This window comes from Apodemus sylvaticus, chromosome 22 (genome assembly GCF_947179515.1).
Source record: "Apodemus sylvaticus chromosome 22, mApoSyl1.1, whole genome shotgun sequence".
NCBI classification, from domain to species: domain Eukaryota; kingdom Metazoa; phylum Chordata; class Mammalia; order Rodentia; family Muridae; genus Apodemus; species Apodemus sylvaticus.
In genome coordinates this window covers 5909790-5981878 of record NC_067493.1, presented here as the reverse complement: position 1 = coordinate 5981878, position 72089 = coordinate 5909790, and the positions used below count along the sequence as shown (strand labels likewise).

At 41.6% G+C, this 72089-nt stretch overlaps 1 protein-coding gene across 1 annotated transcript; it reads right to left on the bottom strand.

The window, feature by feature from the left end:
• Nucleotides 1–22456: 22456 nt before the first annotated feature.
• LOC127673234 (zinc finger protein 120-like) lies at nt 22457–58460 on the bottom strand. The gene is made up of 7 exons (XM_052168831.1): nt 58442–58460; nt 57857–57996; nt 36206–36325; nt 31317–31443; nt 31051–31111; nt 29268–29989; nt 22457–22578 (listed from the first exon to the last, which is right to left on the bottom strand). The coding sequence occupies exons 1-7, from the start codon at nt 58458–58460 to the stop codon at nt 22457–22459; spliced, it is 1311 nt and encodes a 436-aa protein (XP_052024791.1).
• Nucleotides 58461–72089: the final 13629 nt, after the last annotated feature.

The following is a 72089-nucleotide window of genomic DNA, read 5'->3' as shown; positions in this document are numbered from 1 at the left end:
TAATCTCAGTATGAAGAAGGCAGAGGCAGGGAGATCTTTGAATTGGTGGTCCACAAAGTGACTTTCAAAACAGCCAGGGTTACAGAAAGTAAGACTCTGTGGTCGCTATTCTGTGTTGTTAACTTGATTAAGACTCAGTGAAGCAGTATTCAGCAAAACCAGAACGGGGAAGTGGGAAGGGGTGGGTGGGAGAACAGGGGGAGAGAAGGGGCTTACGGGACTTTCGGGGAGTGGGGGGGCTAGGAAAGGGGAAATCATTTGAAATGTAAATAAAAAATATATCGAATAAAAAAAATATATCGGAAAAAAATAATCTTGAATTAAGCAAAATCCAAAACATGAGGACACTCCATCAAAGGGATTTTTTGCTTACTTTGTAAAAAGCAATCTATGTCTTTGAGGTAGGAATGCTCCACTTTAATTCAGACTGTTTGAGCTTGAAAGATCCAGGCCTTTAATCTGTATATGGAGTAAGGAAGCCAACTAACTTTGTTATTGTGATTGTTGTTGTTGTTGATATTCTGAGCCAGGGTTTATCTGTAATACCTCTGACTGTCCTGGAACTCACTTTGTAGACCAGGCTACTCACAAAGTTCCACCTGATTCACTTCCATACTGCTTGGATTAAAGGTCTGAATTGCCACACTTAGTAGTAGACACTCATCTAGGGGCTTTAATCCAGGCTTTAATCCAGAGATCATATCTGGAACACACACCTTTAATTTGGGCCACACCTTAATCTTGAGGCCTATGTAAGAACACAGAGGAAGGAAGTTTTCACATTACCTGCTTGCTCTCTCCTAGAGAGCAAGTCTTATGACTTCCCTGACATTAGAGTCTACTTGTCTGTGATTCCATCTTCTATTGAAGACCAGCTGAGACATCCAGCCTTGGGGACAGAGAACCTCTGGATTCTTGGACTTTGCTTCCTATCCAGCTGTTGTGGAATAAGGCAGACTGCATCCTGTTAGTCTTTCTAATATATCCCCTTTCAGGACAGAGAGAGGGAGTGAGAGATCATTTTATTTGATCTTTTACTCTCTGAAACAAGAACCTCAAGTAGACTTGCTGGCCCATGAGCACTTTCCCCATTGCCTGTCTAATCAGTTTCCTATAATGTTTAACTCTAGACAATTGTGTGATATTTCAAGATATTTCCTATCAATTTACATTGAGGTGGTGAGAGGCTAGTGATTAGAAGGGAGTGAGGAAGAGGAGCTAGGAAGAGAGACAAAGGGAGATGCATGCGGGAACCACAAGTGGGAGAGGGGAAAGAGACATAGCATACTAAAATGGAATCAGAGGTAAATATATCTAAAGTTTAGAATATTGGGGTAGAACTTATACTAGATTGGGTTTGTTATTACCTTATTGGCATCTTGAACGTGTGTTTTAAATATATTTAAATCTAATTGGCAAATTAATTAATTGTTGAGAGTCTGTTCTTCTGGGTAATTTGGGGCACCTTGGTTGAGGAACCAAAGGGACTGGTAGCCCTGTGGTAGTGTGACATTTGTGAAATGTGGGTCTGCTGCCAATGGAGGAGAGAGAACTCAGTTGAAATGCTTAGAAGCTGGAAGAGATTTTCTCTGAAGCAACAGTGAGAGCCCAGATGATTGAGACTCTGTGGAGACCTGGTGAGTGTCAGGTGAGGCAGAAGAGATGCTAAGAGTGGCCCAGACTGCTCTAGAGAGTCTGAGGCAGTGACCGGATTCTTGAGAGCATGGTTTGACCCTACCAAAGGGTTAGATTGCTGCCTCTGCCAAGGACGTCACTGAGAGGGATGGTTATTTCTCTTGCAGTTATAGTGGGTAAGGAACGTGTTGGCTCATTTTTTAATTAAATATTATTACAGCATCCAGAGTAATAGTATCTTATGTTGAGAAGCTTCACTTCTTTTTTGTTTGCATGTTTTGTTCTTTGAGCCTAGATTGTCCTGTATAGCCTAGCTGTCCTGAAACTAGGTCTGACTACCAGGCTGGCCTTGAGGTCAAAGATCCCTTTGCCTCTGATTCTGTTCTTCCAGATCTGCTTCTTTCCCTTGGGTTCTGAGATAAAAAGTATGTTGCCACAAGACTGGGCAGAATCTTGCCTACTTAAGCAATGCAAACAGATGCTAGGATTCTGGGCTTAAAACCCAGTTACCCACAGTGTAATGGTTGGGAAGGGCCATGAAGTATAGAGTATAATCCACTAACTAGTGTCTCCTTTAAATCAAAGGTCAAGGACTTACCCACAGAGTTCTATGGATAAAGCCAAGAAGATGATGGAGTCCTCTCCCAAGTTTGTCAAAGATACATCAGATTCTCAAGAACATGCCCTGCTAAGTGCAGGTGTCTTGCCAGCCCTGAGTACAAGGTATTCCACACCTGAGCCACATTGTTTCTGTGGAGATTCAAGCCACTGCTCTGAGGATGGCTGTTTGGTGACTGGTACCTATATTCCTTTTGTGTATTTGAGAGCTTGGACTACCTGAGATACTACCAAAGATTGAATTTTGCCGTGAAAAAAAGAAGAGAGGTCTCCCAGAGTAAGAGTCAGAGGGAGCCACAAGTGTCTCCAGGAAATGTGGATGACAACAAAGACAAAGGTGTAGAAGATTCAGACCAACGCTCACCAAGCTTGTTCAGAGAAAAACGACTGGAATTTGAGACCTATGATGGTGGAGACTGCCCTGACCAGCATCCTGCTTCTGACAGTTCCAGGAACCTAGGATGCTGGGCATGGCTTCAAAAGGCTCATCCCTTGGCACCAGGCTGTTCTGTCAGTATTTAGGAGAACACCCTGGGTTCAAATCCAGTCCTATTGCACTTGCTGGCCATAATCTGATGTGGTTGTCAAAGAAAAAGGACCATGAAACAAAATAACTCACACAGTTGGAAATGGTTTCAGCTTGTGCACCCAACAGCCAAGAAGAACTTGGTTGTGTGGAAAATTCGCAGTTAATAGAGCCCTGAGCTTCCAAAGATGTGCACAATCCATTGCCATTCCTCTCTGGAGGAAGAGCAGCCCCACAGCGACCCCTGCTGTGAAGAAGTGGCAGCGCCTGGAGCTCAGAGTCAGAGCTGTGGATCTATGGATCATTGTAGCTACTGGCTTCTTGGTCCCAGTCAAGCTGTGGCCTCTACAAGTGTAGGGGGACTAATTATGGACCTGCCCTGCCAGGATTCCAAGACTCTCCTTAAAACTCGGGGTGTATGAGTGAGTCAACCCGGGTGGTCCTGTGTTTTCTGTGTCTGTCAAGTGTACACTTGGGCCATGGCCCTAAGGCAACAGGGAAACTACAGCTAGATGAAATGACCAGCTGAGACAGAATACCAGTTGAGCACTTGTCTGTGCCATCTGGAAAATCTTAAGCAAACAGAAAGGAAAGCAACTGCAAGGAGATTTGTGTTTGCACAGAGTTTATTACATTGCGTGAGAGGGGGACAGTGTGGGAAGTCTTGGCACGCTTGTAGGGCTGTAGGTGCCATTTACCTATGGTGGACAGAATAAGGTCTGATTTTTGAAATGTTAGGAGGCTGAGCGGTCAGGAAAAAAATCTCAGCACCTGCAATGAATCTCCATCCTCGAACCTTGGCACCATGTGTTTTGGTCAGCCTTTAGGAGCACAAGTTCCAGAACCAGAGCTCCTGCAGAATTCCACCTTTGCCTGCCTGTCACAATCCAATCCTGTCAGCACAGCGAATGTTCAGAGGAACAAAAACACATATGAGGTTTCAAATCACCTTTGAAAAATAACTCAGACCTGCTGACAGCCTAGCAGAACTTGGCTTGGGGGACAAGTCATAGCTACTAGAGAAGGGGATCCAAGGTGTGAGCACTGAGATAATCACCACAAGGAGCGCCAGTGCCTCAGCGCTCTCTGTGGTGAAGAAGTCGCTGGGCTGCAGCTCTGTAGGAGAACTGAGGATCTGCAAAAGGAGACTTGAAAAAAACTTGAAAGAATTGTTAATTATCTGGAATTTTAGAGGAATAATCACAAGCAAGAGATTACAGCAGTGATGCATTTGAAATTAATTATTGACTTAATAAACAAATAAAGATAGAAAGGATTAGGTAGTATTCATTCTGTTTCTATCATGGTTTCATAGGTGGTCCCCACAATAAATAATAGTAAATAGTGTCTGCCTCCTTCCAGTGTCCTTATGTAGGTCTCCAGCAGAGGGTGTGGCTCAGATTTAAGGCTGTCATTCTCCAGCAGAGGACATGGCCCAAATTAAATCCTGTCAGTCTCCAGTAGGGGGTGTGGCCCAGATTAAAGGAATGTGCTACTGTGACTTTAATTCCAAATGATCATGAACTTGGAGATCTCCTTGTCTTAATCTTCTGGAATTCACAGACTCCATGCTTCATATTCTCCTTGCCAAGATCCAGGTCAGAAACTTGTATCTCTGAGCCTTTAGATTAGGATCAGAGGAGAGCTAATTCTAGATTAATTTGAGATTGTAATTAGGATTCTTAACATTCAGGCCAAAAAATTGTCTTTTCCATGATAATATGAAATTTATATCTATATGGCCACATAGGGCTTCACAGCTATATCCTTCCCATGCAAGGAAGGACTCTAGCGACCAGGCTAGAGATCGCTGTCCATGCTCAGGCTTGGTGGTCATTATCTCTCTCCAGAAAACACAAATCTCCTGGATAATAGGAGCTGTGATCTGCATAGAGTGGTTGGGTGTTGTTAGATTTGAGACATTTAGACCACACTTGGAGGCAGTTGGGTGTGGTACACTGTGGTTAATTCAGTTGGAAGTGACTGAGGGACAGATGAGAGCTGTTTGGGAAAAGGAGGATTTGGACATTTGCTGACAAATTTGGACACAGGACTGTGCTGGAATGTCTGGTGAGATGAGTCTCTCACAGCCTGACTGACAGAGCAGGGAATACAGAGAATGCACTACACCCTTTGTTTTCATCTCTCAGTCACAGTGTCAGATCTGAGTCATCTTGTTTTCCTGATCGCTGTCCGCAGCCATCATCTCCAAGCAAGACCGTCCTGAGAACGTCCCTCCCGTCCTGAATCTCCACGTGCTGAAGGTGACCCTGGAACTGCCTTCTAACAAGTTCATGCGGCCAAAGCCTAGGAAGAAAGTGGACATCTCAAGTCTTCTGCTGCCAACGTGATGGGCTGGCTCTTCTCTCCATCCTGACCCAGGTCTCCACAGCTAACACATTTGGAAATAAAGCACAGCACTTTCCCATTGTTCTGACACTGACAAATCTCAGTGGCTGAGACCTCTGGCTTTTGAAAGGGAGGTGATCAACATTTGTGTCCCAGGAGAGTCTCCCGGGATGGGCCCCTCAGCTTCTGTTCAGTAGAGGGAGAGCATTAACTGGAAGAAAAAGCCTGTTCCCCATGACATAAACAATCCCTTGTCTAAACAGTCTAGTGAATCCGGGAGAGCTCTAGGCATCCCCTGTGATGTCACCAGTGATGTCACAACACCCACTGCTCTCAGGGCATTCAATTAGTCCCTAGAGAGTTCACCCATATTTATGTCTACAAGATGGAGGAGGAGTGTACTTGAGAGTGAGAATGTAGAACTTAGAGAAATCAGAGTCCTAAAATGGTTGACTTTCAATCTCACACTGTAAACCAGTGAGGAAGATGTGGTCCTGGGAAAGGCACAGGGAGTCATGGATCAGTGATTTGAAAATTCCTGGATTTGGCACGCTTGAGCCTGGCTTCCTAGGAGTGGGTAACAGGAAATAGTGCACCCAGGTCAGCAGTGCACTGCCCTCCCAGCCTCTATCTCGGTCCCATGAAGGAAGAGTCAGGATATGCAGCATTGACCTCGCCTGAGCATCCCAGCCTGTAGCATGCAGATGTTGTTGAAGCTATGACAGAAAATCGATTGCTAATTGATCAATAAATATCAATCGATTGATAATTGATACTTATTCGACAATTGAGTCATAGTTGCTATACAGCCAGTCATGTAATAAACCACAGCCTGTCAATAATTAATTTGTGATCAATACTGAGGTTGATTGATACTTGATCAATGAATGATAATTTATCAATAGCCAACAATCCGGAGCTCACATCCATCCCCCTGCCTCACACACATCACACACTGCACTTGTAATCATACCCATGCCTCACTTCCCTCACTTATGGACATCCCCCTGACTCGTGCCATCACTTCTGGTCATCCCAGAAGATAGGAGCTGGGTATTCCAAAGATATTATATAGTGAATTTTTATATTTCCTTGTTACTGGTCATTGGGGTGTAACCTGGGGACATAAGGAGACCATAAATATCCAGGGAGGAAATATTTCACAGTTTATATCAGCTCAACACTTAACTCCCAGTGTGTTTTTCTAGGTATAGTAGCAATCAGACTATAGCAACTCAGAGCAAAATATTATTTTGACACCTTACATTCTAAGACCTTCTCTGACAACTTTATCCCTGAGAATTACGCCCTGAGTTTCCTGAATCAGTAGATTGGGTGTCAGACATATCTCTAATGCAGCCAAACAACTGCCAGGATCAGAGACTGGGTACTTTCTCCAGCTCAGTATTGTTTTAGTCTTTCAGTTGCATAAATTTTTCAGGTTTTGATGGTGGTTTGTCACACATGACTATTTAATGCACAGTCATGAGCCTAGAACCCATGACAGGGCATCTGGTTATGAACACTGCATACGGGTGCGATGGGACTGCGCCATTTTTCCTGGTTTCTGTAGTTGCATGGTTGGGGGCTCTGAACCTGAGTTGTACCCTGTGCAGTTATTAACAAGGCCCTCTGGGAGGTCATCATTAGCATGTGTAGGGAGGCAGATAAAACACCTGGCTGCATAGACACCCAAATCTCTACAGGATGACGGGAGACTCCGCTGAGATCCACAGAGCGGGTATTCCGAGCCTGTGCAAAATCTTTGGTGTCTCACTGGATTCCAGGCATTTTCTCTTTCTGTTTGGGCCTCAGCCTTGTGTGTCCACACTCTATTCCTTCTCATTAAGCAAGTTCAATTGTGTTCCTCTAGCTACAGAGGCTGGCATACGCCACAACCACCTCCTACCAACAATTGTTATCAAGAAACAGGAAAAGTAAGCTGGGTGTGTGTGTGATACACACCTGTAAACCCAGCACTCCTGGAGGCAGAGGCAGGTGGATTTCTGAGTTTGAGGCCAGCCTGGTCTACAGAGTGAGTTCCAGGACAGCCAGTGCTACACAAAGAAGCCATCTTGAAAAAACCAAATCCAAAAAAAAAAAAAAAAAAAAAAAAAGAAGCAGGAAAAGTAAATAGAGTCATTCTCTCTGTTTGGGTCTCAGTCTTATCTGTCCACCCTCTACTCCTTCTCATTAAGCAAGGTCAATTGTGTTCCTCTACGTACAGAGGCTGGCATATGCCACAACCACCTCCTACCAACAAATGTCATCAACAAGCAGGAAAAGAAAATAGAGAATCTGACCACTTACCTGATGCCCAGTGAGAGAAATGAGCTGCAAGATCGCTTGACAGTCGTCACTGATGGATCCCTGGACTACAGCAATCCATTATTTCAAATCCCATAGTGTCATCCTTGGGTATGCAATGCCCCACTCATATTATTCAGGTCTTTTGTTCTAAGTGGCTGCACCTCCAGGATGTCACTATGCCCCATTGCATATCCATAAATGCTTCTTGAAGGAAGAGTTCACGTTGGTACACTTTTGAGACCCTTGGCAGTTTATAAAGTTGTTCTGTTCTTGGTTCTCATCCCCACCATAACTTGCAATTTCTGACTGACTTTGCTCCTGAGAACCTAATGGTATAGACTGCATTTCCAGTCCTACTGTGTGACCTCATGCAACCCCAGCCTCCCCCAGTTGGACACATAGCCTTTGTTCTCCTAGTGTCAGTATAACATGTTTGATAATTGCCATAATTTGGCAGTGCACATGATCCAGGATATTTCATCCCATGGTATGTGTTCTTTGATGACCACCCTGTGCTGATGTGATGTTTTAGGCCAGTGTTCATGTGAGTCTACATTTCTAAGGAAATATCGTACCACAGGGAATATTATTTCAAGAAGATTCTTAGATTATGCCATGAGCAGATATTATCACACCTGCAGAGATTTGCAATTGAGAACAATGGAGCCTCAGAGAACTACATGAAGCTCAAGAAGAAGAAATGCTTCTACTGCTAAGGGCCTCTCAGGGAGCCCCCAGTTGTGGAATGGATGTTTCTGCATATTTTTTTGGACTGCATAATCTGTAGGCCTTATTTTATCCCTTCTGCCTCTTATCCATCAGGTAACTTTGTGGGATTTGGCCTAAATTTTGCTAAATATGAACGAGACTGTTGCCCCACCCAGAATTGTCTTGTCAGCCTAATGAGCCTCAAGAATAATGAAAAAAAAATGTTTGGCAGCTCTTAGATCAGGCAGAGTTTAGAAAGCGGATTGTTATTGAATAGGTAGAATATCCTCTACTTGTGTCTACAGTACTATTTTGAGAGTATTTATACCGCACATAATTTTTGTTGTTTTCCCATTACCTTTGTCAGTCAAGGAAAGCTGGAGATCCCTCCTTGTTTTGGAGGGACACCTATACCTAATGTTTATGGTCTTGGCATAAGAGCTCTCAGGGCTTTTTCTGCCCTTTTCTAGTCTTCATGGGTTCCTGTGGCCTAACTGTGTTCCCACAACAAAACTGTCCCTTTATCTGATCATTACTTTTTTTTTTTCCGAGACAGGGTTTCTCCTTGTAGCCTCGGATGTCCTGGAACTTACTCTATAGACCAGGCTGGACTAGAACTCAGAAATCTGCCTGCCTCTGCCTCTCAAGTGCTGGGATAAAGGAGTGTGCCACCACCACCTGGCTATCTGATCATTTCATGCAAGGAATTTTACAAGCTCTTCATCTATTTTTATGTATATATATATATATATAAATATATTATGTATATATTCTATTATATATATATAATAGAATATATTATATATATATATATATTATGTATATATTCTATTATATATATTTTATTATATTATATTATATTATATTATATTATATAGAATATATACATAAAAATATATATTTTATATATATATTTTATATATATATATATATATATAAAATAGAAATCCTGGTAGGACCAGTGGAGGATTGAGGTTAGAGTGAACTATATTCTCTATGGAGACACATCTCTTCTTGAAGCCTACACCTTAGCTGTAAATTGGTCTCTTTATTATCCTTTGCCTGGATTCTCTTGGGATAGGATTGATTGATCATCGGGCACTGTGCATGCTATATAAATATTCTTCCAATGAGTTGTAGTACAAAATCCCATTTATCTTCCACAAAATCGCAGGGTAGGCTGAGTGAAGTCATTTATCTTGGAATCTGTCCATCCATAGATTGGACATCGTAGAGAATGACTGAAAGGATGCCCTCAAGATTGGCAGTGTTTAGGTGCCTGATAGAGAAACTCGACTCCACAGTGTGTAATAAGGAGATTTCAGTCTGGGAAAGTCTGGTATGAACCTGTTCCATTCCTGCACATGTGCCAGTAGAAGATGCCAGGTTAATCTATTCGTCTATTAGCATTATCCAAAGCAAACACACATTACGCTGAGGACCCACAGGAGAATATGGCATAGACAGGTCCAAGCTCCTTCCAGGTACTAGTATGGACATAAAGACCTACTGAGTATACTAGTTCCTTGGTAGTGTGTCTTAAACCTAGTCTCCGCCGGGCGTGGTGGTGCATGCCTGTAATTCCAGCACTTGGGAGGCAGAGGTAGGTGGATTTCTGAGTTCGAGGCCAGCTTGGTCTACAGAGTGAGTTCCAGGACAGCCAGGACTACACAGAGAAACCCTGTCTCGAAAAACCAAAATAATAATAATAATAATAATAATAATAACTAAAAAAATTTAAAAAACCCTAGTCTCATAAAGTATCTAGTGTTTACTTTCTCTGTCAGAGTCAGCTTAGAAAGACAAGGTGAGTCTCTTAAGGCAGAGATTTACAATGGATGTTGATTTTGAAAAGTCCCTGTGTGCCAGGAACTCTTTGGGTGTCCATTACATCACTTCCTCCACATTTTACTCTCTGGCTTACATTCAGTCTCAGTAAATCAACGACACTTTATGAATCATAAATCATTTGTCAAGAAACAGACTTACCCTGGAGAGAGATTCTTATGAAGAGATGTCTGATAGTAGGAAAACAAATGGTAAAATTACTAAAAAAATATGGCTCAGATTGTTTCTAGGGCATCGTTATTGTTAGAGAAATACTCTACCACTGAGGTAGACTTCATGACTCTAACCCCATTCTTTGACAGTTACAGGGCAGACTGGATGAAGACACACGGTTTCTGTTTTGGCCGTCCCAAATCTGGTCCGTGGGAATGGCTGACAGGATATCATGAAGACAGGGAATGGTTTGCCTCCTGGAGAGAGTAGATGTTCCTCAGGCCACACTGTTTACTAAGGAGGGTTTAGTCTGGGAAATACTGATATCAAACGACCGTCTAACAGAACATGGCACTCGTAGAGGTCGCGAGGTCAGTGTATACACCTGGTATTATTTATCAAAGACACTAAACACTATAGAGAGGACCACGGGTGAGTAAGGTACAGTGAGGCTCAGGATATTTACAGGGACTAGGATAGACAATGACACCCACTCTGTGTAAGAGTCACTTAAGCCGGGCAGTGGTGGTGCACGCCTGTAACCCTAGCACTATGGGAGGCAGAGGCAGGAGGATATCTGAGTTCGAGGCCAGCCTGGTCTACAGAGTGAGTTCCAGGACAGCCAGGGCTACACAGAGAAACCCTGTCTCGAAAAAACCAAAACCAAAACAAAACAAAACAACAACAACAACAACAAAAAAAAAACAAAACAAACAAAAAAAAACAAAAACAAACAAAAAAAACCAACAACAACAACAAAAAAAGAGTCACTTAGTTGTGGGTCCCAGTGCTAGTCTCACCTAGATTCCAGTGTGTCTGTAGACGGGACTTTCTGCGCCTGGGTCAGTTCAAAAAGAGAATTTCATAAAGACCACAGAGGCCACCTACACCTGAGCAGTAGGAATACACAGCAAGGGTTGCCATTTGGAGTCCAAATATGGAAAACCACACTGGGCCAACACAAATTATTTTTTTTTTTTTTGGATATTTGGATTTGGTTTTTTGGAGACGGGGTTTCTCTGTAGACCAGGCTGGCCTCGAACTCAGAAATCTGCCTGCCTATGCCTCCCAAGTGCTGGGATTACAGGCGTGCGCCACCACCGCCCGGCGCCAACACACATTATTAACACAAGATTGGTATTTTCGTAGGCATACAACATATACACAGGATCAAAGGATCCTGACACAGCACCGTTCATCAAGTCTTCAGAGAGATGCAGTGCTGGCATAGATAGTGAACGGATTTGTAACAGATTCTGAAATTCAATCTGCAATGTCGTCTAATATTTCCCCCTAAGCATATCCGTATGTAAGATATTCGTGGAGGGATGGACCAAGACCCAGAACAGCTTGAGGGCTCTCTGAGAAGCCATCTTAGCTGCACGACTCTGCTGCCCATGGCAACAAGCAGAGGTTGCTGAAGCCCTCACCGTACTCAACATCTTTGGAGGCAAACACCATCACATTTCATTTCTAGTTAACAATCATGACAGTATAGTGAACTCTCTGGTATACAATCCACCAAATAAAGCCTTCGCACCACACTCGCCTCTGCAGACGCTCATGATCTACGGTTGCCTGTGACTGCAGAGAATCCAGAAATTCTGAACTGATGCACTGACTGTGTTTCACTCACATTATTATTATTATTATTATTATTATTATTATTATTATTTATTTTCTGTGTGTGAACGGTTAACAATTTACAATTATAAGGGTAATAGGCAGCAACATTCTTTACCAAAACATCCTAAGAAACAGATAAAGGTAATCATGAGGAAATACTGGACCTAAAGAAGACCAAAGCCAACAGAAAAATCTCCAAACTCTGCATCTCCATGTCTGATGTCAAAGTGTTCTTCAGGTCTCCAACTCCTTTCTGCTTTGTTCACTGAAGCACAATTTGTTCTCTTTGACTGGTTTTATTCAATTCCTGAGCAGGTATCATAGTTCTATCATCTCAAAAACTTGGGGTCTCTAAGATAACTTCAATTTCACAGCTTCTTGTTTCAATGTCCTGGATCCACACATGATCTTCTCTGCTCCTCCACTGGGTCACTTTTCCAGCTCTGCCCTCTGTATCACTTTAAGCTCTGGTTGACTCCATTCTCCTGCTCCTGTTGTTCTTGATGTTCATCCCATGGTACTTCCATCTTCAAGATGCTGGGTTCTTCTGCTAGAACTAGTTTTGACCCATAGCCTCCCTTATGCTTGCTCAATGGTGCCAAGCCTCAGCTGTTCTGCATGACAACTTCATGGATTCGAAGTCAGTACCACCTGGGATATTCTTACACATGACCAAGCCGAGCTGCACCATGATGTCCAACCTTGGTGAGCTCTAGAACACACCTTTTTTGTCACTCAGAAAATACCAGTTAGTTTTCAACACAGAGATGCTGATTTCTTCTTCATCACCTCTAATTACTAACTAGCCAGCATCAATTGTCTCTGTATTATTACCATTTAAGACGGAGCTGCTGAGTTCTGCTGCTTACTGGGGCTGGAAAATGGCTCCTTCCATTCCATTATCAGCAGCTTTCAATATTTCAAATACATCACTGCCTAATCTTGGCTTTCCTGGAACTTGCTTAGAGATCTACCTTGATCTCAAAGATCTGTATGACTCTGTCTCGTGAATGGTGGGTTAAAAAGCATGTAACACCATGCCTTGAACTAAGATTTTCTGTTTATATTTTAAAATGAGAACCCAGAATCCAAATATATCCCTTGGCAATTTGACACATACTTGTATGTTCATATGTCTACATCAAAACAATAAACAGGTAATAATAATTCCTAGCATGATACAGTTCACTTTCAAACAACTGCAAATCCATATGTTTAGCTGAATGCAATCTTGTCCTAATGTAACCATTCCTTTAATGCCATTGAATATCCTTGATCACAAGATTAAACGTCATTCAACTTCCTAATGATGCCTTGTATTTTGAACCTCTCTTTTTTTCTTTTAATTTTTCCTTTCTTAGTTTTTATGCTTGTTAAAACCTTTCAGGCCAAATTCTATGCGGTGAGTTTCATGGCTTACTTTGCCAATACAATTATTGTAAACAGTTTTACCTTAACCTCAAGAAAACTCTTCAGACAAGGGCAGCAAACTTCTTTGCAAAAGCATCAAAAAAAAAAAAAAAAAAAAAAAAAAAAAAAAAAAAAAAAAAAAAAAAAACCTCCAGAGTGGAAATAATCCCAAACACCCATGTATATCATATCCTACTATGATTCCCTCCTAATTCCCACTCAATTTATGATCATATTCATTATGTTTCTCTCCAGCACACAGAATTTGGAGACATATCCCTGGTGAAAACACTTTACAACATTGATTACATTAATAAGTTTTCTGTCCGGTGTGTGTTCTTTTATGATACTGGAGATGACTGGGTCTTGTAAAGGCTTTACCACATTGTTTACATTCATAAGATTTCTCTCCAGTATGTGTTCTTTTATGTCTTTGGAGATGAATGCGCTGTGCAAAGGCTTTACCACATTGATTACATTCATAAGGTTTCTCTCCGGTATGTGTTCTTTTATGATATTGGAGATTAGTGCGCTGTGCAAAGGCTTTACCACATTGATTACATTCATAAGGTTTCTCTCCAGTATGTGTCATTTTATGTCTTTGGAGAGTACTGCGCTGTGCAAAGGCTTTACCACATTGATTACATTCATAAGGTTTCTCTCCAGTATGTGTCATTTTATGTCTTTGGAGATGACTGCACTGTGCAAAGGCTTTACCACAATGATTACACTCATAAGGATTCTCTCCAGTATGTGTTCTTTTATGATATTGGAGATTACTGTGCTGTGCAAAGGCTTTACCACATTGATGGCATACATAAGGTTTCTCTCCTGTATGTGATCTTTTATGTCTTTGTAGATAACTGTGAGCTGCAAAGGGTTTACCACATTGATTACATTCATAAGATTTCTCTCTAATATGTGTCATTTTATGTTTTTGTAGATAACTGGGTCTTGTAAAGGCTTTACCACATTGATTGCATTCATAAAGTTTCTCTCCAGTAAGTGTTGTTTTATGATATTTGAGATTACTGCATCTTGTAAAGGCTTTAGCACATATATTACACTCATAGCATTTCACTCCAGTATATCTTCTTACATGCCTGCAATGATAATTAGCACATGTGAAAACTTTATGACATTCATTACTCTGATCAATCATGTAATCAATATGAATTATGTTTACAATTTCTCTAATGGTAAAAAAAGCATCAGATCTTAAAGATTTAGCACTTTATATGTTCATGGTGTTCTCACTCATCATGAATTGTTCAAGACACCTGTGATGGATATTACATAGCTCATGTATATAGCACCCTCATTTTATATGATGTATTTTAGCTATCTGAAAAAACTTATAAAAACTCTGACCTTTATAACACTGACTGCATTCATATTTTTCCTCTACTGTGAATTACAACACTTTTTACTGGGAACCAAGACACAAAGAAGAATTTCAAAATTCCTAGTGCCCATAAAGATTTTCTACACTTTGAGTTTAGAAATATTCCATGTAAAACTGAAAAACCAACTAATTGTAAATGTCTTTCATATTCCTAATTACTTTCAATGGCAGAATACTACATATCTTCTTGTTTCAGAACAAACATTTTATGTTTCTTTTTTCAATATCCCTATGCTCACATAATTATTATCCATAATGACACATGATATATCTAATAAAAAGAAAGTTAAAGGAAAGGTTTACACTTTACATTCCCACTGTTTGAATTTTTACTTATCATAACATGTGCAATATGGACTAATGTTTCTCCACAACAACATTCTTGATTCTCATAAAATCTCCTTTCACCAAACTTAACCATATTACTACAAGAATATGAGTATCACCAAATTTTCTGTGGACGATTTTCTTATTAAAATGTTTTGGATATAAATTTATCACTATTCAATGTGCAGTTTCTAAATACTATGAGATGCTACAGATTGGCAGGTCCACAGCATAGCTCTAAAGAAGCTACTTATCAAATGGTTACACAAATCAGGTATCGGACCTTGAGGTACATGGTTTTGTAAGAATATTATAATCATAGCTACAGTTAAAGGACTGTTATTTTACACTCTTGCTTTTTGCTGGAGATTCCATAAGATATTAAAATTTCCTCAGAGACAAATTTGTATCACTTTGCACATGAAAATTACCTTTCATGTCTTATAATACTTTGAAAATGTTCTTCAAGATGATGGTCTTCCCAATTATAGCCTAAAATACAGTACCAGAAATGAATGATATACTATTGGAAATTAGGAAATAATCAAGGTACTGTGAATTTTCACTGCACCATGAAAGTTACAGTGAAAATGTAGTGAAACTGAATTATTCAGCTCAATCTTCACTATCCACAATTAAAATGATAGATCATCAATAACCAATAAACATTTGTTTCCTTTAGATAAAATAACAGTCTTACCTATAGCGTTGAGGTTCAGGTAGGTTTCCAACATCACATTTTTGTAGAGATTCTTCTGGGAAGGATCCAGCAAATTCCACTCTTCCTCGGTGAAGTTCACATGCACATCATCCAAAGTCACTGCATCCTAAATATCCCATACATGTGTACAACACAAAGCATGATACTACCATCAATGTAAAGAAAACACATGTTTCCTCAAAAACATATTCATATAATTTTGGCAATCCACTTATATTTTGACTCAGAATTTACAATCACTATGTCATTTTAGAAGGGGCTTGAATTATAAAATTCATGTGTCTTGCTTTTGAACAATTTGAATAACATACAGCCCTGACAGGAAAATGAAAATTGAGAGGGAAATGCACAGGAAACATCCACAATACTGATCAGATATCTGAAAAATTATATGAACAATTACTAACTACAAGTCTGATGGGTAAACTATGTGTATTTGCACATGTCCTTAGTCATAGAGGTACAGGTAGGTGTATGTCATAGGGCTGGATGCAGGCATGGCCTCTGTAATATGTTCTACGAGACCAAAAGTTATATATTAAGACCCCAATCCCTACAAAAATCATTTAAGGAAACAAAAATGATAGAGAACTCACAGTTCTTTACTAAAAGTCCCTACCAAGAACTTTACATTCACTTCAGATCTGTACTCATACAAGCATGAAGTGCAACAGTTTAAACTATAACATTAATAAAATTTTACTAGAAGGGAATGCATGCTTAAACAGTTACAAATAAACAGATGAAACTATAATAATATAAATTTTGATCATAAATAAGCAATGTAAGGCAGGAGAAAGAGCTCAGCAGTGGAAAGCTCTAGCTGGTCTTCCACATTGTGTTTGTAAATTTCTCAGATACACATGGGGACTATCAACTACTAATTATTTCAAGATCAAGAATTCTGAGGCCATCTAATGACAAGTGTAAAGAAGAGACATATGATATACATATTCCTATACGTAGGCAAAATATTATTTATTCAAACATTTCAGAACAATCACAAGTGTGAAGAAGTACATCATACACCTGGAATCCAAGGACTCTGAATCCTCAGGTAGTACTGATGTAATGAACACATATCAACTTGAGAAATAGAATATAACCTATCTATTTGGCCAAATTTCAAAGTGAAACATGAGGATTAAAAGTTCCGGAAAATCATATCCTTATTTTGCAAATCCACGTCAGGTGGCTTATGTGGTTCCTATATCGACTATCAGGACAGTAAGGATTTCACAGAGAGATTTTTGTCTTAAAAAAAAAAAAAACAGAGAATAATATTTTTTAAAAAAATATTAAACCACTGTGCTTGCAAAATAGCTTAGCATTAAATGCAAATGGGTTTAACACATTTTATGTGATTTATGGACAGAGTACAAATGTTGACTGTATGGGAGCATGTGAAGAAACCTGAAGGATCAGTTTCAACTACAGCACAGTAGACACATAGAACAAAATTTGTCCCATCTAAAAGAAAGGCAAGGGCACACCTGAAGCACAGAATGTGGGAATGCCCAATGAAAACTCGCCAAACTGGAGACACACCTTATGGGCAATCTCCAATCCATGACATCATTATGTATATAATGTTATGCTCCCAGACAGGAGACTTTCATAAGTGACCAATGAGAGGCTTCACCCAGCAGCTGACTTAAATAGATGCAGAGAACCACAGTGAAACATGGGATGGAGCTTGGAGATTTCTAATAAAGAGTTGGGGAAATATTCAATGCCCTGAAGATGGTAGGATCTCCACAGGGAGTCTAGCAGACTCAATGAACCTTTAACCATGGGGATACTGAGAGACTGAGCCACCAACCAAATAGCATACACAGGCTGGACTAAGGCCCATGGCACATAAGTAGCAGAAGTTCAGGTTAGTCTCCATGACAGTCCTCCAAAAACTGGAACTGGCACTGTCCCTAAAGCTGCTGCCTATCTTTGGTAACTGTTCCTTTTACTGTACTCCAAAGTCTGGCCTCAGTGGGAGAGGATGCACTTAACCCAGCAGAAACATGAAGACCCACAGTGTGGTGATATCCAGGGGACCCAATCAACTCCATTCTGACCCTGGATGCTATAGGCTCATGTTTATCCTGTGATGGAAATGCATTCGGTCTACAGTGATCCTAATAGTCTGCAGGAGCTCCTACACGGTTCAAATGTCTAAAGGGTCAAATGGCTGACACTCAAAGTAATATATTGAAAGTCAAATCTTTTAAAATCAGAAAGTAAGTCCTATCTTTCCATCATACAAGGGTACCGGATACCCCTTCCTCTTCCAGTAGACAGGAATGTACACTCCTTTTTCAACCACATGCCCTGCCTGCTAGGAGACAAAGTAGGATTTCTATAAGATTTACCATACTATTTATTATCCCACATGCAATTTACACAGCTCTCCCTAACAGTATACAAACACCAGAGACAGGTTAACCTTTCTCCTGACTATGTCTCCTGGTGGATTGCTAAGACAATATCTTCCTGCCTGCCACTTCTTCAAACTTTCAACATTAGCAAGCATTCCCTCTTGAACATACCTACAAAACAGGTCAGTAAAGGGGGCGATACTCAGCCAACATCCAGTGAAAATACAGACAAAAAAAGTAAATCAGGAATAAAATTACCACCCAAACAAGACAAGCCCAGAGACCAGTATCTAGACCTATTATCACCTCAAACCCAGGTACTTATACATCAGCATTGGAACATAATGAAGAAAAGACAGGGAAATATTTCACCAAGAAATCCAATTTATCCTATCACAGCAGGTCTACAAAAGTTAAAACATGTAAGACATCTGATACAAAAGAGGTTGTTTTTTGGAAAGGACAGGAGTGAGAACCTGGGGAAGGGATAGAGGTACACAAGAGGACCTACAGACTGTAACACATATAGGGAGCAGAGAGAGTGGGCTGAGAGTAGAGAAAGACTATAGAGGGGGCTTGTGTAGAGAACAGAAACAGGGAACAAATATAGAGAGCAGCTGAAGCTAGTGCTCCATGTATATAGAGCACACCTGACAACAGCAGCAATTGATGGAGGCACGTAGTGATTTAAGCAGGTGCTAAGTCCCTGAGAGCAGGCCATTGAAATTACCTGCTCTGATACCACTACTGAGGCAAGGTTCACATACCAAACAGGAAAGCAGATAAATAGAATAAATGGACATATTGGTCATAAAATATTTGGAGTCTAAAAGTTTCCTTGCACTCAATAACCAGGACCACTGCAACATAACAAAAGCAAATTCTATAGTTGACTGTTATAGAAGATGAATATCTGCTCAGAGGACACAGAAGTAGTTTTAATGAAATCCTAAATGAATAGTTTCTAAACTAAAACTTTGATTCCTATTAAGGTACAAAAAGAATCCAAAATACCGAACAGATTGGAACAAAAAATGTCCCCATGTGACCCAATATTCAAAAAACTATACATGGAAAGAAATAGGAATAGTGCGAAACAAAACAAAACAAAAACCAGCCACTTATTAAAATAAACCTATTAGATTCATATCAGCCCTTTCAGTGTGTAGTGTAAAACACAAAACGGTTTGGAAATGTGCTGCAGAATATATATATGTATATATATATATATATATATATATATATATACCATCCATCATATTTCTAAAAGGAAACCAATGGTCCAAATGATTTGGAACGATTCAGCCCTAATAGGGAAGGTATTCAGAGGTCACTGCCTGATTTAGCAAGTAAAAAGCACCACTAGAAACCTCACACAGTCATATGTGGCTAAAATTTCCCATCCAACCCCTGGTAGGACCCTCCACCTCAGCACCCACTGCTCAGCTGCCTGTCCTTTCCCATTGTGGGCAGATATCCTGTGCTTACCATGTCTCAATTTTAGACCTTCCCTGAGGTCCTCCTCACAGCACAGCATGGAACAGCAGATTTCAGAGCAGGAAACGGCGACCTATTCAGGCCTGCACAGCCACAGGGATCTTGCAGAAAATTTCCCGAAAGATCCCTCCACTTTCTTTGATTGACAGAGGTCTGGATTAGCCAGTAAGCCTTACCACTCCTCAAGGTTAAAATGTGCTTCTAGTTCAGGCCCAAACTCTTTTCCAGACCTTAGGAGTGGTTTGCACTCCCTTAGCATTTGTGCCTGCCTTGCAAGCAGACTCTCACAGCACCGAGGCTCATGGGAGAGCCCACAATTCCAGCTCAGGCTACTCAGATGCCTGTTCCTCTCCTTGTGAGCAACGACCCTGCACATTTCAGGACCTAAATTCAGACCCTGTCTGAGCTTTCCTCAAAGCACTTGCCTGCTTCTTCCTGTAATCAAGGTGAATAGCTGGCATAGCTCATTCCTCAGGTGCAGTTGATCTGTCAATCTGACCCACAAGGGGAAGGGTGCCCAGGCTTTTAACTTAAAAGAGTGACTTTAGGAAACAAGAGTTTTGTTTGCTAGCTTCATGCTGGGCTCATGGAAATTGCAGCTCCCTTTCACTAGAAGATAATTCTTTGATTTTGAAGTTTCCCTTGTCAGAAAGTCATTATTGGAAGAAAAGGACAAATGTCTCTGAGACATTATAATAAATCTTCTTTTCACATACACAGAAAAATGCACTCTCTCTATGAGATATGTTGATCTAGAGAACCTGTCCTAACACAACTGTGGGTTTTTCCCTCACATTGCCATTGAGAAACAAGTGCTGACAAACTATAGTGCTCCACAGCATTTGCCATCTGTTTCCTGGTTTTCTCCTGTGGTTGTTTCATACCTATCATCTGGTAGAAGGGAATTGTATGAAGCCACAAAGCAAAACATTTGTTTCCTAAAATCCCTCTTTAATGTTAAAAGCCTGGGAATCCTTTTGCTGATGGGACAGCTTTATACTTCCACTGTAAGTTAAGTAACAGGTTGTCCACCTTGATTTCAGGAAGAAGAAGGGGAAGTGCTGGAAGGAATTCTCAAGCAAGCTATGAAGTCAGGTCATGAGTGCAGGATCACTGCCCACAAAAGGGAGGAGAAAGCAGCTGAACAGCTTCACTTGCAATGGTGTGTCCTCCTCCAGTGCTGGGTGGGAGTACAGATGGATGAGGTTCTTGGAGGACAGGCACAAATGCTATGGGAGTGCAAACCTGACCTATGATATGGGAAAGGTCCAACACAAGATTAGAACCATACTTTAACGTTGAAGAGGGGAAGACTCATTGGCCAATCAAGGATACCAGGCAAACGTGCCAGTCAGACTAAGAGGAGCATTTTTCCTGGTGATATGATGAAGTTTGTCTCGGCTAAACAGGCTTGAATGGTTCTCTGTGTCCTGCTTTGATTGCTTCTCTTGGATGCTGTGTGGTGACCACAAGTATGTTTTGTTTTTGTGACATGTAGAGCACAAGGTCTCTGCCCATAATGAGGTGAATGTGGATGAGCACTGGAGCTAGGGTGGTGGGTTCTCCCTGGTGCTGGATGGGAAGCATCAGTCACATGTAGCCAGAAGTGGCCACCTGTGAAGTCCTTGTGGTGCTCCTCATTTGGTACATCAGGTGGTGATCTCTGAATAACTTCACTACCAGGGCTGAATCTGCTCAAAACACGTAGACCTGGGGCTAGCTTGTAGAAATGTCATCGACAGAATGTCAAACATGGACATCCCTAGTTTGTCTTGATTCTTATACAAGTTCTGCCTTCAGCATTTACTACTTATGTGTAAGACCGACCTGCAGTTAATTTTGTAAAACTGTTAAAAGTCATTTTGGGGATCACTACCATATTACCCTGTGATGTACAAGAGTTGACTTTATTATGTAAAGGACTTACCAAGCTTAGGAAATAGTGACAGTAAGTAGCATTTATTTGATAGAAGACTGCCTCAAAAACACCCCACAGATGAGTAGTATGCTAAGCAGGCCGGCTAGAAACTTGGATGTTAGGATTCACATATTTGTTCACCAGGTAAGTCTACATATATGACTACAAACCATAACAGGTGAGGCAACTGCAATGTACAGCACAAATGTCCATTTGCTTGGAACAAGCACATAGCAAAAATCAGGACTGTAATAAACATTTCCATGAGTCATTACAACATCATAACAAACGTTAAGGGCTGGTGTGCCTCACGTGCCCACGTTCTAATTGAAAAAAGTATAGTTCTGCCTCAGTGGAAAGACCACACTAGCTGACAGCCATTTGAGAGGGAAAAACACCTATGTACTTGCAAGAAGGAGCAGAGCATGACTGTCTTCTGAAAAACAACCGGGGTTGTCCTGTGTTTTCCCTGTCTGTCAAGTGTACTCTTGGACCATGGACCCAAGGCAACAGGGAAACTACAGCTAGATGAAATGACCAACTGAGACAGAATACCAGTTAAGCTCTTGTCTGTGATATTTGGAAAATCTTAGGCAAACAGAAAGGAAAGCAGTTGCAAGGGGACTTTTGTTTGCACTGAGTTTATTACATTGCTTGGGAGGGGGACAATGTGGGAACTCTTGTCACACTTGTAGGGCTGAATGGGTCTTTTACCTATGGTGGACAGAATAAAGTCTGCTTTTTGAAATGTCAGGAGGCTGAGATGTCAGGAAAAAAAATCTCAGCACCTGCAATGAATCTCCATCCTCGAACCTGGGCACCATGCTTTCTGGTCAGCCTTTAGGAGCACAAGTTCCAGAACCAGATCTCGTGCAGAATTCCACATCTGCTTGCCTGTCACAATCCAATCCTGTCAGCAAACCGCATGCTCAGAGGAGCAAAAAGACATATGAGGTGTAAAATCACCTTCGAAAAACAATTCAGGCCTGCTGACTGCCTAGCAGATCTTGGCTTGGGGGACAAGTCATAGCTACTAGAGAAGGGGATCCAAAGTGTGAGCACTGAGATCACCACCACCTGGAGCTGAGATCACCACCACCTGGAGCGCTATTGCCGAAGCACCCTCTGTGGTGAAGAATTTGCTGGGATGCAGCTCTGTAGGAGAAGTGAGGATCTGCAAAAGGAGACTTTAGCCTTCTAGCCAGGCCTCATTCCATGGTTCTGGCTCCTGCATTGCCCTCAACAACCACAACCATCAAGCATGATAGTGGTTTCTTAGAGGATCCAAGCTAATTCAAATAACAAAATATAATAAAATAACAACCCTACTATGAGTTACATCGGATCGGCTCCTATCTGTTATTTTGTAGATCACTAACATTTCCCTAGCACTACACTTCTCTTTCCACCTCGTTGGAACTCACTGTGTAGACCAGGCTACTAACAGAGATCCACCTGCCTTATTCCCTCCCATAGTGCTTGGATTAAAGGTCTGAGTTGCCACACCCTGCAGAAGAAACTCACCTTTAATCCACAGATTGAATCTGGAACACACACCTTTAGTTTGGGCCACACCTTCATCTTGAGGCCTATATAAGAACACAAAGGGAGTAGGTTTTCACATTGCCTGCTTGCTCTCTCCTAGAGAGAAAGACTTAGGACTTCCCTGGCATTATTGGTTACTTGTCTGTGATTCCATCTTCTACTGAAGACCAGCTGAGACATCCAGTCTCGGTGACTGAGATCTTCTGGATTCTTGGACTTTGCTTCCCATCCAGCTGTTGTGGAATAAGGCAGACTGCAGTCTGTAAGTCATTCTAATATAATCCCCTTTCAGGAAGGATAGAGTGAGTGAGAGATCATTCTATGTGATGTTTTCTTTTTTAAAACAGGCACCCCAAGTAAATTTTCTGACCCATGAGCTCTTCCCCCATTGTCTGTTTCATCAGTACACTATAATTTTAACTCTACACAATTGCATCCAGAGTGATAGGATCTTAATTTGAGAAGTTTCTCTCCTTTCTTGTTTGCTTGTTTGGATATTTTAGCCTAGGTTTTAATCTGTAGGCCTAGCTGTCTTGAAACTAGGTCTGACTACCAGGCTGGCCTTGAGATCAGAGATCCACCTGCCTCTGCTTCTATCCCCAATCTGCTTCATTCCTATAGGTGCTGAGATTAAAGTCTTGCACCACCAGACTAGGCACAATCTCGCCTCTGTAGGCAATGCAAATAGATGCTATTATTGTGGGTTTAACACCCAATTTACCACAGTGAAATGCCTGGGAGGGTGTAATTAACTAACTGGAGAATTCTCTATATCAGAAGGGCAAGAACTTACCCTCAGCATTCCATGGATAACCTGAAGGTTCTGAGGGAGTACCTTCTCAGTTTTGTCAAAAATACAGCAGATTCTGAAGAGCATGGACTGTCGAGTGCACATGATTTGCCAGCTGTGATTTCAGGATCTTCCACTTCTCAGCCACTTTCTTTCTATGGAGAGCCAAACCACAGCTTTGATAATGACTGGACTGTTGATTGGGATCTACACTCCTTTTACTATGTATTTGAGAGCTTAGACAACCTGAGACACAGCAGCAGATTGAATTGTGTCATGAAGGGCCCAGAAGTCTTGCAGACTGAGAGTCAGAGGGATCCACAAGTGTCCCCAAGAGATGTGGACAACATTTAAGACAAAGGTATAGAGGTTCTAGACCAACCCTCAGCAAGCTTGCTCAGGGAGAAAATGCTGGAACTTGTGACCTGGGATGGTGTAGTCTGCCCTGACCAGAATCTTGCTTCTGACTGTCCCAGGAACCTAGGATGCTGGGCATGGCTTCAAAGGGCTTTCAGTTAGAAGAAGAAGTGAAAAAAACTCACCCAGAACTCTGTTTGTAGTCTTGGAACCCTGAAGTCTGCTAAGACTTGCAATTAGGGGATCTTCTGTCAGCCCATGCCAAGGCATCCCTTCCTCCTGAGGTCACCAGACACAAGACGGTGTAGTACAGAACAGAGTTTATTCTGGGCATGGAGAGGGGGGTTAGGAGGGTAGTAGAGGCAGAGAAAGCCAGAGAGAGGGAGAGATTAGAGAAGCAGAGGCCCCCATGACCATGTGGAGAGAGGGGGAGGGGAGAGGAAGAGAGGGGAGTCCAAGAAGGGACAAGAGAGAAGCCAAGAGTGAGAGGATAAGAGAGGGGTAGGGGCAGGATGCCCCTTTTATAGTGCACCAGACCTACCTGGCTGTTGCCAGGTAACAGTGGGGAGGGGCATAGCTGCCTGTTGCCAGGTAACTGGGGGAGGAGCTTAGACAGAATCCTAACAAGGGGGAGGTGCCTGGGGTCTTGGCTGTAAGGGACGGCCTTGGTTATCTTAACTGGTGTGGGAAGCCCCACCCACTGTGGGCGGCACCATTCCCTGGCTAGGATCCCGGGCAGTTTGTGGAAAGGGGCTGAGCAGCAGCAGGCGTTCATTGCTCTTGGCGTCCTGATTATTTACACACCTGATGTGAGTGAGCAGCTGCTTCACACTTCAGAGTGGCATTGCCCACCATGAGGGACTTTACTGTGAACTGTGAGCTGGAATAAACCTGTTCTCCTGACAGAGTGTTTTCTCAAACAACAGCAGTGATTAAGATACTTGTGAATTGACCTTTATCCTTTCAAGGTGGTCACAATGAGAGATAATGTTGTGTTTTGTTTAAAGAATTTTTTATTAGATATATTCTTATTTACATTTGTTTTTTTATTTTTGTTTTTTTTGAGACAGGGTTTCTCTGTGTAGCCATGGATGTCCTGGAACTCACTCAGTATATCAGGCTGGCCTCAAACTCAGAAATCCACCTGCCTCTGCTTCCCAAGTGCTTTTTTAATTTTTTTTATTTTATATTTATTTATATTTTTATATATTTTATATTATATATTCATGTTTATATTTATATTTTATTTACATTTTAAATGTTCTCCCCTTTCCTTGTTCCCCATCTGAAATCCCTCTATCCCATCCCTCCTCCCCGTGCTCACTCACCCACCCACTCCTGCTTCCCTGACCTGGTGTTCCCCTACCCTGGGGCAATGAGCATTCACAGGTCTAATGGCCTCTCCTCTCATGGATGTCCGACCAGGCCATCCTCTGCTACCCATGTGGCTGGAGCCATGGGTCCCTCCATGTGTAATCTTTGGTTGGTGGTTTAGTCCCTGGGAGCTCTGAGGTTACTAATTGGTTAATATTATTGATTCTCCGATGGGGCTGCAAACCCCTTAAATTCCTTGAGTCCTTTCTCTAGCTCCTCCATTGTTGACCCTGGCTCAGTTCAATGGCTGGCTGATAGCGTCCCTTTCTGTGTGTGTCAGGCACTGGCAGGGCCTCTCAGGAGACAACTATATCAGGCTCCTGTAAGCAAGCACTTGTTGGCATCCACAATAGTGTCTGGGTTTGGTATATGAGCTGGTTACTGGCCCCAATATGCTTGCATTACCCTAACTCACCCAAACTGTTATTGCAACAACGCTGAAGGTAAGAGGAGGCACTTTGTCCACCATGCATCTCTGCTGGCAGTTCTCAAGGTGACCACAAGATGGCTCACAAATTTGGCCAGAGTGAATAATATTAGGCAGAAAGAAAATAAACGCCCTACAGCTTTTTGAGACAGGGTCATGGAGGCATTCTTGACAATACACACCCATGGATCCTGATTCACCAGAAGCAAAGGCAGCAGTGGCTTGAGATTTTGTCAATCAGGGAACACCAGCTATGAAGACAAAGCCCCAGAGGGAGGAGTAGTTAGGACAAAGTTGTCTAAGAGATTTAAGGACAGTGGAAAAGAGAGTATTTAATGGAGGACAGACTGCAGAGGAGACGCAGATGGGAGGACAGAAGCAACAGACTGGAGACCTGGGAAAGACCCTGTTGGCAGCCAAGGCCAAATCAGAAGACCATAAGTGATGCCTAAAAAGGAGATAAGGGGGCCCTGAGAATCAAAAGTGCCCCCACCACAAGACCAGGGTTACCCTAAAAGTAAAATGGAAACCCACAAGCTTTTGTTGATACAGTTCAACACTATATTGTACTAAAACCTACATACAGAGTATCTTCATCAGTTTATAAATGACTTTCCAGTGGCTACAGAAGAAAACAAAAATGGAGGACCTCTTAGATGCCTTAAAATTGAGGCTATTTAAGCCTCTGCAAAGAAAAAAAGCCTTACTCTGCCAACTTCAGGTGACCTTTGTAGACCTGTGGACTGCATACTCAGACCAGGGGTCCTGGCATGAGCCAATGGCCAATGTGTCACCAATTGGCACAAGCTAACAACCACTCTATTTACACCTCAGTCACAATAGCTTCTGGGTAAAAATGATACCAGAATGACTCATTGACTCATTGAATCCCTCCAGGATAAGGACTGAGCTGCCTTGCTGTTGGACCCTGACCTCACTGGATGGGCCTCTGTATGACTGCTCAAATATAAGTAGGGGTAACAGGGTTCACCTATGGCAACTGCCTAATTCAGGATGGACAGGGGTACACTGGGGAAGTGGTGGTGTCAAATACCGAGATCACATGTGGAGAACCACACCTGGCAGGAAGGTCAGTCCAGGAAGTTGAACTGGCAGCTCTGAAATGTCATTAGAGCTGAGAAAAGAGAAGACATACATGGCTGGTGTGCTATTGTTACCTCTCATATCCATGGGGCCATTTGTAAGGAGAGGACCGATCTGATGGGGAAGGACTAAATTGCACCCCAGAGAGCAACAAGAAAGTCCAGTGGGTGGCCCCTAGCAATTGGGTTCCTCATGTCCTTGATTGCACCACACCCAGGAGTCCCCACACTCTCTGATGAGACAAAATATATGATCTGGGCCAAAAACCTGTTGATGTCTCAGTGTTGTAAGAGATAAGGGAGGACAGCTAACTGACTATAAACTAATGTTTGAGAGAAAATGTGTCTACACAGAAATAAAGGAAGAAATCAGAGACTTTCTAGCGTTCAATGTAAATGAATATGCAACATGCACAATCTCATGGAACACAAAGAAAATGAAAGTGGAGCTAAAGGAGAGTTCACAGCACAAAATGCCTACATGAAAAAATTGGAGAACTCCCATGCTGGCAATTTAACACCATGTTTTAAAGGCTACAACAGAAAGAAGTGAGGGAGCAAAGAAAATAAGGAGGAGACATCAAGAAATTTTCAAGTTGGGGGATGAAATTGATAAAATAGAAAGAGAACAATTCAAAGAATTAATGAAACATGGAGTTGGTCTTTTGATCCCTTTATTAGACAAGATATACAAACCCCTATTAAAAGATAAAGAATATACAAAATAATGAAATCTAAAATGAAATGGGGGATTAAATAACAGGTAAAGAAGAAATCCAGAGAATAGTAAAGACATAGTTTAAAAAGGGTGCATTCCACCAACTTGTAAATTCTAAAAGAAATAGCTAACTTCCTCTATAGATTCCACATCCCAAAATTAGACTAGAGAAAAACAACTTAAACTGACATAAACATGAAGGAAAACAGAATTCATTAAAAACATGTCCCCAATATGAGCCCACGTCTATGAGTTTTAGGGTAGAGTCCTACCAGACTTTCAAAGAGGATTTAACAAGAATTCAGTGTATTCAACAATATAGAAACAAAATAAATATTAGCCTATTTATTTTCTGAACCCCTGATTACTCATATATCCAGTCAGGAAAGAGAATTACAGACCAATTATCCCTAAAACCACAGATTCAAAAATACTTAAAAGATAAAACACATAAAATAAAATATAAAACACATCAAAAGATCATCCAACATTAACAATAAAGAAGGCTTCATTCTAGAAACAGTGATGGTTCAACAAAATGGGATTAAAGTGTAAGAAAAACCAAGAACTGATCATCTCATAAGGTAATGTAAAATCCTCTGACAATATTCAACACCACTTCATGATAAAATTCTCAGAGTTCTGCTGCTTACAGGGGCTGGGACATGGCTCCTTCTATTCCATTATCAGCAGCTTTCAATATTTCAAATACATCACTGCCTAATCTTGGCTTTCCTGGAACTTGCTTAGAGATCTACCTTGATCTCAAAGATCTGCATGACTCTGTCTCGTGAATGGTGGGTTAAAAAGCATGTAACACCATGCCTGGACCTACGCTTTTCTGTTTATATTTTAAATTCAGAACCCAGAATACAAATCTATCTCTTGGCATTTTGACACATAATTGAATCTTCATGTGTCTACATCAAAACAGTATCCAGGTAATAATAATTCCTAACAAGATACAGTTCTCTTTCATACAACTGCAAATCCATATGTTAGTTGAATGTAATCTTGTTCTAATGTAACCATTCCTTTAATGCCATTGAATATCCTTGATCATAAGATTAAACTTCATTCAACTTCCTGATAAAGCCTTGTATTTTGAACCTTTCTTTTTTTTTTTTTTTCCTTTCTTAGTTTCTATGCTTGTTAAAAACTTTCAGGCCAAATTCTATGCGGTGATTTTCGTGACTTACTTTATCAATACAATTATTGTAAACAGCTTTACTTTAACCTCAAGGAAACTCTTCAGACAAGGGCAGCAAACTTCTTTGCAAAAGCATCAAAAAAACCAACTTCCAAGTGGAAATAATCCCAAGCACCCATGTCTATCATATCCTACTATGATACCCTCCTAATTCCCACTTAATTCATGATCGTTTTCATTATGTTTCTCTCCAGCACATAGAATTTGGAGACTTATCCCTGGTGAAAATACTTTACTACATAGATTACATTAATAAGTTTTCTGTCCGGTGTGTGTTCTTTTATGATTCTGGACATAACTGGGTCTGGCAAAGGCTTTACCACATTGATTACATTCATAAGGTTTCTCTCCAGTATGCGTTCTTTTATGATATTGGAGAGAACTGTGCTGTGCAAAGGCTTTACCACATTGATGGCACTCATAAGGTTTCTCTCCAGTATGTTTCCTTTTATGTCTTTGGAGATCACTGTGACATGCAAAGGCTTTACCACATTGATTACATTCATAAGGTTTCTCTCCAGTATGTGTTCTTTTATGATATTGGAGAGAACTGTGCTGTGCAAAGGCTTTACCACATTGATTACATTCATAAGGTTTCTCTCCAGTGTGCGTTCTTTTATGACATTGGAGATGACTGTGCTGTGCAAAGGCTTTACCACATTGATGGCACTCATAAGGTTTCTCTCCAGTATGTGTTCTTTTATGTATTTGGAGATCACTGTGCTGTGCAAAGGCTTTACCACATTGATTACATTTATAAGGTTTCTCTCCAGTATGTGTTCTTTTATGTCTTTGGAGATGACTGCGCTTTGCAAAGGCTTTACCACATTGATTACATTCATAAGGTTTCTCTCCTGTATGTGTCATTTTATGTCTTTGGAGATATATGGGTGTTGCAAAGGCTTTACCACATTGATTACATTCATGAGGTTTCTCTCCAGTATGTGTTCTTTTATGATACTGGAGATCACTGCATCTTGTAAAGGCTTTACCACACTGGTTACACTCGTAGGGTTTCACTCCAGTATATCTTCTTACATGCCTGCAATGATAATTAGCACATGTGAAATCTTTACCACATTCATTACTCTGATCAGTCATGTAATTAATATGAATTATGTTTACAATTTGTCTAATGGTAAAGAAGCAGCAGATCTTAAGGTTTTAGCACTTTATATATTCATGTTGTTCTCCCTCATCATGAGTTGTTCAAGACACCTGTGATGGTTATTACATGGCTCATATACATAGTACCCTCTTTTTATATAATGTATTTTAGCTATCTGAAGAAAGTTAGAAAAACTCTGATCTGTATAACACTGATTGTATTCATGTTTTTCCTCTAGTGTGAATTATAACACATGTGACTGGGAACCAGGACATACAGAAGAATTTCCAAATTCCTAGTAGCCATAAAGATTTTTTTACACTATGAGTTTTGGGATATTCCCTGTAAAGCTAAAATCCCAACTAATTACAAATGTCTTTCATATTCCTAATTTCTTCCAAAGGCAGAATAATACATATCTTCTTGTTTTAGAATAAAAATTTTATGTTTCTTCTTTCCATATCCCTATGCTCACATGATTATTATCCATTGTGACACATGATATACCTAATAAAAAGAATGATAAATGAAAGGTTTACGCATTGCATTCACACTGTTTGAATTTTTGTTTCTCATAACATGTGCAATATGGAATAATGTTTCTTCACAACAATATTCTTGATTCTCGTAAAATGCCCTCTCACCAAACTGAACCATATTACTACAAGAATATTAGTATCACCAAATTTTCTATGGACTATTTGCTTATTAGAGTGTTTTGGATATAAATTTATCACTATTCAATGTGTAATTTCTAAATACTATGAGACTATACAGATTGGCAGATCCGCAGCACAGTTCTAATGGAGCTACTTATCAAGTGGATACACAAATCACATATCGCATCGTGAGGTCCATGGTTTTTTTAAGAATATTATAATCACATCTACACTTAAATGACTGTTATTTTACACTCTTGCTTTTTGTTGGAGATTCCATAAAATATTCAAATTTTCTCAGAGACAAATTTGTATCAGCTTGAACATGAAAATTACCTTTCATGACTTCTATTATTTCGACAATGTTCTTCAAGATGATGCTCTTCCCAATCATAGCCTAAAACACAGTACCAGAAAATGAATGATATAGTATTTGAAAATAGCCAAAATTAAAGGTACTGTGAATTTTAACTGCACCGTGATAGTTACAGTGAAAATTCAGTGAAACTGAATTATTCAGCTTAATTTTTATACAATTAAAATAATAGAAGATCATCAATAACCAAGAAACATTTGTTTCCTTCAGAAAAAAATAGTCTTACCTATAGCTTTGAGGTTCAGGTAGGTTTCTGACATCACATTTTTGTAGAGACTCTTCTGGGAAGGATCCAGCAAATTCCACTCCTCCTCAGTGAATTTCACACGCACATTATCAAAAGTCACTGCATCCTAAATATCAAATACATGTACAACACAAAGCATGATACTAACATCACCAATAAATAAATATATGCTTTCTCAAATATATATTCACATAATTCTCGTGCTTGCTCTGCCTATTTTCTGACTCAGAATTTATATTCACTGTGTCATTTTAGAAGGAGCTTTAATTATAAGATACACCTCTGTCACTTTTGAACACTTTGAATAGGATACAGCCTTGCTAGAGAAATGCCAATTGAGAAGGACATGCAGGGGAAACAGATCCACAGTACTGAGAACACATCTGAAAAATTGTAGGAACATTTACTAGCTACAAACATGATGGGCAAGCTGGGTGTATTTGCTCATGCCTTTAATCACAGAGGCAGAGGCAGGTGTACGTCCAATAGCTTCACACTGGTATGAACTTTGTAATGTGTTCTAGGAGACTAAAAGTTATGTTTTAAGAACCTAAATCCCTACAAAAATCCACCAAGGAAACAAAAATGTTAGAGAATTCACAGTTCTTTACTAAAGTTCCTACAAAGAATTATACATTCACTGCACATCTGAATTCATCTGGCAGAAACATGAAGTGTAACAGTTTAAAATATAACATTAATAAACTTTTGCTAGAAGAGAATAAATGCATAAATTGTTACAAATGGACAGAAGAAAATGGTATTAATATAAATGTAGATCATAAATAAGCAACGTAGGGCAGGAGAGAGAGCTCAGATTGGTGGACAATTTCTTGCAAACATATGGGGACTAACTACCACTCATTACTTCAAGATTAGGAGCTTCGAGGCAATCTGCTGACAACAGTAAAGATGAGGCACACATCGTAATCATATTTATGCACACAGGCAAAATATTCCTATTTATTCAATTATTTCAGTACAAACACAAGACTGAGAAAGAACAGCATTCATGTGAAACCTAACAAACCTGAATCCTCAGATAATATTGATGTCATGAACATATGCCATTCTTAGAAATAGAATATAGTCTATATATTTGGCCAAATTTCAACACTAAAGATGTGGAGGAAAAACCGCACAAAAATATGCTTGTATTACAAGTACAAGGCATGTGTCTTTTGTGGTTTCTTTTCCTACTTTAAGGACAGACAGGGTTCACAGAGAAATTTGTTTTGGAATAGAAAAGCAAAAAAAAAATTAATAAATTTAAAACTATAAAACAAACAGACTTATAAAATAGACTAGTATTGAATAGCAAATCTATCTATTGTATTTTATATGATTTAAAGTAAGGGATTATAGTGAAGGTTTGGGAGCATGAGAAGAAAGCTGAAGGGGCAGTTTCAACCACAACACAGACCACACCAAGAACACAATGCTTCCCCTCTAATAGAAATGGTGGGTTAAATCTGGAGCAGAGACTGAGGAAATGGCCAATGAAAATTTGCCCCACTTGAGTGCAATTCTATGGACAGGCACCGATCCATGACATTATTAATGATACCCTGTTATGCTCCCACACCAAAGCCTTGAGTAATTGTCCTTTGAGAGGATTCACCAAGCAGCTGACTGAAAAAGCTTCAGAAATCAAGATTCAATCCTTGCATGGACCTTGGGGACTCTTATGGAAGATTTGCTGGAAAGATTGTAATCTCTGAGGAGGATAGGAACTCCACACAAAGACCAAGAGACTCAAGTAACAAGCACCCTTGGAGACACTCAGAGACTAAGCCACAAACCAAATAGCATACACAGGATGGAGTAAGTCCCCTGGCACATTTATAGCAGATGTGCAGAGGCTCAGAAGGTCGTCTAATAACAACTGTAGCAGGGGCTTTCCCTATAGCTGCGTGGGGGGGGGTTATCTTTCATATCTGTTTCCTTAACTGGGCTGCCATGTATGGACTCAGTAAGAGTGGATGTACTTAACTCACACGAGATTTGATGCACCAATTTTGGGGATACCTGGGAGCCCCCACAAACTATTAAAGAAAACAGAGAGAATGGGGGATGTACTCTGTCATAGCAAGGGACATACAATGGGGATAGAGATAAGGGTGACAATGAATATATAAATTATTGGAAAAACAAAAAATGAGAGAAAAAATAAAATTTTTCATTCTATAAACACTATCCTGGACGATATCTGTAAAGGCTCCTCCTTTACGATCTTCCACAAGCTCTATAAATAAAGCCAGACAGGAAAGACAAGCCCCCAAAGAAATCATCCTATCTAGAAGTTTTTTTGATTCAATTAACTATATCCTGTCCCTTGACATTATAGGCAAATGTTCATCCTGTGATGTAAATTTATTCAATCTTTCTTCAGGGAACCTAACAGTCTGTAGGAACTCCTACTCTGTTCAAATGTCTAAAGTCTCTTCTGACACACACGGCAAAATCTTGAAAGTCACCTCTTGTAACAGTTTGGTTACTTCCTCTACTTGTACATATCTCTCCATGGCAGATTTACCAATGCCGTAGTTATCTCAGCAACCTCTGGACACGGGGATTGAACTCCTTTCTCAGAGAGAATATTAGACAACACTGGCTGACCTTACAGCTCTACAATGATAACAGCAAATACTGTCAAAAAAAAAAAAGAAAAAAATTGACCACGTGAGCAAAAGGGTTGGCTGCTGAAATTATCTCCCTTCTAAAACCCTCTAATATCCCTACTGCTTCAACTACACAGTAGGACAGAAAGAACAGGTTTTGTGCTTAGCAGTTTCCATGTGGTCTCAGGTCTCAGGTGGCTCATATTTAAACAAAACATGGAAAGCCAAGCAACAGTGGTTCAAACCTTTAATCCCAGAACGTGGTGGGGCAGAGTCAGGTGGATCTCTTGTGAGTTTGAGGCCAACCTGGTCTATAGGGACAGCTCAGGCTAATGATGAAACCCTGTCTCAAAAAAAGAAAAAAGAATTAAGAAAACCTAACAAACCAAAACCCTTGACAAGCACACAAAATGCCCCACCTGTCTCAAACATGCTCCAAGGCCATATGACCCATCCAGATCATCTTCCCCCACAGCCTCATGATCTGTCAACATGTTAAAAGCACTGCTGTTGTTTTTAAAATATATGCGTGCATACTTGAATAAAGCTCAGCCTAAACTTTCCATGTAACCATTCCCTGGGCACTCGATAATTTATTAGATGCCAGGCTCCCTGCTTAACACATCAACTGCAGTGTCTCATCCGTTTACCAAATAAATTGCCATCATCTCTGCCATGCCAGGAATAAGCAGCAGCCATGATAGTAATCAAAGTGATATCTGTACCAGATACTGGTGTTGTGCAGAATCCCTAATGCCTAACACACACGTGTTATCCAACTCAGCCCATGATGCTGTCAGCACAGACATCATCAGCAATGCTGAGGGAGCTGCAATGTCTGAGATCTGTGGTAGCCTAACAGGGAAAGGCATTATGAAGTGATGTCAACTCACATTCCTTTCTATAGGTAGATGAACATTATCTTAACCACCCAGATACTTAATTCTCATCATAACTGTAAATTAAATTTCCCCAAACATGATGATCAGCATGTCACAAAAAATGAAATTCTCTTCTCCTAAACTCTTAAGCCTGGTATTGGTAGTGCAAGGTTTTATTCCCAGCACTCTGTAGGCAGCGGCAGGCAGATCTCTAGTGAGTTCAAGGCCAGCTTGGTCTACAGAGCAAGTTCCAGAACTGCCAGGTCTACACAGAAAAAAAAAAATCTTGAAAATCCAAAATAACAATAATAATGATGATAAAGTGTTGATAGAAAGTTTTTTCAGTTTTGACTTCCAGACTCAACAGATGGGCAATTCTAGTTTTGTTTTGTTTTGTTTTGTTTTTAAAGGAAAGTAACAAAGTAGCTTTCCGATAAGATTTACCATTGTTAGCTGGGCATGGTGGCGCATGCCTGTAATCCCAGCACTTGGGAGGCAGAAGCAGGTGGATTTCTGTGTTCGAGGCCACAGCCTGGTCTACAAAGTGAGTTCCAGATCAGCCAGCGCTACACAAAGAAACCCTGTCTCAAAAACAAACAAACAAACAAAAAAACAAATAAAAAACAAACAAAAACAAACAAAACAAAACAAAACAAAAAAACAAAAAAAAAACAAAAAACAAAAACAAAAAAAAACAAAAACAAAAAAAAACAAAGAAAGAAAAAAGATTTACCATTGCTTTCCCAATGGCAAAACTGTTTTTCCAAGTTTCTCCAAAAGCAACTACGGAATGGAAAGGAAGAATACACGCGGACGTAAAGAATGGTAAACCTCCACAACAACCTAGCAAACAAAAACGGGTAACTGGACCAGGAGTAGCATGTCCCCCCATCACACACACACACACACACACACACACACACACACACACACAAACAGACACACAGCTCTGCAAGACGCAGCTTCATTTCAAAATCTCGTCAGTCCTGAATCTTCAAATCTGCAGCTGCCCCTGTGTTTTCACCTCTCCACTGATCTTTCCCGGCCTCTCATACTGGCAAGGCTCAACTGCCACTCATTTTCATTACCCTTGTCTTAGTCAGGGTTTCTATTCCTGCACAAACAACATGACCAAATGCACTGTTGCTATTTTTAAAATATATGCATGCATATTTGAATAAGGGTCAGCCTAAGCTTTCCATATAACCGTTCCCTGGTCACTCGATAACTGATTAGATACCAGGATCCCTGCCTAACACATCAACTCCACTATCTCATTTGTTGAACAAATAAACTCTCATCATCTGTGCAACACCAGGCAAGGCATAAGAATCAGCCACGACAATTATCAAAGTGATATCTGTACCGGATAATGGTGCTGTGTGGAACCCCTAATGCCTAACTCACACGTGTTATCCAGCTCAGCCCATGTGGCTGTCAGCACGGTCTCCATCAGCAATGCTGGGTGAGCTGCATTGTCTGTCATCTGTCGTAGCACAACAGGGAAAGCCATGATTAAGTGATGTCAACTCACATTTCTTTCTACAGGTAGATGAACATTATCTTAACCACCCAGATACTTAATTCTCATCATAATTGTACATTAAATTTCCCCAAATATGATGATCTGCATGTTGCAAAAAAGTGAAATTCTCTTCTCCTGAAACTCTTAAGCCTGGTGGTGGTAGTGTACGCCTTTAGTCCCCGAACTTTGTAGGCAGAGGCAGACAGATCTCCTGTGAGTTCAAGGCCAGCTTGGTCTACAAAGCAAGTTCCAGAACAGTCAGGGTCACACACACACACACACACACACACACACGCGCGCACACACGCACACACACACACACACACACACACACACACACACACACACACACACACACAAACTATCTTGAAAATGCAAAATAACAATAATAATGATGATAAAGTGCTGATAGAAAGTTTTTGCACTGTTGTGAATTCCAGACTCAACAGATGGGCAATTCTAGTTTTGTTTTGTTTTGTTTTTAAAGGAAAGTAACAAAGTTGCTTTCCGATAAGATTTACCATCGCTGTTCCAATCACAAAACTGTATTTCCAAGTTTCTCCAAAAGCAATTAAAGGATGGAAAGGAAGAATACACGCGGATGTAAAGAATGGTAAACCTCCACAATAAGATAATAGAAAACAAACAAACAAGCAAACAAAAACAGGTATCTGGATCAGGAGTAGCATGCCCCCCCAACACACACACACACACACACACACACACACACACACACACACACACACACACAGTTCTGCAAGACCCAGCTCCATTTCAAAATTTCTTCAGTCCTGAATCTTCAACTGCCCCTGTGTCTTCACCTCTCCACTAATCTTTCCTGGCCTCTCATACTGCTACTCATTTTCATGACCCTTGTTTTAGTCAGAGTTTCTATTCCTGCACAAACATCTTGACTAAGAATCAAGTTCGGGAGGAAAGGGTTTATTCAGCTTAAACTTCCACGTTGCTGTGTATCACAAAAGGAAGTCAGGAATGGAACTCAAGCAGGTCAGGAAGCAGGAGCTGATGCAGAGGCCATGGAGGGATGTTTCTTACTGACTTGCTTCCCCTGGCTTGCTCAGCCTGCTCTTTTATAGAACCCAAGAATACCACTCCAGGGATGGTCCCAATCCACAAGAGACCCTCCGTCTTAATCACTAATTGAAAAACATGGCCCACAGTTGGATCCCTTGGAGGAACTTCCCCAACCTAAGCTCATTTCTCTGTGATAACTCCAGCCTGTGTCAAGTTGACACACAAATCCAGCCAGTACATTTGACCCCTTCTCAACTTGACACACCAACATATCACTATTAATCCTATCCCCCTACTTTCTTATTCATCCCTTAGATCTAAATAACTTTACAAGTCCCATACTCTTTCCATATTAAAAATTCAATTCCTTTAAAAGGTCCAATATCTATTAAAATTCAAAGTATTTTAAAAATTCAAATTCTCTTAACTGTGGGCTCTACTAAAATACTTTCTTCCTTCAAGAGGGAAAAATATCAGGGCACAGTCACAATCAAAAGCAAAACTCAAACTTAAATGCTTCAATGTCTGGAATCCAACTCAAGAACTTCCAGGCTCCTCTGAGGGCTGGGGTCATTTCTGCCACTCTGCCCTTTGTAGCACACAACTTTTCTTCTAGGGTCCAGCTGCCTGTACTCCACTGCTGCTGCTGTTCTTGGTGGTCATCTCATGGCACTGGCATCTCCAAAACACTGCTGTTTTCTGCCATAACTAGGTTTCACATATACCCTCCCATAGGCACTTTTCATGGGGCCAAGCCTCAGCTCCTATGCATGACACCCTTCAGTCCTGGGCCATCAATTGCAACTGAGATTGCACCTTCACCAAAGGGCTTACATGGCCAGCCTCTCACAGTGCTGCGCTTCAGCTGTTCTTCTTGGCAACTTCACACCTTCAAAACTAGTACTGTCTGTGTTACACATATGCACATTATCAATTCCAACCACAGCACAAATTCCAACCACAGCACAAAGTACAGTTGTGGTTATCTCTGGAACACAGCCTCTGTACTCACAGAAAACACTTCCCAGAAGATTTCAGCTCAGTGGTGCTGGGCTCTTCTTAATCACTGCTAATTTCTTAGTTCCAGCAAAGGAGCCATCAATAGTCCCAGTAATGCAAAAGGTTTTGCTTTAATAGTTCTAGTATCTTGTTAATCTCAGTAGATTCTTCAGCCCCAGCTAACCAAAATCACAGAATCTTCACAATCAAAACAGCAACATCCCTGAAAAGAATCTTAAATTTTCCTTCTGAAATTTCATGAGCCCGGCCATCATTTTCTGAACTGCTCTCAACATATTATCATACAAGCTCCTACAGGAAATTCCACAGAGCTCTTAACAACCAATAGTTCTTCTAACCCAAAGTTCCTAAATCTTTGCACAGTCCTCCCCAAAACAATGGCCAGGTTTTCACAGGGATACCACACTATGCTGGTACAAATTTCTCTTAGTCAGGATTTCTATTCCTGCACAAACATCATGGCGAAGAAGCAAGTTGGGGAGGAAAGGGTTTATTGAGCATATACTTCCATACATCTGTTCATTACCAAAGGAGGTCAGGACTGGAACTCAAGCAGGTCAGGATGCAGGAGCTGATGCAGAGGCCATGAAGGGTTGTTTTGTACTGGCTTGCTTCCCCTGGCTTCCTCAGCCTGCTCTCTTATATAACCTAAGAGTAACAGTCCAGCGATGGTACCACCCAAAATGGGCCCTCTCCCCATGATCACTAATTGAGAAAATGCCCCACAGTTGGATCTCATGGAGGCACTTCCCCAACTGAAGCACGTTTCTCTGTGATAACTCCAATATGAGTCAAGTTGACACACAAAACCAGCCAGTAAACTCTTTCACTCACTTGGCTGCCTTGTCTAAATTCAGTAAGAGAGCTATGTCTAACTATGCAGAGAGTTGAAATGCTATAGGTGTTTGATACACCAGTGGTGCTCATGCTTCTTAAGAGATAAAGGAGTTAGGGATGAAAGCCTGTGTAAGGTGGAAAAGAGAGATGGGAGAAAGTGGAATTTAAATCAAATGAATAAATAATAAATAAATAAATAAATAAATTAGTGGGGAAGTAACAAACAAATACATATAAATAGAATGAAAATTAAGAAATCAGCCCATTATTTTTAAAATTTGCCCCACTCTATATGCAGGTATAAGACAAGGAAAAAGGATTTTTGGCAAAATATCACACAAATGACCTCTCACTAAAATTTACAGTTTCTGTATTCCTCTGATATGCTATGTTCTTAATTTTCTCTGGCTGCATACTGTCAAGACTCCCATCTTCCAGGGCCTATGAAAAATAATTATTAAATACAATCTATAGATTTCTATGACTTTCACCATCTCAATTTCTGATGTATTCCATATTCCTTCAAAAGAGAACATAGATTCTGTCCAGCAGCAAAATCATATATTGATATCATTTGTTGTTGCTGTTCTAATTTCCTATTCTGCTTCTGTGCTGGAATCCTGTGTGCAAAAGGATCTCAGGTAATAAATGGTTGTTGTGAATGCTTCTGTCAGACCACAGTTCACCACTTTGGGAGCTTAGTGTAGAAAGTGAAGCTACAAACTGAAGGTCATAGCATGGACAAACATTGTATCCTGGCTTGCTATCCTGTTGGTCAGTGTGCCATGCGCAGGTAGCTCTCTCATGCATCCCAGACCCACTTGTTTATGAATATTGTCACCCTTAGTGGAAGAGCCGTCCCACATCAATCATCAACACTATCTCACACAGATAGAGCAACCAGCAATTATGACAAAGGCACACCTTCAACTGAGGCCCGTTCAGATGACTGTAGCTCTGGAATATTGAAATGTTGGCAGCTTCACCTCTCTCCTGACTACATTTCTATGTGGATTGCTAAGATTATGTCTTCCTGCCAACCTGCTATCCTAGCTTTCAACATTGGCCAGCATTCCCTCTTGAACATACCCAACAAACAGAGCAGTAAAAGGGGCAACACTCAGTCAACACTCTCTGATAATCTAGACAGCAAACTATAATCCAGGAATAACTTCCCATCCAAACTAGACAAACTGAGAAACCTTACCTAACCTCAAATAACCACAAATGCAGATGCCTAAACACCAGCACAGAAAGATAAGGTATTCCAGCCAGGAAAATAATTCAACATCCTCCGATTTTTAATACTCTGCCTCGCTTCATACAACCTCTTTTGCATCAGTTAGTTTAGTTTAGTTTCTCAAGAAATATTAGGGAAGGAGGAGGAGAAAGAGAAGGAGAAAGGAGATGAGTAGGAGGAGAAGGAGGAAGAGAAGAAGAAGAAGGAGAAGAAGAAGAAGAAGAAGAAGAAGAAGAAGAAGAAGAAGAAGAAGAAGAAGAAGAAGAAGAAGAAGAAGAAGAAGAAGAAGATCAATAAACATAAAGGTCTAGAAAATATTTCCACAGAAAATAATAAATGAAAACTTTCCTAAACTAAAGAAGATGACTGTTAATGTACAAGAAGCATCGAAAATACCAAACAGATTGGGAAAGTGTCTCTTTGCCACAATCAAAACACTAAAGATAATTTAAAGACATATTAAAAAAATAAAACTACAGGAGTAAAAATAACAAACTAAACAAAATAAAAATAATTAATGTAAGAAATCAGAACTATTAGATTCATATCCATCTTCTTTTTTTAAGGATTGAATTCATTATTTATACAAAGTTGTCAGTACATGTATTCCTGCAGGCCAGAAGAGGCCACCAGACCCCATTACATATAGTTATGAGCCACCATGTGGTTGGTAAGAATTGAACTCATGGCCTGTGTAAGAATAGCCAGAGCTCTTAACCTTGGAGCCATCTCTCCAGCCCTAACCCTGTCTTCTTAATGTATATTATAAAAGACAAAAAGCTTTGGACCCAGGTCCTGCATAGTTACAGAAAGCACTCATGCTGCTACAGGAAAGCAATTGGTCCAGATGTTCTGGACAGAATTACAATCAACCGCGAAACTTAAGGTATTTATATTTCATGGCCTGAATTAGCAGGTAAGAAGCAGCAATAGAAACCTCACAGGAAGTCACATCTTAATGATGCTTCCGATCCAACTCCATAGAGGATCCACAACCCCAACACCCTCTGCTCAACCACATGTTCCTCCCCATTGTGGGAAGTGATCCTGTACTCACCATGTCTTGATTTCAGAATTTCCCTGAGGTCCCCTCACAGCACACAACAGCAGAACTCAGAGCAGGACACAGAGAAGCAGAGAAGCATTCAAGCTGCACACCCACAGGGAACACCTCAGAAGGAGAAGGTGAGGGTGAGAGTGAAGAAGATCAATCAGCATAAATATCTAGAAAACATTTCCAATAAAATCATAAATGAAAAATTTCTTGAACTAATGGAGGTGCCTGTTAGTGTAAAAGAAGCATCCAAAATATCAAACAGATTGTAGAAAAGTGTCTTTGCTGCACAATAATCAAAACAGCAAACATCAAAGGAAAACAATATAAATAACTACTACATAAATAACAAAACTAAAGAAAAAAAATAGCCTGGGACGTAGCCCCATCCATCCCACAGCCTTTGACACCAGCCAGCTGCAACCTGATTATTTATGTTCCTTGCGAAAGCGCCAGCCCAAACCTCTGTAAACTCTACCAGGTCTTTGTCATGTCACAGCCCAGCCTGTGTCATTAAGGAACAGGATGCAGTTTATTGGCCTGTGAATTTCCTACCTGTCTCACCAGCTCACAGCCAGAAGCCAGGGCCGGGAGCATAGCCCAGTGATCCATAGCGGCCAGGCTCGGCTTCTGTTCCCACAGGAGGGTCTGGCTAGGAGGCCACTGTGCCCACCTGGAGGAGCACAGAGAGAGTTTGCACTCTGCCCTGCTGCAAACTTTCCAGAGCAGAGTGGGAAGCCCGTGCCTTGCCCGGCCATTGTCCCTGCCCAGAGGAGAACAGAGAGGGTTTGGACTCCGCCCCACTGCAAACTTTCCAGAGCAGGAAGCCTGTGCCTTGCCCAGCCACTGTCCCTGCCTGGAACACAGAGAGGGTTTGCACTCCGCCCCACTGCAAACTTTCCAGAGCAGAGCCGGAAGCCCGCGCCTTGCCCGGCCATTGTCCCTGCCGGGAGGATCAGAGAGAGGGTTTGCACTCTGCCTTACTGCAAACTTTCCAGAGCGGGAAGCCCGCGCTTTGCCCATCCACTGTCCCTGCCCAGAGCACAGAGAGTGTTTGCACTCTGCCCCGCTGAAAATTTCCAGAGCAGAGCCAGAAGCCCGCGCCTTGCCCGGCCATTGTCCCTGCCAGGAGTATCAGAGAGAGGGTTTGCACTCCGCCCCACTGCAAACTTTCCAGAGCGGGAAGCCTGCGCCTTGCCAGTCCACTTTCCCTGCCCAGAGCACAGGGAGGGTTTGCACTCCGCCCCACTGTAAACTTTACAGAGCAGGAAGCCCCACCCCCCCCACCCCCCCACCGCCCCCCACCCCCGTCTTGCCCGGCCTCTACAAACTTACAGACTGCTTCTGTGGAGACGACGGGAGGATAGCGCGGTGTGACTTGAGAGCTCACAGACACCCGCAGCATGGAGCACTATCTTCATCTGGATGCGCTTGGGAATGCGGTCCCATTCCACAATTCCAGGCCGGGCTGCTCAGAGCCCGGGAAGCTCAGCAATCATAGCAGTCACTAAATGTGCGCACTCACCTCCTTCTTGCCTCTGCCATACCTCTGACCAACGCGCACATTCTAACTCCCAGCCCACTTTCATTCATAAAATAGAAGACAGGAAATGACGACATTCCAGGAGGCTGCGTGCAGGGCGGGCGCTGCGGTGATGTCAGGGGTGGGGCCAGCGGTTGCCGGGTGACGGACAGGGACGCCAACATGGCGGCCGCCAGGGGCTGAGGTGCAGGGTCACGAGGCGGGGGCAGGGCTCGGGGGATGTCAGGGGGCGTGGCCAGCGGTTGCTGGATGACAGTCAGGGAATCCAACATGGATCCCTCCCTGGGCTGAGATTGATGGGCGAGGGGCGGGGTTGCCGTGATGTCAGGGGCAGGGCCAGCAGTCTCTGAGTGACTGACAGTGATGCCAAGGTGACATTTTCACTGAATTTGAAGAACTATATAAATATGTGTGTTAAAATTGAAGAATTTGATGTAAAATAATACACATGAAAGTGTACACATAGATAATACATCAATACTACTTGACAAACCATGTAAAAAAATTCTAATCAAATTGATGGCTTTCATGGAAAATACTTCTTATAAAATTGATGAAATGTACAGAAAATTTATTTAAAATTAAGATTTGGCATTGAAAATAAATACACATAAAAAGTTGACAAAGAAAACTAAATGTATAGGCAAACTTAATTTTAGGAAAAAATTGAAAAATAAAGTGTTAAAATTGAAGAATATGTTGGAAAATAATAATGAAAAAAGATAAATCATCTTTACTAAATCAAGCACTTACAAACATTTTCTTATTAAATTAATGATTTTCATGGAAAATATTTCTGATAAAATTGAAGCAGTGTATAGAAAAATAGTGTTAAGGATTTTTCATGGGAAATTAATCAGATAGTATTGTGTACATAAAAACATCTCTAAATAATTGAAAAATTAAATAGAAATATTTTCTGATAAAATTAAAATTTCTCTTAACTAATATTCAAGTAATATTGAAGAAATATATATAGATATGTGTTAAAATTGAAGAATTAGTTGGAAAATAATAATAGTAAAATAGTAAACATAGAAAATATACTTAGAACATTGTCCAAGAATCTAGAAACAATTTTAATAAAATTGAAGATTTTGATGGAAAATATTTCTAATACAATTGGAGTAATATGCAGGAAATGTATTATAACTTAAGATATCAGTAAAGATAATACAGATAAAATATTAGACATATAAAATATTACTAAACTAATCGAAAATGGTAGTAGAAACATTTACTGAAAATATTTGTGAAAAAATTAAGTAGAACTTGAAATAGTGAAGGTTTTAATTGAAAAATAATACAGATAAATGGTAGACATTGAAGGGAGCTAGGATTTCTCATAATCCATAGTTGAGGCAGCAAGCTGACTTAGAGCCTGGGCAAACTAGACAAGCTTGAAGCAAGGTTGTGATTGAGTCATTCCACAAACAGACCGGACATAAAAGATAAGGGGCGTGCCTTGGAAAACTCCTATGTGTCATACACCATCTGGACTGGAGTCTCCTGTCTCCTGTCTCTTGGATGCAGTTTACTAATGTCGAAGTGACCTCCTGCTAACAAAATAAATCGCCCTCCTACATTGCTGACGGTCCGAGCTGTATGTATGCCAAAAAGCCCCCTCTGCATGCCAGAATCCCCCGTCAATGTTTGGATCAGCAAATCATGTGTGACCACGCCAAAACCCCTTGACTTTTCCTATATTAACCCCTAACTTTTGAGACTCAGGGTCCACTCCTCTGACTCCTGTGTGAGATACATGTCGGCCCGGAGCTCTGATAATAAACTGCCTTGTGTGTTTCCATCAAGTTGGTCTCTCATGTTTCCTTGGGTGTACACTATCCCGAGAATGGAGTGGGGGACTCCCCAAAAAGGAGGTCCTACATTTGGTGGCCCGTACGGGGATATAGGTGGCACCCAGGAACCTCGAAGACCCCCTTGGAGGTATGCTTGTGTGTGTGTGTGTGTGTGTGTGTGTGTGCTGGCAATGTTTTTGTTCTAAATGTCCTGAGTGTCTGAGTGCAGCACCTCTGTGTATGTGTTTTGGTTTCAGTTTGTTAACAGATAGGAGTGGAAGCAGAATTCCACTCCACAGTTTGTTTGCAGCTGCCTCTGCGGGCTGTAAGGACCCAGCTGCTGTGGAGGGAGACAACCTAGAGTCCCGGAGGCTGCAACCTTGGAGGACTCTCCAAGGGTGAGGGACAGTCAGGGGGACCTGACTGTGGTTTTCAGGAACGAAGGGGACAGAGTGCTTCTTCTACCGAGAAGGGAGTGGAAGCAGAATCCCACCCCATCAGAAGTTGCGTTTAGCTGTTTATGTCCAGACACTGATGAGTGTGCTTGGTTGTGCTAGTGTTTATTGTTTGAGTTTTGTTCTTGTACCTTTTGTTTTTTGTTTTTGTCATGGGGCAGACAGTGACAACCCCTTTGTCTTTGACTAAGGACCATTGGATGGAAATTAGGGCAAGAGGACAGAATTTATAAGTAGAACTTAAGAAGAAACAGTGGTAGACATTTTGTGCCTCGGAATGGCCTGCTTTTTGGGGTAGGATGGCCGCCCATAGGAACTTTTGGTTTGCCTACCATTAGGGCCGTGAAGGCCATTGTTTTTCACGAAGGACCGGGATCACATCCAGACCAACAGTCGTACATCATGGTATGGGAGGACTTGGCGTGATCCCCACCTCAGTGGTCCCAACCATTCCTCCCACCCCGTTGTTCCGGCTCCAGGATCCTGGCTGCCAGAGGAGATGCTGCAGATAAGAAAATGGTACAGATGCCTAAGGAGGGGAGCAAGCGCAGCACTCCACTAGCACCTGTTCCTAAGATCTACCCTGAAATAGAAGAACCCCCTGAGTGGCCTGCTCCCCCATCCCCACTTTACCTTGCCTCCCCACTACCAGAACCCCAAACCTCGGCTCTGCTGCCCCCCCCTTCTAGCTCCAGTCCCTGGGGCTGGAGGAAGGGGTCCCGCTGCAGGGACAAGGAGTCAATGCAGAGCCACCTCCGACGGACTGGCCGACAACGCTGTAGTGTCCCTGGGTGTGGCGCTTCCCCTTAGGGTTGTTGGACCACCTCCAAATCCAGATGACCAGGATGGTTGACAACTTTTACAGTACTGGCCTTTCTCTTCCTCTGATTTTTATAACTGGAAAGTTAATCCCCCTCCCTTTTCAGAAAACCCTGCAGGGCTTACAGGTCTAATAGAGTCCCTGATGTTTTTGCATCAGCCTTACTGGGATGACTGCCAACAACTTCACAAACCTTGTTCACCACCAAGGAGAAAGACAGAATTCTCCTCGAAGCTCAGAAGAATGCCCAGGACATTGCCGGATGTCCTGTCCAGACTCCGGCTGGGATAGATGAAGCATTCACCTTGATGCGTCCTCAATGGGACTATAACATGGCACAAGGTAGGGAAGAGCTGTCCAATTACCGCCAGGCTCTAGTAGACAGAGATAAAAGAGACAGGATTTGGCAGTCAGGGGACCTGGGAGACAAAAAATGGCAGGGGACAAGGAGACCCAGAAGAGATAAACCACACAGGGAAAAAGATCAATGTGCACACTATAAAGTCAAAGGGCACTGGGCTCAACCTTTTACTCTAAGGTAGTGTCTGTCTTTGTCACTGAAGTGTGTTTCCAGTATGCAGCAAAAAGCTGGGTCTTGTGTGCATATCCAGTCCCTTAGTCTGTCAGTTTATCGGCCATTGATATTAATAGTTATTAAGGAATAGTGATTGCTGCTTCCTGTTATTTTTATGTTTGCATGTTTATCTTATTTTGGGCTTTTTGAAAGACTACTTTATTGCTCTTTCTATGGTGGAGTTTCCCTCCTTGTGTTGGCATTTTCCATTTTCTTTACATTTTAGGGCTGAATTTGTGGAAGTATATTGTGTACATTTGTTTTTGTCATGGAATATGTTGTTTCTCCATTTATGTTAAGGTTGAGTTTTGCTGGGTATAGGAGCCTGAGCTGGCATTTGTGGTCTCTTAGGGTCTGTATGACACCTGCCCAGGATCTTCTGTCATTCATATTTTCTGATATGAAGTCTGGTGAAATTCTGATAAACCTGTGTTTAAATGTTACTTGACCATTTTCCCTTACTGCTTTAAATATTCTTTCTTTGAATTGTGCATTTGGTGCATTGATTATGTGAGAGTAGAAATTTCTTTTCTATTGCAGTCTATTTGGTGTTCTTTAGTCGTCTGGTATATTCATGGGCATCTCGTTCTTAAGGTAAGGGGAGTTTTCCTCTGTAATTTTGTTGAAGATATTTACCAGTCTTTTAGGTTGGGAATTTTCACTCTCTTTGCCATCTATTACCTTAGATTTGGCCTTCTCATTTTGTCCTGGATTTCCTGGATATTTTTGATTAAGAAATTTTTGCATTTACATTTTCTTTGACTTTTCTGTCAGTATTTTCCTCGGCATCTTCTACACCTGAGATTCTTTCTTCTCTTTCTTGCATTTTATTGATGGTTGCATCTATGACTCCCGATCTCTTTCCTAGGTATTCTATCTCCAGGGTTGTCTCCCTTTATGAATTTTTTATTGTATCTATTTCCATTTTTAGATCCTGGATGGTTTTGTTCAATTCCTTCCCCTTTTTATTTGCCTTTTTCTGAAAACCATTAAGGGATTTTTGTGGGCCCTCATTAAGGGATACTGGATGTTTTCCTTTGTTCTGTATTTCTTTAAGAGAGTTATTTATGCTCTTCTTAAAGTCCTCTATCGTTATCATGAGATATGATTTTAAATCAGGGACTTCCTTTTCTTGTGTGTTGGGGAATCCAGGGCTTGCTCTCGTGGGAGAACTAGATGTTGATGATACCAATTTGCCATGGGTTCTGTTGTTTATGATCTTGCCCTTGTGTCCTGCTCTCTGGTTATCTCTGATGTTAGCTGATCTGTCTCTGATTGAGGCTTGTCTCCCCTGTGAGTCTGTCTGTGTGTCAGTACTCCTGAGAGAAGAGTTCTCTCCAGGAGAAATTTTTGTATAGAAATAATTGGCACATAATCAGCTACCTCCAAGGTGCAGAGAAAATCTAGAAGGATCCCGTTCCCAGCTGTCCTTTGGTTGCTGAGTTCTGATGGCTCTGTTTGGATCTCTCATTGTCCGAGGATTTGAGCAGAGGTGGAGCTTACAGGTGTGATGGAATTTCTGGGAGATCAACTCTCTCCACATAGAATTTGGATGTGGAGCACTGAGGCAGGGGATCAGTTCTGTGTGAAGGCAGAGAATAAAAGGATCATGTCCGAAGCTGCTGCTCAGTTCTTTCGAACTGAGTGCTCTGTTGGGGTCCCTTTGAGCAGAAGTGGTATTCTTACCTCTACTCACAGGCTTGTCAGCACTCCTGGGAGATCCGCTCTCTCACTGCAGTATTTGGGTATGGAGACCTGTGGCACAGGATCAGCTCTCACACAGTGTTTTGATTATTATTGGTCAAGAAAATTTTATTTTTTGGTTGAAATTATTTGGGGAATCTATATGTTTCTTATATACTTATGGCCATTTTTTAATTGAAAAATGATTTTTAAATGATTTTATTGAAGTTTTTTCCTAGTAATTTGATCTGTGTGTTGGAGGGTTGAGACATGCTTTTGGAGACAGAGTGGAAAAGGAATGGGATGGGGAATTTTGGTATGGTGGACCAAGAGAGAAGTAACAAGTGTAATGAAAAAAATGAAAGAAATAAAAAGATAAATAAATGAATAAATAAATAAATAAATAAATAAATAAGACTGAAAGGTCTCCCGTGTTCATGAAAACATAGACTTAACAAAACATACAGATGTCAGATGAACAGCTGTGCTGTGCTATCCTATCCTTAGAATATGGTTGGTTTTGACTCTAAGGAGGCTGGTTCCAAGGATGTCCACAGCTGTGCCTAAATCCAGAACAGAAGGTGTCCATTTTAACTAGCCCTGACTGTGATCCATCTCAGGGCTAAGTCAACACTACAGAGAATTTCTTTATAGTGTCATTATTATTCTATGTTCATTTATTCTATGTGCATTCTATGTGTATATGTGTGTGCAGTACCTGCAAAGCGAAAGGAGCACCAGATCCCTTGGGACTGTATTTACAGGGCTTGATTACCTACTAAGTAGTTTCTGGGAATGAAAGTTGTCTTTTCTCTTTCAGTTCACAGTGTTCTTCACTAGCATACTGCCTGTTGACCTGTGCTTTTATTGAAATATTATTTGACCTTTTAATTAAAGTATATTTTTTTATGCCTTGACCTCTCTCAATGTCATCCCTTCTTCCCTTCCAAGTCATTCATTTTACGTATCTATTAGAAAGTTTGTACAAATATAAGAATAAAACATGCTGCATACATTTCTGTTGGTTGTGTGTATATGATCCTGGGATGAACACTTCCATGAACACTTGCATCAGATATGCAATTTGAAAGCTCTCTCTGCCTCAGGCTAATTCTTCCTCTTGTAAGACATTTGCTGTGTTTCTATTTTCATGGTCAACCCATGTCCCTCTGTAATCATAAACCAAATTAAATTCATTCAGTAGTTGCCTTAGAGATAATATTTTATCATTACAACATAAAATGCACTAGTACAAGCCATAAATTCTTCCACCTGCAAAAGTTCTTTCATGTAACATAAGAAAATTGTGAAAACTAAAAAGGTTTCCTTCCTATTGCATTCATGTGTCTTTTATTGATACATTTTTAGAAGTACAAATAAAATCGAGGGACATCATAACATTTGAATTGTATCTTGTCACTTGTCACAGTTTTTTTTTTTTTTACAAAAAAATAATCTTGAGTAAAAAATATAAGGGTCTTGCTTCAGATCTTGCCAAATTCTTTGTAGTCACAAGTTACTTTTGATATTCCTGATTGTCTACAAAGACTCCTGTAATATGTAAAGACTTTAGTAGATTGATTGCATACAAAAGAGTTTACTCTTGTATAAAGATGCAAGAAAGTGGAAAACATTAACACATCATCTATGTTTATGGGGTTTATCTGAATTATGACTTTTTCTCATGCCTTTTTCAAAGTCTATTTCTAAGACTACAGTTACATGCAAAGGCTTTAACAAATTGTTTATGCACAGTATTTCTCTCCTGGATGAGTTCTTTTATATATTCATAGAAAATGTGTTATGAAAATGTTTTATCACATTTATTGTATTTGTAACATTTCTTGTCAATATGCAAATTTGTTACAAATTTAAACATCACTATGATACTTAAATGTTGGGATGAAGGAAAATTAATTTGTCCTAAGAACTGCTTTTTTGTTACCAACTTCAATTTAATTATAATTTCAAACTAAATTTAAGTGCCAGGTGATAGCTGACCTGAGTACTTGACAATATCAAGTCAGCTTTCATTATTCATGTTTGTTCCCCCAAACTTAAGAACTGTTCATAACCATAATTTCTGTTACTCCTGTTTTATTCCTCAAAATATAATGCCTGTTCCTAACCAGAAAATAACACATGAATATGATAGGCTAGAACATAATAACTATATTCTGTATCAGTTGACAAAGAATATGAATAGAAAAAAAGAGTGATTGAGGGGAAAATGTAGATGTAACTTGGGACTGATGTTTGTGGTTTTCAAGATTGGAAACTCTATAACTTTGTGGCTCAGTTTGGGTAGGGCTAGAATGTTTCAATAAGTTTTGGACTATATTTTTCTGTCCCTGATTTACCAGTACTTATTTGATTAAAATAAATTCTTATCATTTGCATTTTCCTGATGTTTGAGATTTGTTGGAGTTCAGTGGACCTCACAACATAAAGGCTTAATCACATTGCTGTAATTCATACAATTTCTCTCCAGCATGCATAATTTCATAATGATAAACACTACAGAGGTGTGCAAAGCTTTACCATACTAAAAGCATTCACAAGGCTTCTCTGTACTTCAATAATGAAGAAAACTGCAGATTTGTGCAAGAGCTTCACCACCCTAATTTCACTCACTGTGTTTTCAAATTTTATTAATTTCATTTTCTATGTTTCAACAGCTTCCTGGCCTATGCTTGGCAGTCCTGGACCTTACTTTGTCTATGAACCTTGAACTCCAAGAGCTGCACAGCTCTGTTTCCTGAACCCCAGCATCAATGGAACACTTGGCCTGCAGCTGAGCTTGTCTTTTCCTAAAATCTGTTCTGGATCAGGATGACCTGAACCTGAAGTCTACTGGACTCTCCTGTCCTGGGATTAAAATGTTGATGTCACATATGCGTGTTCCTCCTCGCATCTACATGCAAACAATAGGCATGTAATAATAATGTAAGGTTAGAGAGGGTGGGAGGAGGCAGTGTGTGGTTAGCATATTCATGAGGGGGCGGGGCTCACCTGCCTCGTTTGCATAGTGCTCTTGGTCAGATGTGAAGCGGACTGATTTGCATAGATTTGAATAGAAATGCATAAACCGTTTCTATGGAGCCTCCCCTGTGCTGAGCACTGTACATTAGCATATTCATGAAAAGTCATGGCTCACCCGCATCCTTTGCATAACTGAGTCCTGGGAAACCATCGAGCCGATTTGCATAAATTTAAATCCAATGAAATAAATCATTTCCATCTGGGCTCTCACAGGCGAGAGCCGTCACCATTAGCATATTCATGAGGGCCTGGGCTCGCCCGCCTCATTTGCATAAACCTCGACCTCAGAAACAGCAAGCCCGGCCGATTTGCATACACACATCTTTAAAACGTGAATCTAATTGGAATAAATTATGATGTAATGGTGACGTGTGACATCACACAGTTCACTGCAGCTGCAAATTCATTTTATATCTTCGATCCCGGGATTCAGATTCTTATTTCCTGCTTCGCCTTTGCGCATCAGAACTCACAGTTTGTTGTATTTTATGTCTCCTAAGATGACCACGTTTCATCCACACAGACATCTTTAGAGTAAACTCTTGCTCAGCCCCGCCCACTCACCTCCCCGTCAGTCACCCAGGCCTCGCCCACGCCCACAGTAACAGCCAGTCAAGCTTAGCCCCACCTACACTCATCCCATCAGTCAACCGGGCAACGCCCACACACGCCCATACTAAGGGTCAGTCATGGTAAGCTCCGCCCACCTCTCCCCTGCACACACCTCTTTCAGTCACTCCGGCCCTGTCCACCTCCCTCTGTCATCTGGGCCACGCCCATGCGGAGAGTAACCACCAGTCACGCCCCACCCACAGTAAAGGCCAGCCGCGCTAAGCCCCGCCCACGCTCCTCTGATTTCATCGCCATTTTGTTCATCACAGATAGAAACTGGAAAAGACTGCAGTTTTCCTTGCAGGAAAATACAGATGTGTAAAATACAGTTGTCCACAAGATGAAGTTCACTTATCAAAATCAAGGACATCATGAACTTTTCTGACAAAAAATAATAATAATAAAATCAATAAATAAAACAGTAAAAACAACCAAATCAACCAATCAATCAAAATAATATAAGTAATGTAAAGAAAATAAAAAATATATAAAATGCAAAAAATAAATATAAAAATATAAATATAAATATGAATCTCCCATTTACCTAATTGGCTAGACTTGCATTCTCCTGTCCCTATTTAATTATTCCAAAATATAGCATGGGGCCTGAAATTAAAAGCATTAACCAAAGCTGAATTCATGCTGTCACTAAAGAGATATTTAAGTAATGTTTAATTGTGTGTAGAGTGATTTCTCCCTGGGAGAGCGTATTAATTCTAAGACAGCTGTGTCTTCAGCCTTTTAGAAAACAGTTTCCAAGACAAGCTATGGTGACTCAGGTCAATTTGCTGCCAGTTTGTTTACCCCCAGAAAATGGTCATCTTTTCCTCTTGATTAAAATTCTGAAATAGTTCAGTTTAAAGACTGCGCCATCATGGAGTTTTACAATTCCCCATTGGAATCATGTAGTGAACTGTCCATTGCAGCAACAGGAAATGGATTTGCACGTGAAGCATGGTTTCCGCCTTGAGTAACAGGTCAGTGTGGACAACACACAGTGAAATATGAGAGGCAACAGCTACATCGCAGATCAAAGTTTAAGGGGGTCAGTGACAGGGGACACAATTATGAAGAAAGACCTGATACAAGGAGAGTGAATTATTTTCTAATTTCCCATCTTGTATTAATTCATGTATGTGAAGGAAAACACAACAGGTTATCTTGAAAAAGTGAAAACTGAATTACAAATTAGGGGATTCTCCTGCAGAGATATGTGGAATGCTCACTAATATGGTGAAGTCAGCACAGACATTTGAGACACAAACCATTGGCTGTCCTGTGATTGTCTACACTAACATTTCCCAAAACCTATCTTCTTAATGTCATTCACTCTATCAGCGAACGTCTGCTCTATTTAAAAGTATGTATACAAATCTGTCTCTTTTAAACATGTTTATCTTTTAGAAATGTCAATTGTTCCTATTACGTTTTGAATTTCATTCCCTCTATATAAGGATAAGTTATATCCTTAATAACTTATTTGTTTCTATTCTCCATAGTTTCCTCATCATTATGGCTTATATTCCTTTTACTCAGAGTCTCTGGTATTTGATATTTGTTGCTGTTTAGAGCACTGTCTTCTGCAGCTGAGATGTGGCTTATCATCTGTAATTAAGATTTAATTTGAAGATCGAATCCTGCCTCTGCTGCACTGTGCCTTCAAGACACCTGCAATACACCTCCTCTAAGGCTGAGCACCACTGCTCAGTGTGAATGAAAAGATATTAGTGTATGAGTGTCCTCTAATCTCCACAGGTTTTGTGGGAATTATACATATTCAGAGCTATGAGTCTCCATAGCACAGTTTTCATTGTGTGCCAGAGGTTTGGATATGTTGTGCCTTCATTTACATTAAAGTCTAAAAGGTCTTTAATTTTTTTTTAATTATTTTTTCCTTGACCAAGTTATCATTGAGTAGGGTGTTGTTCAGTTTACATCTTTGTGTGGGCTTTCTGTCTTTCCAAACCCAGCCTAACTCTTTGGTAATGTGATAGGATGCATGGGATTATGTTCAACCTTCTTGTATCTGTTGAGGTCTGTCTTGTGATTGATCATGTGGTCAAAATTAGAGAAGGAACCATGAGGTGCTGAGAATACGGTAAATTCTTTTGCCTTAGGATGAACTATTCTATAAATTTCTGATAGACACATTTGGTTCATAAGTTCTGTTAGTTTTCCTGTGTCTCTATTTAGTTTCGGTTTACATGATCTTTTCATTTCTAAGACTGGATTGTTGAAGTCTCCCACTAATAGTGTGAGGTGCAATGCGTGCTTTCAGTTTTAGTAAATTTTCTTTTATGAATGCTGGTTTTATTGCATTTGGAGCATAAATGTTCATAACTGAGAGTACATGTATGTACATAACTGAGAGTGGATTTTTCCATTGGCGAGTGTGTAGCGTCCTTCCTTATCGTTTTTGATAACTTTTGGTTGATAGTCAATTTTATTCAATATTACAACGTCTAGTCAAGCTTTTTTTGTGGGACCATTTGTTTGGAAATTATTTTTCAACCTTTTAATCTCATATAGTGCCTTTCTTTGTCATTTCCACCTAAAATCTGTACTGACTACAAGAAATTTAGGCAAAATGATGGAGCAGAGACTGAGGGAACTCAGTCTCTGTGTTCCCTATCTGAGGCATTAATGAGCCCCTGCCCAATTTGAGATCCATCCCATAGGAAAGCAAGAAACCCTGTCTTTACTGAGGATACTGTGTTATACTTGCAGTCAGTAGCTTAGCATCATTGGCCTCTGAGAATGTGAATCCAGATCCAGACTATAACACATGCAGAGACCCACAGCCTAACATTGGACAGGGCTCAGGGTGCCTTTGAGGAGAGGGTTGAAGGCCACTCAAGGAACAGGAAGTCCATTCAAAGACCCTCAGAATCATCTAACCTGGACATTACAAGACTGAGCCACCAACCAAAGAGTCCACAGGATGGACTGAGACCCACACCATATATGCAATACATGTGCTATTCCGTCTTCACATGGGTCCCACAAAACCTGGAGAGGGAGATGCCCCTTATGCTGTTATCTGTTTGTCCAAACTGTTCCCTTATCTTGACTACCTTCTCTGAACTCAGTAGGAGAGGATGTGCCTAACAATCAGACTTGAAATTCTATGCTTGGTGAATTTTCAAGTGGATGCCACCCTCGTTGAAGGAGTGAGGGAAGAATGATTGTTTAAGGTGAATGGAGTGATTGTAGAAATTGGAATTTAAATTAAATAAATAAATGATAATTAAGTGGGGAAAAATGAACAAATACATATTATCAGAATGAATATTTGATGTCAGCCCTTTATTTTTAAAATTAACCCCACTCAATATTTCAGGGTGTAAGCCAAGGAGAAAAGATTTTTGGCCAAAATATCACACAATGACCTCTCAATAAAGGTTTCTGTGTCTATTCTCATCTGAAATGCCATGATCTCAATTTCCTCTGGCTGCATACTGTCAATACTCCAATCTCCTAAGTCGTATGAGAACAACAGAGTAAGATCCAAGAACAGCTTTCTATGACCTTTGCCTCCTCAATTTCTGATAATTTCCACAATCTTTCAAAATTGATCCTAGATTCTGTCCAGCAGCAAAATCTCATGTTAATAATGACTTTGTGGTTGTTTTTGTTGTTCTAACTTGTGACTCTGCTGCTTTATTGGAATCCTCTGAACAAAAGAATCTCAGGAAATAAACGGTTGTTGAGAATGGTTCTGTCAGACAGCAGTTCATCAATTTGGGAGCTTAGAGTAGAAACTGAAGCTACAAACTGAAGGTAAAACCATGGACAATCATTGTCTCTTGGCTTGTTCTCTGGCTTGATCAGTGTCCCATGCTCAGGTAGCTCTCTCATGCAACCCAGACCCACTGGTTTATGAATATTGTCACCCTCAGTGGAAGAGCCTTCCCACATCAATCATCAACACTATCTCACACAGATAGAGCAACCAGCCATTATAACAAAAGCACACCCTCAACTGAGGCCCGTTCAGATGACTGCAGCTCTGGAATATTGAAATGTTGGCAGCTTCACCTCTCTCCTGACTACGTCTTCATGTGTATTGCTAAGATTATGCCTTCCTGCCCACCTCCTCTCCTAGCTTTCAACATTAGCCAGCATTCCATTTTGAACATACCCAACAAACAGAGCAGTAAAATGGGCAACACTCAGTCCACACTCTCTGAAATTCTAGACAACAAACCATAACCCAAGAATAACCTCCCACCTATACTAAACAAACTGAGAAACTTTACTTAGACGAATAATAACCACAAATGCAGATGCCTAAGTAATCAGCATAGAAATAAAAGGAATATTAGCTTGGAAAATAAGTCACAATCCTCACATTCTTAGTACAGTTCCTTGCCCCATACAACCTCTTTTGCATCACATATTTTATTTTAGTTTCTCAAGACATATTAGGGAAGGAGAAGTAGGAGAATGAAAAGGAGATAAACGATGATGAGGAGGAGGAAGAGCAGGAGCAGAGGAGGAGGAAGAGCAGGTGCAGAGGAGGAGGAGGAGGAGGAGGAGGAGGAGGAGGAGGAGGAAGAGGAGAAGGAGAAGGAGAAGGAGAAGGAGAAGGAGAAGGAGAAGGAGAAGAAGAAGAATATCAATCAACATAATTGTATAGAAAATATTTCCACTGAAATCATAAATGAAAACTTTCCTCAACTAAAAATGCTGGCTGTTAATATGCAAGAACCATCAAAAATGCCAAACAGATTGGGAAAGAGTCCCTTTGCCACATAAAAATCGAAGACTAAAAATATAATTTAAAGACATATAAAAAACTACAGCAGAAAAAAATAACAAACTAAACAAAACAAAAACTAGAAATGTATGAAATCAGAACTATTAGATTCATATCCATTTTCTTTTTTAAGGATTTAATTCATTACTTAAACAAAGTTCTCCCTGCATGTATTCCTGCTGCCAGAAGAGGGCACCAGAACCCATTACATACAGTTAAGAGCTGCCATAGGGTTGGTAAGAATTGAACTCATGACCTGTGTAGGAACAGCCAGAGCTCTTAACCTCTGAGACATCTCTCTAGGCCTATTCATGCCTTCTTAATGTATATTAAAAAAGACAAAAAGGTTTTGACAAAGGTGCTGCATAGTCACAGAAAGCACCCTTCCTTCTACAAGAAAGCAACTGGTCTAGATGTTTTGGACAGAATTACAATCAGCCATGATTCTGAAGATATTAAGTGGTCATGGCCTGAACTAGCAAGAAGCAAGACTAGAATCCTCACAGGAAGTCAAATCTGGCTGATGCTTCCCCTTCAAGCCCATAGAGGACCCACCACACCAGTGCATACAGCTCAGACACAAGTTCCTCCCCATTGTGGGCAGATATCCTGTGCTCATCATGTCTTGATTTCAGAATTTCCCTGAGGTCCACTCACAGCACACAACAGCAGAGCTCATTGCAGGACACAGAGAACCATTCAAGCTGCAATGCTACAGTGAACACACAGAAACACATCTGGGAGATCTCGTCTCTTTGTCTGGCTGGCAGGTCTGCCTGGCAGCCTGAATTGGCCAGTGAGTCTTAGCCATCCTCAGGATAAAGTGTGCTTCAGGTCTAGGGCCAGACCTTTCCAAGATCTCAGGAGTGGTTTTCACTCCATTAGCATTTGAAATAAGATTCCAAGAGGAATCTCACCTCACCCAGTCCTGGGGGAGGACTCAACCTTCCAAGACAGGCTGGTCAGCTGCCTGTTCCTCCTCTCTGTGAGCCAGGACACTGCACTTACCAGGACCTTACTTCAGACCTTGCCTGAGCTTTCCTCAAAGAACTTGTCTTCTTCCCATAATCACGGTGAACAGCTTGCAAAGCCCACTGCTCAAGGTGCATTGGAGGTATCAGTGTGACCCGGGAATGGATGATCCAGTGGATGACCCAGGCTATTAACATTAAGGGTGTATTTTTACTAAAAAGAGTTTTAGCCAGGCAGCGGTGGTGCATGCCTGTAATCCTAGCACTTGGGTGGCAGAGAGAGTGATAAACTAAGTTATAGGCCAGCCTGGTCTACAAAGTGAGTTCCAGGAAAGCCAGGGGTATACAGAGAAAACCTGTCGCAAAACACACACACACACACACACACACACACACACACACCCCTCAAAGACTGTGGCACAGTTTTACATAAGGTTATCTGCACTGGGCACAGCCTAAAAAAAAAACCTTGTGCACTGCAGCAAACCTATCAGCCTCAGCAGAGACTGCACATAAGGCTATCTGCTTCCCTAGACTCTCGACTTGCCCACCGTGCCTCACCCTGTAGTACAGAGCCTTCCCATTGGCTGCAAGTGGCGGGGAGAGGCGGGACAAGAGGAAGGCCTTACTTACCTGTCACTGCGGTGGGCATGATGGGTGTTGTGGTCCTTATATTGATCCATGCCAGAAATTGTAGTCTTTGAACCCCTAATGGCTGGGCGGGTGGTGGGGAGGGGAGAGATGCAGGCATGTTCCTCTGGACCCGAGGGCTTCTGGGAAGTGTGGTTTGCAGTATGTTTGCTGTTTTAACAGCTACTGTGACTCTGGGCAGTTGTAGTGAATGCCTTTAATTCCAGCACTTGGGAGGCAGAGGCAGGGAGATTTCTGAGTTTGAGACCAGCCTGGTTTACAGAGTGAGTTCCAGGGCAGGGCAGCCAGGGCTACACAGAGAAACCCTGTCTCAAAAAACAAAACAAAATAAAATAAAATAAAATAAAATAAAATAAAATAAAATAAAATAAAATGAAATGAAATGAAATGAAATGAAATGAAATGAAATGAAATGAAATGAAGTAAAAAGAACTGAAATGAAAATATCTAGTACTCACTTTTGCTTGATTTATTAAACGGGTAAACAAAGAGACTCATTTCAAATATCCAAAGCATGTCTTGGTGTTTACTTAATCCACTGCAGTATTTAAGCTGCTGTTGTGTAACATCAGTTTGCTTTCTGTCACCATCTCCTTCCTAAAGTCTGGAAGCGCGGGCTTCAAGCCGTACTTTGGATCTGCAGCTTTGGACGCCCTGTGAAAGGCCTCGGGTCCGGTGGTGTTCTTGTTATTGCTATGGTTTGACCAATTTGAATTTTTTTGCTTGCTTGTTTTGTTTTTTAAGACTCGGTCTCACTATGGAACTTTGGCTGTCCTAGAACTCACTATGTAGACCAGGCTGGCCTGAAACTCACAGAAATCCACCTGCCTCAGACTCCGAACAGCTGAGTTAAAAGCGTGAGCCACCACTCCTGGCCTGTGTTGTTGCTTAAGGCAGATTCTAAAACACTGTGTGAGCTTTGGTCCCCACACAATCTGAGTTGTTGCCCAGTGTGCAGTTTAACATGGACCTTTAGATCTTGAATTCACTGTCCCAGGTACCCACACCTTCTCCAGTTTCTTTCCTTTTTGTCATCTGCCCCATATGACAGACCCAGAAAACAGTACTGCATGCCAACTGCTTCCAGGCTTCTGGTGAGTTTGATCCATGGAGGACCCTGAAGAAAACAAAAATGGAGGACTTCTTAGATGCCTTAAAATTGAGACTATTTAAGCCTCTGCAAAGAAAAAAAAGCCTTACTCTGCCAACTTCAGGTGACCTTTGTAGACCTGTGGACTGCATACTCAGACCAGGGGTCCTGGCATTAGCCAATGGCCAATGTGTAACCAATTGGCACAAGGTAACAACCACTCCATTTAAACCTCAGTCACAATGGCTTCTGGGTAAAAATGATGCCAGAAGGACTCATTACCAGTGACCCTTCTTGAATCTCCCCAAAGTATCTACTCAGCTTCCCTGCTGTTGGACCCTGACCTTGCTGGATGGGCCTCTGTATGACGGCTCAAATAGATGTAGGGGTACTGGGGTTCACCAATGGCAACTGCCTCATTCAGGATGGACAGGGGTACGCTGGGGCAGTGGTGGTGTCAAATACCGAGAACACATGTGGAGGACCACATCTGGCAGCCCAGGAAGTTGAACTGGCAGCTCTGAAATGTCATTAGAGCTGAGAAAAGACAAGACACACATGGCTGGTGTGTTATTGTTACTTCTCATATCTATGGGGCCATTTGTAAGGAGAGGACTGATCTGATGGGGAAGGACTAAATTGCACCCCAGAGAGCAACAAGAAAGCCCAGTGGGTGGGCCCTAGAAATTGCGTTCCTCATGTCCTTGATTGCACCAGACCCAGGAGTCCCCACACTCTCTGATGAGACAAAATATATGATCTGGGCCAAAAACCCGTTGATGTCTCAATGTTGTATGAGATGAGGGAAGACAGCTGACTCACTACAAACTAATGTTTGATAGAAAATGGGTCTACACAGAAATAAAGGAAGAAATCAGAGACATTGTAGAGTTCATTGGGAATGAATATGCAACATGCACAATCTCATGGAACACAAAGAAAATGAAAGTGGAGATAAAGGAAAGTTCACAGCACTAAATGCCTACATGAAAAAATTGGAGAACTCTCATGCTGGCAATTTAATAGCATGTTTTAAAAGCTCCAACAAAAAGAAGTGAGGGAGCAAAGAAAACGAGGAGGAGACATCAAGAAATTTTCAAGTTGGGGGATGAAATTGATAAAATAGAAAGAGAACAATTCAGAGAATTAATGAAACATGGAGTTGGTCTTTTGATCCTTTTATTAGACAAGATAAACAAACCCCTATTAAAAGATAAAGAATTTACAAAATAATGAAATCTAAAATGAAATGGGGGATGAAATAACAGGTAATGAAATCCAGACAGTGGTAAAGACATAGTTTAAAAAGGGTGCAATCTACCAACTTGGAAATTCTAAAAGAAATAGTTAACTTCCTCAATATATTCCACATCCCAAAATTAAACTAGAGAAAAAAAACTTAAACTGACATAAACATGAAGGAAAACAGAATTCATTAAAAATATGTCTCCAATATGAGCCCATGTCTATGAGTTTTAGGGTAGAGTCCTACCAGACTTTCAAAGAGGATTGATCAAGAATTCAGTGTATTCAGCAATATACAAACAAAAAAATATTAGTCAATTTATTTTCTGAACTCCTGATTACTCATATATCGAGTCACGAAAGACTGAGCAATTAAAGAGAAATACAGACAAATTATCCCTAAAGCCACAGATTGAAAAATACTTAAAAGATAAAACAATTAAAATAAAATATAAAACACATCAAAAGATTGTCCACCATTAACAATGAGGAAGGCTTCATTCTAGAAACAGTAGTGGTTCAACAAAATGTAATTAAAGTATAAGAAAAACCAAGAATTGATCATCTCATGAGGTAATGTAAAATTCTCTGACAATATTCACCACCACTTCATGATAAAATTCTCAGAGCTCTGCTGCTTACTGGGGCTGGAACATGGCTCCCTCTATTCAATTATCAGCAGCTTTCAATATTTCAAATATATCACTGCCTAATCTTGGCTTTCCTGGAACTTGCTTAGAGATCTACCTTGATCTCAAAGATCTGCATGACTCTGTCTCGTGAATGGTGGGTTAAAAAGCATGTAACACCATGACATGAACTAAGCCTTTCTGCTTATATTTTAAATTCAGAACCCAGAATCCAAATCTATCTCTTGGCAATTTGACACATAATTGTATCTTCATATGTCTACATCAAAACAGTATCCAGGTAATAATAATTCCTAACATGATACAGTTCTCTTTCATACAACTGCAAATCCATATGTTTAGCTGAATGTAATCTTGTCCTAATGTAACTATTGCTTTAATGCCATTGAATATCCTTGATCAGACGATTAAACTTCATTCAAATTCCTGATAAAGCCTTGTATTTTGAATCTTTCTTTTTTTATTTTTCCTTTCTTAGTTTCTATGCTTGTTAAAAACTTTCATGCCAAATTCTATTCGGTGATTTTCGTGATTTACTTTGTCAATACAATTAATGCAAACATCTTTACCTTAACCTCAAGAAAACTCTTCAGATGAGGGCAGCAAACTTCTTTGCAAAAGCATAAAAAAAACAAAACAAAAAAAAATCTCTAGAGTGGTTTGTAGCTGTCAGGTGAGTTCCTCTGGGACGGCAACAAATGTTCTTAATGGAGAACACATCTCTCCTGCCCACACTACACTTGACTTTTGTCCTTCCAAGTAAGTGTGCTAGATCACTCCCAATCACAGAGAGAAAATTCTGGAAACCTGTAGTGACAGGAACATGGGGAAGCCATGCTAATTGTCTTAGGCTGCTACACATCCATGCTAGGATCTTTTGAGTTCAGGAACCAGCAGCAGGATCAGTGATTGTCAGTTTACAACAGATTTGTCACCTCTCATCTAGGATATCAGTGCAGATTAGGCCCATCAGATGACAGATACATCCTTGTTGTCAACTTGACTATATCTGGAATGAACTACAATTTAGAATCAGAAGGCTTAACTATGATCCTAATCTGGAGGCTCAGAGATACAAGTTTCTGACCTGGATCTTGGCATGGAGATCTTGAAGCATAGTGGCTATGAATTCCAGAAGATTAAGACAAGGAGATCTCTGAGTTCAAGACCATCAGGGATTAAAGACATGGAGGCACACACCTTTAATCTGTGCTTTCGGGATGCTGTGTGTCTGGGTGCCACTCCGTTCCCCTGGCGCCCTCTTCCACCAGGACCCCTTTGTCTCTGAGGAAGCCTGGCGTGGCCCCCATCACCCATGGCCTCCCTTTATTTTGCTCCTGCTGCCCCACTGACCCTAGCCGTCATTCCTGTCTGGCTTTCAGGATGGTGGTGCGGGCCCGCCCCTGTGTTTTGAGCAGAGGTTGGCCTGCCTGTGGGATTTGGCCTGGTGTCTGAGTGCTTATGCAGCACAGGGCTAGTGGTCTGGATGCATCCTCGGGGTCAGGGCCCTCATCTGTAGCTCCAGCCTGGCTCCACTGTGTCCTTTTGTGGGAACAGTGCCTCACTGGAAGCCACTACTTTGAAGAGGCAACTGCCTGAGGCTGATACAGGGCGGGTCACCCCGCTCAGAAGGGGACCTGTGACGGACACTATTAGGGCTCATGGCTTCCCCCCTGGCCTACTTGGCTAGCAGGTGAATAACAGGGTTTGGTGTTCAAGGCTGTCTTCTAGGGGAGCTCCCAGGATTCCCTCTGACGTACATGTCTTTGAATTAAGGCAATTGCACAGAGGTGCGGCCTGTCCAGTCTCACTTAGCAGAGCCTGACAGCCATCATCTGCCTGCTGCTTGGTGCAACCCTGGCTTCTGGGCTTGGCGTAGTCCTTGCTATTGGAGCCCAGCTCTGGATGCAGGGGCCCAGCCCTGGCTGCAGGGGCCCAGCCCTGGCTGCAGGGGTCCAGCCCTGGCTGCAGGGGCCCAGCCCTGGCTGCAGGGGCCCAGCCCTGGCTGCAGGGGCCCAGTCATGGCTGCAGGGGTCCAGCCCTGGCTGCAGGGGTCCAGCCCTGACTGCAGGGGCCCAGCCCTGGCTGCAGGGGTCCAGCCCTGGCTGCAGGGGCCCAGCCCTGGCTATAGGGTCTCAGCCCTGGCTGTAGGGTCTCAGCCCTGGGGCACAGCCCTGGCTGCAGGGGTCCAGCCCTGGCTGCAGGGGCCCAGTCCTGGCTGCAGGGGTCCAGCCCTGGCTGCAGGGGTCCAGCTCTGGCTGCAGGGGTCCAACCCTGGCTGCAGGGGTACAGCCCTGGCTGTAGGGTCTCAGCCCTGGGGCCCAGCCCTGGCTGCAGGGGCCCAGCCCTGGCTGTAGGGTCTCAGCCCTGGCTGCAGAGGTCCAGCCCTGGCTACAGTCCAGCCCTAACTGCTTCTGTATGCTCCCTTGCCTGCACCTTTCACAGCACCGTGGCACACTACACATCAGGCAGGCTGCTCTCCTGGTGTCGGGGTTCTTCTCTCTGCTGGGCTCCAGCCTTGCTTTCATGGAACCCAAAGGGGCCGACCCAGCTGCCTCTCTCTGTGCAGGCCGCTCCAGCCTTCTTGACCCTCCCTTTCCTGAGAGGGCATGAGGCTCTTCCCAGGCTGGTCCTAGCACTAGGAAAGGGGCTGTGGGACGAGAGGTGATATATAAATGTAAGGTGATGATTATTTATTTGACAGGGACAGCTGCCTGTGGTGAAAAATGTAATCTAGTAATCCTTGTGTGAAAATCAGATCTGTGCCTCAGTGAGCTGCCTGAAGCAGAAAAAAAGGACCATTTTCTCTCTCTCTCCCCACTTCCTGACCCCGCCCCATCCCTGCCAGCTCTGCTCACTTCCAAAGTTCCCAAGCTCCTGTAGCCTGGTAGCATGTCTGCAGATGCATGTAGCATACCTATGTATACATACATTATGCATCCTGCTGCATGTGTAATGCATACATGTGGCACATACTCCATGCATCTTGCTTCTTTTGATTGTGGTTAGAGTACTATCATGGATTTTTAAGCTTTCCCACTTATAACCTCTTTCCATCAGGGAAATTTTTACATGGTCCTGGGCATATAGTATATAAATCAACCATTTCCTAACAATGAATGATAAATATGTTTAAAGATGATTTTTTAATATGCATATTTTATCATTTATTAAAGACAGTAGCAAATTTGCATACTAATGGGGTGGACGAGCTTGTAGGTTTTCACAGAAAGAATTAGGTCTTGGTGGAATATTTGATGCAGCAAGACACAGAGCGTCTTCAGTGTTTCTCAGAGTCGATCAATATTTTGATTTAATGATTGCCAACACTGAGGCTGCTGCTTCACACAAACACATAGCACAAAACCAGCAGAAGTCTGTTGAGGCCTATTCGAGAAACTGTTGGAAATTCTAACCCAAAATCCGCTTCACAATTTTTTACGACACCCAAGGCAGCAACTCCAAGAATAATTTTTAAAAACCAAACATTCGTAATGTAACACAATCCAAAAGATTTGATTCGTAGGGGCTGAGGAGTGACTGAAGGAAAACACGCAAAGCTTTTGTTTTCTGAAATCAAACCATTCTGTTTCTGTAAGCACACACACAGTGCGCATTGCACTCGAGAACACTGCTGTCCATAGCACGCAGGGGTCTCTGCTCGCAGCAGAGATCCTGCAGGCTGCGTTCATTGGCGGTGTGTGGTATGGCGGGTCACATCCCACGTCCCTCCATCAGAACCAAGGCTGCGGGGAAGTCACATGATGCAGCACAAGTGAGCTCCACCAGGATCAACTAGGGCTAACTACAGATTTCACTTTGAGTCAGTTTTCTGTCCTTGTGAATTTTGATAGAAACTTTTCCAGCCCGCCGTAATGTTCATTTACAGGTGGGATTCGGCCGCAGCCCGCTGCTTAAGATGCCTGACTTTCTATGACTTTGAAAGCCAAGGCGTTCATGGTGCAATATTGCTAACCGACCTCAACCTGATTTGAACAGACATCCTTTCTTGCTCAAGCTTGCGCATTGCACTTAGTTGTTGGGTCTTCTATGGTCCCAGCCTGCATCAGGTTTTCCTTGTCTCCATCACTATGGTTGGCTGAAAGGCCTGGTCAGCCCACTAGACCCTGTCACTCTGGGTGCTTCCTTATGATGATATTAAAATAATACATTTTGGGCACATCCCCGCAACACTGACGCTGTCCTCCTTGGAACAGTGTCGGGACCATGAAGCCCGCGTGTGTAATTACTGGTGATGTCACCCTTGATCACAAGGAGGAGGCAATGCCATGCAGTGCCGTGCTGTAGAGCTATGATTTCTTCTCTGAAATTAATAAGTGTTCGGAGGAGTGGATACTTCTGACATTAGACAAATGCCCAGCTGTTCCTTGGACCTTCACCCACTGATTTTAGCTAATCCGTCGGCCATGCTGCCTGCTACAGCAATGTTTGCATAAGTGTGATTTTCTCTTTACCTCATTGTTCTGCCTTTATTAATTGTAATTCTGGAAGGAACTGCCTTCTCCCACTTATTTAATTATTCACTTAGTTATTCTTATCATTACAGGCTCATGAATACATAACACAATGAAAAGCACGGACAAACGATACGTAATAAAAATGACATTTATTCTGTGGATTCTGGCTGAATAGATGTTTACTTTGTTCCAGTCGTTCTTGCTAGAGTTACTGAGGCATCATTCAGTTGGTGCCTGTGACCTTTTGAACCAGCATGGCGCTTACCTTTTTATTTTTACAATATTGTTTATATTCAGGCATCACAGAAAACCCTAGATTCATGCCCTGTCCCTGGAACCGGTCACTGCTGTAAGGATCCCCGTTTCTGCTAGAGACCAGGTTTTGGAACCCTGACTTAGTTGCTGCTCTAAAGAACCCTGGCTCCCGTTAGAGAATGTTTAGAAAGCAGGACGAAGGCCCGAGCTTGCTTATTGATGCCAGGGTCACAAGGCTTCCAGGGCTTCCTAGAGAACAGAGCTGGGAGACACATGGCTGCCAACAAGGCCACGCGCCTATCTATATTTATTTCTATTTATATTGTTAAAATTGTGAGTTTGTGCTGATTTTTAATTGCTTTTTACTTGGCATCATTGCAGCTGGCAAGGACTTGGGATATCAAATCCAAGCTGTCCCCTCTCAGAGGAGAGTGACTGAGGGGACCCAGGCAGGTGGTCAGAGGTAGGTCTGGGGCTGGGGCTTTGGTTTCTGGATACCTGATGTATTAGGTGCATTTCTGTTTTTGTGATAAAACAAGACAACCATGGCAACTCATAGATGGAAGGGTTTATTTGGCTTATTGTTTCACAGGGATGAGAGTCCATCACCATCATGCCTCAGCAGGAATGACCGAGAGCTCACATCTCATTCTAAGCAAAGAGAGAAAAATTTGTCATGGTGCAAGGTTTTAAACTCTTAAAACCTACTCCCAGTGACATATTTCCTCTAGCAACCCCACATCTATACCTGACCACATAGGGCCACTAAGTAGGGAGCCAAGTATTCAAATGACTGAGAATATGGGGGACATGTTATTCATACTAACGGTACCGGACATATTTTGACAGCAGAGGAATATGGTGCACTGAGCAGTGTCTGTTTGCATTGATATTTGCTTGGAGAGCCTGTGCTCTTCTAGTTTGGAGTAAGGATCTTTACTGATATAATCAAGCTAAGATGAGATCCTCTGGGGTTGGCCATATTGGGCTAGCTGATGACTGGTGTTCATCTAAGAGAGAAATTTGGACACTGAGACAAAGGGAGAATGCCATTTGATGATGGAGGCAGAGAGGACTGATTTGTCTGCTGAGGACTGACAGCTACACCCACATCCGAGAGAACAAGGAAGGAGGCTCTCCCAGCAGCCTCACAGAGGCCTGGCTCTGTGGACGGACATCTTGGCTGTCTAGAACTCTGGGGTGTGAATTCTGTTGTTTCAGGTGTTAGGTGATGTTTCTATTGTTGTGATAAAACACCACAACCATGACAACTCATACACAGTGAAGCATCTGATGGATATTGCTGTCCATCTTCTGCAGATGGGAATATTCACTTTCTGTCAAAAGATGGTGGGTGTGGTGCCCCATATTCTCGGGCAAATGAATTCTTAGATGGCTGGATCCCCAAGTCCTCTCAGTGACTGTCCTATGTGAAGTTTGTCAACCAGGGGTGCCCTGGATTGTGCTCTGAGAACAAGACGTTGTGAGTGTGTGGTTCGTTGCCAGGGCACCCCTTCAGTGACATTTGCATTTGGGCAAGATGAGGACACAGAGGGCTTCGACTGTGAACGGTGCCTTCTGATGGTCCCCACCCCCTTCCCTCTTCCCCAGACCTTAGCGCTCTGAGGCTGGTCTCCTGCAGCTTGGGTCCTGCCTTGCACAGCTCGAGGGCACCTTGTAGCGCTGCGCCTCACCTCACACATCCACTTCCTTCCTGAGGTTCTCTCTGTACCCTTTCATTAGCAAGGGCAGCCCGGGGCAGCCCGGAGCATCCTGTGCTGTGTGGCGCGTAGTCACTCTGGGCTCAGGGCCTCTGGTCACACTCTCCTCCAGGCTGTGCGTGGCTCCATGCGCTCCTGTCATGACTACACTAACTCGTCCTTCCACGATGCCATGATTCCGTCCAGCGTGGCTTACCTGACAGTTCGCTTACTTGGAAGAAGTGGCCTTGTAATGTCAGATTGTATTCACTCGTAGATTTGATTCAGCACTTCTGCAGGATAGAGGCCATGGTTTACCTCAAAGATGCTCTACTTGGTTGGTATGTGTTGCCTTTATACCAGGGGGGAGGGGGGCGGGGCAGAGGAACACCCATGTCAGCATATCTTGTTACCTTTGGGGTAGAAGATTCAAAGCTATGTAAGGGGAAGGTGGGACCTTTTTTTGTTTCCTTTTTAAATTTTTTTTATTTTCTATATTCTTTGTTTAAATTACAAATGATTTTCTGTTTCCCAGTTCGCCCCTCCCCAAAAGTTCCATAAGCCCTCTTTCCTCTGCCCATTCTCTGATCAAACCCCCTCCTACTTCCCTGTCCTGGTAATCCCCTACAATGCTGCATCAAGCTTTTCCAGGACCAGGGACCTCTCCTTCCTTCTTCTTGGGAATCATTTGATATGTGAATTGTGTCTTGGGTATTCATAGCTTCTGAGCTAATATCCACTTATCAGTGACTGCATTCCATGTCTGTTCTTCTGTGAATGTCAGCCCAGGAAGCTGAACTGAAAATGTCATTAGATATAAGAAAGAACATTAAAGCCATTAGAGCCACTTCCTGTGGTATAACAAACTTCCTATAATGTTACAGTCACTTCGTATCAAGCCACAGCCACTTCCTGTAACAGTGACGTTCACTTCCGGTCACAGAATGGGCACTTTTCTAAAACTTGAGACAATTCCTGTGATATACACTCACTTTAGATTATGGCCAGTCCCTTCCTGTGACATCACAACCACTTCAGGGTGTGGCATGGACACTTCCTGTTCTTCAAATACTCACTTCCGGTGCTGATGTGTCTGCTTCCTCTGGGTTCATAGACTTAGCCGTGCCAATTGAAACCCCACATTTTGGGGATACCCAGGGGACCCAAGAACTGCATTCTGACCATGGTTGCTATAGGCTTATGTTTATCCTGTGATAAAATGCATTCAGTCTATAGTGATCTTGATAGTCTGCTGGAGCTCCTACACGGTTCAAATGTCTAAAGTGTCTTCTGACAATCAAGGCAATATCTAGAAAGTCGAATCTTTTAAAATCAGAAAGCAAGCCCTATCTTTCCAATATAAAAATGGTACAGAATAAACCCTTCCTCTTCCAGTAGACAGGAGTGTACACTCCTTTTTCAACCACATGCCATGCCTGCCAGGAGAAAAGTTAGGCTTTCCATAAGATTCACCACACTATTTATTATCCCACATGCAATTTACACAGCTCTACCTAACACTGTACAAAAACCAGAGACAGCATAACCTCTCTCCTGACTAAGTCTCCTGGTGGATTGTTAAGATCATAATTTCCTGCCTGAGACTTCTGCCAGCTTTCAACATGAGCAAGCATTCCCTCTTGAACATACCCACCAAACAGATCAGTAAAATGGGAAAAATGCAGTCAACATTCTCTGAAAATACAGACAGCAAACAATACCTTGGGAATAAAATTACCACCTAAACAAGACAAACCCAGAGTACAAGTATCTAGACATATCACCACAAGCCCAGATACTTAGATATCAGCATAGGAATATAATTAGCATAAGCCAGGAAAATATGTCAACAAGAAATACAAGGTGTCCTGTCACAACAGGTCCTCAAAAATTAAAACGTGCAAGAGTTCTGATACAAAAGAAGTTGTTTTGTGGAAAGGAGAGGAGTGAGAACCTGGGGAAGGGATAGGGGTGCAACAGAGGACCTGTGGACTGGAACACATATAGCGAGCAGAGAGCCTGGGATGAGAGTAGAGAAAGACTATAGCGGGGGCTTGTGTAGAGAACAGAAATAGGGAACAAATATAGAGAGCAGCTGAAGCTAGTGCTCCATGTATATAAAGCACACCTGACAACAGCAGCAGCTGATGGAGGCAGGTAATGACTTAAGCAGGTGCTCAGTCCCTGAGAGCAGGCCATTGAAATTGCCTGCACGTTGACAACTACAGAGGCAAGGTTCACACACACTGAACAAGAAAGTAAGATAAATAGAATAAATGGACTTATTGGTCAAGAAAAAATTTGTGTATAAAATTTTACTGGCAATAAATAACGAAGAAAACCACAATGTATCAAAAGCAAAGACTTCAATTGAATGTAATAAAAGAATATCAGCTCAAGGGTCAAGAAAATAGTTTTAATGAAATCATACATGAATAATTTCTAAACTAAAGATAAAGATTCCTATTAAGGTACATGAAGCATCCAAAATACCAAATTGATTGAAACAAAAAAAGTTACCTTGCCACAAAATATCCAAAACACTGTACATGTAAAGAAATATGAAAACTGCAATAAAAAATGAAACAAAAACAAATCATAGGTTAAAATAGACCTATTAGTTTCATACCTGCCCTCTCAATGTGTAATGTAAAACACAAAATGTTTTGGGCATATCCTTCAGAATCAAGAAAAGCATCCATGATGCGTCTACAAGCAAACCAATGATACAAATGATTTGGGAAGATCCAGCCTTGATAGTAATGATATTCAGAGGTCACCATCTTATTTATTAAGTAAGAAGCATCACTAGAAACCGCACAGGTAGCCACACCTAGCTGATGTTTCCCATCCAACCACTGATAGGAGCCTGCACCTCAGCACCCTCTGATCAGCCACCCATTCCTCCCCATTGTGGGAAGATATCCTGTGCTTACCATGTTCAGATTTCAGGGCTTCCCCGAGGTCAACTCACAGCACAACACAGAACAGCAGAGCTCAGATCAGGAAGCAGTGAACTATCCTGGTCTGCAAAGCCACAGGGAACTTGAAGAAAGGTACCCGGAAGATCCCGCCTATTTCTTTGAATGGCAGGTCTGGCTTGAGTTCTGGATTGGCCAGTAAGCCTTACCACTCCTTACAGTTAAATTGTGCCTCTAGTCCAGGGTGAAATTTTTTACAGATCTTAGGAGTGGATTGCACTCTCTTAGCAATTGTGCCCTGCCTTGCAAGAGGACTTTCACACCAAGCAGCCCTATGGAAGGACCCCACTATTCCACCTCAGGCGATTCAGCTGCCTGCTACTCTCCTTGTTAGCAATGACCCTTCACTTGACAGGACCTAAATTCAGACTTCCCTTGAGCTTTCCTCAGAGCACTTGCCTCCCCCTTCATGTAATCAAGGTTAATAAGTTGCATAGCCCATTCCTCAGGTGCACTGAAGTTATCAATCTGACTCACAAGGGGAAGTGTGGCCAGTATTAACTTTAAGTAGTGACTTTAGGAAACAATAGTTTTCTTTTCTGGCTTCATGCTGGGCTCAGGGAAATTGCAGCTCCCTTTCCCTAGAAGATAAGTCCTTGATTTTGAAGTTTCCCTTGGACTTGGCAGACAGCCATTATTAGAAGAAGAGGACAACTGTCTCTGAGACATTATAATAAATCTTCTTTCTACATACACAGAAAAATTCACCCTCTCTATGAGATATTTTGATCTAGAGAATCTGTGCTAACACAACTGTGGATTTTTTCCCCACCTTGCCATGGAGAAAGATGTGCTGAGTATAAGTAGTTTTCCACACTGTTTGTCATCTGTTTCCTGGTTTTCTCCCAGGTTTTATTCATATGTATCATCTAGTAGAAGGGAATTGTATGAAGCCACATAACAAGTACATGTTTCCTAGAATCCCTCTTTAATGTTAAAAGCCTTGCCTCTTAACTGGGCTCCTTCTTCTGATGGGCCAGCTTTATACCTCCAGTGCAAGTCAAGTAACAGGTTATCCCCCTAGATATCATAAAGAAGAAGGGAAAATGCTGTGCAGAATTCTCAAACAAGCTATGAAGTCAGGTCATGATGAGTGCAGGATCACTGCCCACAAAGGGGAAGAGAAAGCAGCTGAACAACCCCTCACAGCCTCTGTTGCAATGATGTGTCTTCCTCCAGGTCTGGGTGGGAGTGCAGAAGGATGACATTTTTGGAGGACAGGCACAAATGC

Excerpts from the sequence above, each read along its gene's own strand:
- LOC127673234 (XM_052168831.1), bottom strand. Across the intron at positions 31,112-31,316 it reads CCTGAACCTCAAAGCTATAG|GCTATGATTGGGAAGAGCAT; the intron begins GTAAGACTATTT and ends ACTGTGTTTTAG. Across the intron at positions 29,990-31,050 it reads AATAATAGAAGTCATGAAAG|GCATGTAAGAAGATATACTG; the intron begins GTAATTTTCATG and ends TTATCATTGCAG.